This window comes from Gordionus sp. m RMFG-2023, chromosome 1 (genome assembly GCF_954871325.1).
Source record: "Gordionus sp. m RMFG-2023 chromosome 1, tfGorSpeb1-WG-v2, whole genome shotgun sequence".
Taxonomy (NCBI): Eukaryota; Metazoa; Nematomorpha; class Gordioida; order Chordodea; family Parachordodidae; genus Gordionus; species Gordionus sp. m RMFG-2023.
Window position 1 is genome coordinate 83,807,032 of NC_088775.1, and position 72,089 is coordinate 83,879,120.

General features: G+C 27.8%; 2 protein-coding genes across 5 annotated transcripts in view; one reads left to right on the top strand and one right to left on the bottom strand.

Annotated features, from left to right (window-relative positions):
- Positions 1-8,269: 8,269 nt before the first annotated feature.
- Positions 8,270-51,925, bottom strand: LOC135922040 (uncharacterized). 4 transcript variants are annotated; one of them, XM_065456450.1, is made up of 26 exons: positions 51,886-51,924; positions 50,321-50,813; positions 40,828-40,932; positions 40,357-40,399; positions 32,680-32,755; positions 32,209-32,253; positions 31,045-31,224; positions 30,416-30,503; positions 29,273-29,425; positions 28,714-28,903; positions 28,183-28,431; positions 27,481-27,577; positions 24,475-24,612; positions 22,957-23,447; positions 22,740-22,873; positions 21,848-22,346; positions 21,286-21,750; positions 19,972-20,178; positions 18,925-19,115; positions 15,556-16,173; positions 14,956-15,050; positions 10,838-10,943; positions 10,249-10,415; positions 9,688-9,817; positions 9,323-9,412; positions 8,271-8,853 (listed from the first exon to the last, which is right to left on the bottom strand). In XM_065456450.1, the coding sequence occupies exons 2-26, from the start codon at positions 50,657-50,659 to the stop codon at positions 8,761-8,763; spliced, it is 4,989 nt and encodes a 1,662-aa protein (XP_065312522.1). In that variant the 5' UTR covers positions 50,660-50,813; positions 51,886-51,924; the 3' UTR covers positions 8,271-8,760. The 4 variants fall into 4 exon arrangements, with proteins under 4 accessions (XP_065312523.1, XP_065312524.1, XP_065312522.1 ...); XM_065456449.1 differs by having other exon boundaries at positions 40,822-40,932; XM_065456451.1 differs by lacking the exon at positions 24,475-24,612 and having other exon boundaries at positions 8,270-8,853; positions 40,822-40,932; positions 51,886-51,925.
- Positions 51,926-66,583: 14,658 nt separating this feature from the next.
- LOC135922588 (secretory carrier-associated membrane protein 5-like) overlaps positions 66,584-72,089 on the top strand; it is a 15,303-nt gene continuing 9,797 nt past the window's right edge. Inside the window, exons 1-3 of the mRNA XM_065456993.1 lie at positions 66,584-66,736; positions 66,782-66,880; positions 70,892-71,116. Coding sequence (XP_065313065.1) covers positions 66,680-66,736; positions 66,782-66,880; positions 70,892-71,116 — 381 coding nt within the window. The 5' untranslated portion in view covers positions 66,584-66,679. The remainder of the gene's footprint in view (positions 66,737-66,781; positions 66,881-70,891; positions 71,117-72,089) is intronic.

The window sequence follows — 72,089 nt, forward strand, 5'->3', positions numbered from 1 at the left end:
CATCTACCCATGAGGAAGATATAGATCGATCTTGTTTAGGATCTGTATAAATTCTGATCACCCTTACGATCTCAAATATTTCCAATAGCCTTACTCCTAACGACCAAATGACATTGACCAAATTTACCGCGAAAAACCATTTTAACAAATATTGATTTGCGTTAATACGCTTTTTCCTTTTATATGTTTGCTGGGAACTATTCTGAGCTTGACGTGATCTGTTTGCTATCTCATTCGCATGGATTACGCCTCCCATATGTTTTTGGGACAATATTCTAGCCGACATCCGTTTTTGGGTAGAGTGCCCGTCGAGAGGCATAATCGCATTTGAATTAAACTTTTTAAATAAAAGCCTCACGTGATGCTTGTTTAAAGACGACGCGACTATCATACCCACCATGTTGCCTATGACTCCCAGTGTAAATAAAGTCGAACCCCAATATTTGTAAATATTTATGTATCGAGGATCAAAAGCGAATATATCGAATAGGAATCTGCAATTTGGCGGTTGCGTGTTCATGATTCAAATTTATCACATGATAAAAATATCTCATAAACACTGAGTCGTTTTTGAAAATCAAATTTAAATACAAGGAAAAAAATTATCGAGAAATAACCAAGGATACAATTTTAATCAAAAAGGAATTATATAATTTTTAATTCATTTTTATTTTAAATATTATTTATTTCCATTTTATAATGAATCGAAAATGACAAAATTAAGATAACCTGTCCCCAATTATTTCGGATGAGTTTTTAAAAATTTTCTTATATATATATATAATATATACCTTCTTACCTGTCTTTTCCTCCTTAGATTAAAAATAGAAAAATACTAAACTAACTCATTAAAACCCAATTACGCTCGTTATAATAAAAAATTTTGGCAAAAATAGCTCTTTTTTTATCAAATAATACAATTTAGAATACTATAAATATAATTTAATTATTCTTAATTTTAAATCATCAAAAAAAAAGTAATTAAGATACTGTAACAATTAATTTCAATTAATTGACTTGCAACCTAAATAATCGATGAAATCGTTTCTCGTATAAGATTCATTATGTTATAAATAATTGCAAACACCATAATATATATAAGGAGTGGGGAAAGGAATAAAATGGGGGAAAAAAATGGGGTTGGGAATTAGGATATCAAAAATGAATCAAATTCTCTTTTCATATTGTATATTTTGCGTTACCATATTATACATGATATGGTAAAAACTGATAGGCATATAATTATAGCATGAGCTGGCTAGAATGCGCCACCGTTATTTTAAATCACACCGGGTGCCGCTGGAGACACCCAGCTAGGGCATAAATTTTTTTTCTCCCACATTTTTCAACCCTTATTATAATCAGGTATGTGAACCTTTCGACAATAAATACTATACGGGTCCGGTCTAAGAGTTAAAATTTTAAAAAAGGGTTCGGTTTTAGGGTTTGGGTTCAGGGTTTGAAGAGCATAAAGAAATATTGACTCCATGTAAATAAAAAAACATAATATTTTTTTTTTATATTCAGTTATTCTTCTCCACATAATTTTACTAGCAAAAAAAAAATTAAAAATCATTTATCTCAATAACCATTTTTTTAAAATATTATTTTAATCCGAAAGGTCCTCAACAAACAAAATTAAACATATTTACATAATTGCTTATATTTGGATCTTAATGAGGATTCTTGTGAAGAAGATCTAATTAGTTTTTTGTGAAGGCAAATATTCATTCATTTATTAAATATTTCTAATAAATTCCCCCCAATTAAAATTTTTATTTACTAAATAATAGTGTTGTTAAACCGCTTTGATTTGAGCCTATTTTTAAAAACGGCTTACTCAATATTTTATCCAAAATAATATTACGCAAGCCTGAAGATTCTGCTCATAGATGGCACAAAGGTAGAGACATTAGCAAAATCTCGAGGTTTAGGCAATATTTTTCTAGCTAAAATATTGACTTAGCCGTTTTAAAAAATAGGCTCAAAACGAGCCGTTACAACACTATAAAATATAATACAACCCTCCATCTCTATGTCAGTCGAAATTGTGTTTAGCACAGCGAATGCTATGTTAGGCACTAAGCGCTCTTGTTTATTGGATCAAGATTTTTAAAATCATTTCTTGTTAAAAAAAAAATTAAAAAAATGATTGCATAATTGACTTATCTTATAATATATTATTTTTGTATAACTTTATTTTTATTCTATGGGGAAAAATATAAGTAAAAAGGAAATTTAGTATATTACTTCTTTTTTTGAATAGTGAGTAACGTGATGCTTACAAATAAAGAGTAATTCTCTTTTATCAGCGCGGTTGTAATGGTAGTAAAAAAAAATTTACTAAAAATCTAGATAAAAGATAATATAACTTCATCTAGAATATAAAGCAAAATATTTTGAGTGGGCAGATAAAATTCCCAGTTACACATAGTCTAAGAATTTATATATTTGATCTTGATAGCACATATCCGTACCCTGATAATTGTTTTATAATTGGTGATTTCAATATGATGATATTCAAAATAATAACACTCAAATAAGGACATTAAAATTAAATATCCTAACTAGATTAACACAATAGGTTAGTTTTGTTCTTAAGTATTTCCGAAGTTAACAAGAATAAGCTTAAATAATGTTTTGAAGAAGAAATGGAAACTGGAAAAGAATTTCTTAAACTTTAAAACTGTGATTGGATCTCGCGGAGAACTAGAGAACAATATTTAATTAGCAAATAGAAAATAAAAGCAGGGGAATTATCAAATATAAATAATTTAATAAAGGTATATGAAAAACACATATTGTGATTATACTATGAATGAATTAAGATAAAAATGTCATATTCTATCAGAAGACGTAATCTGCAGGATTTAGATGTCCTACACTTTTGGGAAAAAAGGGAGGAACAAATTACCGCAATCTTTCCATGCTAGCCAATAAACATTCTTGTTTTGACAACGGCACATCTATCTTTTCCCTACTGGGTTAACGTTTAATTCCAAGAGAACCTCGGTATATTTGAATGAAATTATTTGTATTCATGATAACTTTAAAATTACAAAATTGAATTATAATTTATTTTATTTCAATAAAGAATACAATATAGTTTATTAATTTAATTATTAATTTTTTAGCCTTTCTTGAAAAAAATCAATTAGCATTTTATGAAAAGTAATAATTTAATGTATACTTTTAGCAAAAAAAATCTCTAGTTGCACCAATACACTCGGCTCAATGACGGCTCTAGTGCTGCTCTCTGCTTGCTGCCTATCGGGACTCAGGACTAATATTAACAATTCGGTTCAAGAGATTTTGATCACGTATAAGGGATGTTATTTATACTAAAGTATTTTAATAATAAATAAAATATATAATGAAATTCTCTGTAAAAATTTGTTATATGCAAAAATTTATTTATATATTTATTTTTAACATAAAGATGTTTGGGGAGCGAAATTTTTTTCTTTCTACACCGAATGGATATTAATTTCAGAATAATGCTTTCAGTGGCTTATTAATCATAAATTTGGCAAAATTTTCGTTGCAAATATTTTTTTCATTTATAATGGTCATACACTAATAAAGCAAAAAATATGTGACAAATTTTAAAAATGGGGTATAGGGCCGAAGTCTCGAAAAAAATTTTAACCCCCCCCCCCCTCTCCGTAGATAAATCTTCACTACGCCACTGCTCGAGACAATCTTACAACATTATTGATATCAACTTCTTGATAACTCAACTTAACTCATATCTACTTAGATAGCAGTTCTCTAGCGAGGAAAATGGACTAATTAGCCTTGATTGTCAATCTTGTAAGGAATAATTTGACACTATTCCTGTAAATCGATTTTTCAACTCCCACGCCAGAGCTTACTTTGATTACATTAATGAGTGTCTTACAAAGTTTCTTCATTTCAGGAGTTTTACAGATGTGACTCATCAAACCCCGTCCATGAACCTGCACATAAGCCTTAAATAAAGAGATATATTCACTTACAATAGGTGCTTGATAACAAATGCAATTATATGCTTTTCAGTTTTTTTTAGTAAAAGGATAAGCGAACCCCCAATTTAAAACCAAAATATATTTTTTAATTGTGGATTCATATTCTAAGTAGATTGAATATGAAGAAGTTGATGGGTTAACGAACCAAGATTGTCATCAAAGTATTACAAAAATTATAAAATCATTATGTTAGATAGGGTCCGGCCTTTATAAGTAGACATTTTTGTACTTCGCTACAAATAAAACATGTGCTGGTTCCACCATATCATTCTAGCTCAATGGTCAGGATGATAGGATAGTAGCCATAGTGAAAAATTGGATTAAAAAGTTCAAACAAGAAAAATGTGATGTTTGGATGACCCATTTATATTATAATAATTCGAGGAACAGTGAAAGTGTAAGGCGTGCTGAATTATTTTTGGGTCGAAAGACCAAAGTGCCCTTGGATTTTTTAAAACCAAAAGGCAGTGCTATTATATTACCATGTGAAAGAATAAACATAAAAAATTTCCAGTGGAACAAATTATATGGGTTCGTTTATTCGATAATAAGAATAAAAAAATGATGATAAGGCAATATAATAGAAAATGTGGTATGAAATTGAATCGCATACCGTAGCTTTCGAGAAGGGAGCCACTGAGATTCATCAATGACCATATTAAGAGACAAGAATAATAATAAGTGTGTAAATATTATTAAATATAAAAACCAATAACATTAATTTTAATTTTACATTTTTTTTTAACGGTGATCCATTTTGAATTGTACGATGTTTGACTGTGTATTGACCATGTAAATCTATTTATGTGTGAATAAAATTAATAAGGAAAAAATTGTTAATTTGACTATGAGGGTAAATTTATTTGGCTAGTGGGACCTCATTTGGTTAAATTCTATTACACATTATGTATTGAAAATATGATAAAAAATATGTTCTTTCTCAGTGAATTTAAAAGTGTAATGTGATTTGGTATTTAATATAAATCGGTGAGATCTTATCGATTTACCATGTGTTGCACGATCATTTAATATACCCCTCCACATATCTTGTTTTAAAATTTATTTTCCTTAAAAATTTTAATTCATATCCCCTCGAAATTAAATGTTTTAAAAATAATATATATACCGCAAGGATTGTCTATTTTTCTCAAAAAATATATATGCCTACTCAAAAGTATATTGTGAATTCGTATTATCTGCATTATCTTACATGATTAATAAAGTTATTCTTTCATATTAAAAAATTTTTTTATATAGCTATTTTTATAAAAAAAATTACATGCTAACTATTCTTATGAATTTATTTATTTACTAGCTATTAAAAAATAATATGAGTATTTAGATTAGAGATCTGCAAAGTTAGGCCCGGCCCGAGTCCGGTCAATTCTATTTAAGATAATCGGGGCCGGGCCTGGCCGGGCCTAATATTTAAAAAAAATTCGGGCCGGGTCGGGTCGGACCTTGGATATTTTTTTAAATATATCTAAATTTATCAATTTTATATTGAATTTTTTATGTAAAATAAAAATATTTGATTTTATTTATTGAAACTTAATTACATATAACATATGTCTTTTATTTTGAGTAATTATAAAGATTAATTTCTATATTTAAATAAATTCGGGCAGGGCTTGGTCGGTAAATTTTTTTAAAAAAATTTAGGGTTCGGGCCAGACCGGCAAAACTTTTAAAAAAATTTCGGATTCGGGCCGGGCCGGCAAAACTTTTCTAAAAAAAATTTTGGGCTGGCCGGGCTTGAAAAATTAGGCCCGATGCAGATCACTTTTTTAGATATTTTTATAAAAAAAATTTATATGCTAACTTTTATGAATTAGCTATATATACACATTATAAATAAAATTCAAAGTGAATAAAATTTAATATTTATGTAAATATACCTAATATAAATCAATTATAAAATAGGGGATGCTAATATTTTAGTGAAAACTATAAGACAAAAGTAGAATTCGAGAATTCAGATGAAGAATTATAACCCACGAGGGCTTATTGAAAGATAAACATAAACACTGGACATATGTATAGGGGGCATGTCGTAAACTGTCAATAATAATGTTTTAACAAATACACTTTTTAATCATTAGATATCAATCAAAGATTGTAAAATTTTGATTGGACATAATGTATTAGGATTATTATTAATATTTACTTAATAGTAAAAAAAAAATATAGCACTTTTTGATTTTTAGCGTAATTTTGTAAGAAATATTATTTTGTTTACAATTAATTGAGAAATTAGCATTATGATAAAAATGAGTAATAAAATAGTAAGTATCGGCTTTTTAGGGTTTGCCTTCAGTTATATTCTGTCATGTAGGAAATATTAAAAAATTTAAAAAGAATATATTTTTATTTCAATTCTATTTCATTTTCAAATATTCACAGTTTAAAACTTATATTATAGGATGAAAAATAAATCAAAAATTAATATACATATCTCTAGAGAAATTCTTTGATTAAGGTACTTTAGGATACCCAGTGATTGTTATTAGCTATTTACGTAAAGTTTTTAAAAATAAGATCGCTTTTTGGCCAAAGTTCTCTAATGTGGTAATAACGAAGTGTAAAAAAAAATAAGTTTTATAATTGGAAATATCTGTTGTTTGGATGATTTGGGCAGCCTTAATGAATGTGTATTGTGCTATTTTGCAAACGCATCTATGCAAGTATAATCTCATACCAAAGATTACCCACTCGACCAAGGCGTAAGAGTGATATCGTCTGGTCTTTTATTATCAGATATTTAGTTCGATTGTTGGAAGGAAAGGTGGCTGACACTAGCGCCATTAGATTGTTAATTGCAGAGTGGCGGGATTCTTTCCCTAAAAAAATTTGTAGAGTAAGAAGTGACCCTCTACTGTGAACCGAAGTTGCAAAGAATGTATGAGCGTAGTGTGACAATATAGGAGTTAAGGAGTCCTAATGATATTCCGAGTTCTTCAGGAGATGTATATAAAAAATTTATTTTTTTTTCGTGAAATCATTTTTTTCATTTTTCAAAATTTTATGGTTTTTATATTTCCATTTTACGATTTAAAATATTTCATACAAATTAATTTTTTACTTGTAAATTATGTATCTGCAGGGTCACCAGGAGAGGGGGTGGAGGCGCAGGGGCTCTAGCCCCCCCCCCTTCAATTTTGAATTTTTTTTAAATATCAAATGTAATTTTGAAAATATTTTTTCAAATGGATTGTAAAGGCTAGTGAGATCCTGTGTATCTTTATAATATGGAGTTTTAAAAAAAATCATGTTATGTGTCATTATTTCTTAATGATCATGTATAATTTCAAACAATTTTTCCAGTGAACTTTAGAACTACTATAATTTTTATAGATTTTTTTTTATGAATTATCTTATAAATTAGAAAATACACAAATTGTTTAAAATTTTATAGGGTAGGTGTTTTTATCTCGCTTATAATAAGGTTTTGTTTATTAACTGGAAAAACTGATTGATAAATTAATAAGTACTGATCAGGCATTACATATTGGCAGACCCAAATATTCAGTGCTTTCATATTTTTGCTATTGGAGGCCAATCTCGGAAATGACTTCTTATTTTTCCATTTCGTGTTTCTTCTATTATCAAAGTGGTTGAAGCACTAGAGTGTACTACATATTTTTTTATTAAAAATTTGATTTAATTTTATGTCTATAAATATTGTTTGTTCATAGATTTTAAGTATTTTTTTCGAGTACTTTATAAATAGATAAATAAATGTGTGAGATGATTTTATAGAAATAATTGAGGAAGCTTTTTCAAATAGCACGAGTTTCTCGTAGTTTAACTATCAATTTTTATATTTATATGTTTTTATAGCAATTAACTATATTTTAAATTTCTAATATTTATAGCTATATTTTTGCACCTCTTAAAGGCTATATATCATATTGTTGTACTTTTTATAAAATTTAGCCTCTATTTCACATCCCACAAGATGAATATTTTTAAAAAAAGTAGAGGCGTTATTTAGTAAAAAAATAATGTTTAACATCCACTTTTTGAATGATCGACAAGTCTGAAGTCGATTAGAAATTTTATCAAAAGATCTGTTATAAATAGGAAACAATTTTAAGGATTACCTGTAACAGTTCTAAGTTCCAACGACTTTAAAATTAATATTAAACCGTCTACCCAATCAAATATTCAATTTTTTAATTTAATATGACATAAAACTATATAAATATATAAAATAATGGTCATAATATTTTAAAATTTTATAAATAAATTGTCTTATTTTAAAAAAATATAGGTATAATGCAATGTATATAAGGTAAAAAAATATATATTTCGTTTTTTTTACTAAACTTTTTAGCATTTTTAAGGAAAATATCTAATAAAAAAATTATATTAAAAATATTTTTTACAAGCATATAGTCGTGATTGGAATAAAAATAATTTTATATATATATAAAAATGGTGGGGGGAGGTGTTGCGAATTTAATTATTATAAGAAATGACATTTATTTGAATATAATTTGAATTTTTTATACATTTATTTGAATTTTTTATATTTATAATAAATAAAAAACTTGCTTAAAAAATTGATTAAGGAATAAAAATTACAATGATTAAGAAAAAAATTTCAAATAATATTTTTCTGCTTTTGTACAATTTTATAATTTCTATTTCCAAAAAAGAAATAAAAAAAAATGTCTTTTATGTATAAATAATAAATCCAATAAGAATAACTCGGTAAAGAAAATAAATCAGAAAAATGAAAAAGATCTTTTCATATAGGTTCGGATTTTTGCTTTATTTCAATCTTCTGAACTGTCATACCGGGATTCATCTGGATAGCTTCTTGGATGGCTTCCGCCAAAGCCTTATTAAAAGGAAAATAAAATTAGAATTTCAAACTCTAAAATAATCGTGGTCATATTAATATTTTTCCTAAAAATATTGGGCCGTTAGGACTAATTTTAAATATATAATTCAATTTTGTGAAATAAATTGATATATTTTTAAAAAAATTGCAAGAGATATTTAAATAAATTTAGGCCAGAGAAACGAATAATTTTTTAATTTTGGAAAATCGCTCAAACTGAGCCTGGCCAGACAATTTAAAAAATTTAGGACCGGGTAAAATTAGGCCCGATGTAGACCACCAATGTCGATTTTGATTTATTCCGCTTAAGAATCTTAATTTTTGCGAGTCTCCCAGTAAATTTATACATATGTTCTTAAATTTTCGGTTGATTATAAGCAAGCAGCTTATTATGTTTAACGTAATACATTTTTAAAAAAGATTTTTTATTTAAAGATCAAAATAATTTAATAAGAATAAAAACAACTTCATCGTGATCTAAGGGGCTTCCTTCACTTTGAATAGTGATTTTCTGCTCAACTTTAGTTTCTACGACACCATCTTGAACGGTTTTTTGCTTTTCGAGGAATATAGGGAGAAAAAGAAAGATGATAAAAAATCTTAATTAACAACTACTAAACTAAGAATCATTTTTGACAGGAGATTACCCCTGGATTAACAGTTAGCGCCACTTCGTGGCGATGTATACAAAAATGAATGTAAAATTATTATATTTATATCATATTTTGTATGCTTCGCCGTGAATTCGGGGTAATATATTTTAAAATACATATAATAAATTAATCGAATGCCTAGCACCCTAAGCAAAATTTTATATAAAACAAATTTTACCGTGATTGTTTCTACGGTTCTGCTCTTAGAACTAACGGATGCTGAAGAATCGTCATTCCTAACATGGCTATTCGCGAGGTCTTGTGTCGTTGGGTTATAACCATTTACTTTAGAAATCGAGCGTCTTTCCCTATTAATATTTGAAGAACGGGTGGGGGGAATGTGGGGGGGGGGGGTAATAGAATTAAATACACGCAATCTTTTTTTTTAAAATATATATTTTTATTGTCAATCAATTGCTACATTTAAATTATCATCTAAAAATTAAACTTAGATCCGTTTATGCTAGAGACAAATTTTATAAAGCCAATAACCGTATAAATTTATTAAATATATTTTAACATCATTTATAAAATGTTTCAATTATACTCCCATGATTTAATCTATTTTTCATCCGCCATTTTGAAATCGATTATTATAAAAATATCGACGAAGTTATTTTTTTAAAAAATCGATATTATTTCTGATTCAATATATAGCATCACGAAGAGTCAATTTATTGCCAATTTTAAATTAATTCGTGCAAGGGGAAAAGTTTAACAATTTTATAGGCGTTTGAACCTTGAGGGATCCGTCACAGGAATGAAAGAAGATGTAGAAGTAACGTTTGTCCTGATAGGATGGGCTTGAATGACCAGGGGCCCTTGATTGAAAGGTATACGAGTTGTAATGTTTTGCCTAGTAGGGTCAACCCTAAAGCTTTCGGTGGCTATGACGTAAGGGTGAGTCTATTAAAAGGGAGTAAGGGAAATATTATTTAAAAAAAACAAGTTAGACTTGATTTATAGTGATCCGATCTGACACGATTTAACAGGTGATTGAAGATCAACTTTCCTTTATTAAAATCAATAATTCTTAGCTAAAATAAAATCAATATTAATAAAAGAAAAATCGATCACATAAACATATTTTTAAAAATCGATCAGCTGATAGGTGGTCGAATCCCACTATGAATTCAAATATAAAATGTATTTGTCACCAACTAAATTGTCAATCGCGTTATTTTTAAGGATAAGGCCAATCAATCCTGACAGATAAAAATGTACCATGTTTTTTTTAAAATAGTTTTTCCAATGTTCTTATTCTGTAATTTAAAAAAAACTTTGTTGTTCCTTTTTAAAATAGTTTTTAATTTTGTTTATTTTTATACCGTTTTATCTCCTCCCATAACCAATTTTTGGGTTTTGTAAACAGTTTGTTTGACTTGATGTTCTTTCTTGGTGGTGGTTACACTACGAGTAGGTTCCCATTTCCCGCTAAATTATTTTTTAAAATAATTATTGGTTAAATTAATTCAATGAATAATTTAAGAGTGATGCTGAAAATATTCAAAATTTGAGAGATCTCTGTTAATTGTTTCCGTAACCTCATTTTAAAAAAAACTAGTTTGCTTGAAGCAACAAAATGTTTATTTTAAAATTGTAAATATTTTTTCTTCATTTTATTTAGTACAAAACATTTATATAGGAAGTAGTGATGTTAAGGTAACTAGTTACACTAGTTACATTTTGGCTAAAAAATAACTGTAACTAGTTATATTTTTAAAATTGTAACTAGTAACTGTAACTAGTTATAATTTTTGAAATGTAACTGCCTAAAGTAACTAGTTACTTTTAACGATATATTCAAATAATTAATTTTATTTTTAATATTTGTGATAAATTAATTTTAAATTAAATTTATTAATTTAATATTTTGTGAAAATGTCTGATTGTTATAATTTCCCGTTCAAATTGATTTTCTTTTCTTAAATTGTTACATTGCTGCTGGGCTTCATAATTTTGTAAGGAAATTCAAGTAATTTAATAAATTTTAATATTATATTTATTTACAAATGTAGCACAATATATTTTTTTCCGTCAAGTAACAAGCATTGGAACTTCATATCATATGTAATAAAAAAAATTTTTTAGTATAAGGAAAAACAAAGACAGATTATTTTAGAATTTAATATTAAATTATTAATCATTACTTACAAGAACCATGTCTAACAAAAGCATAAGAACATGACTCAAATTTAAAAAAATGATTGCTTTCTGAAATTTATTTTTTGGTCTAGCCTGAATTTTATTTATATTCAAATTATATATAAAATAGACACATTTTAGAACTGTATGTTTCACTCTAATTGATTATTCTATTCCTAATTTAGATAGTGCTATTTATATTTATCTCCTAGATGGAAGAAACAGAATACAATATGGATATGGATTCTGAGTCAGATGAAGAAATTATACTTTCTCCTACAATAATTGCAAAAAAAAATGACCTTCCTTGGCCAAGTTTTGAAAAATATTTTGAATACCACAAGGCTGGTAATAATACTAATATTATTGTCAAATGCCTCTTATGCCTACCATATAAAAAGTATATTGCAGCATCTAAGTCATCCACAGCTAATTTATGGAAACATATCTCTGTAAGTTTATATAAATTGTATTAATATTATATAGAATAATTAAATGAATTAACTTTATAACAATAATTAATATTAATTAAATATTTATATATATAAAACATATATCTATAGAGAAAGCATCCTAACCAATCCGTAAATATAAAACAAACCATAGATAATAAAAAAAACAATTCAGCCACATCAAGTAAGTTAAAACAAACTAAACTTGACTTTGGTGGAAAATCAAATTTTAAAGGTATCAGCAAAGATAAATTTGATTCACAAATTATTAAATATATAATAAATGGAAATCACCCATATACAACCTGTGATGATGAAGATTTTGTTGAGCTGATAAACACCCTGCAACCTAATATGAAGATTATATGCAGACAAACCTTAACCTCAAGAATATCAAAATATTTTGTTCAAATGAAAGATATTCTAATAGAAAAATTGTTAGAGCCTAATTATGTTTGTACAACAGCTGACTGCTGGACAGCATTTAATCGGTAAATATTATTTTTTACTAAAGTGCACAATACATTTGGTTATCTTTTGTTATATTAATAATAGCTCCTATATTGGTATAACAGTGCATTGGATTGATGTGGAGAAATTGGAAAGGCGTTCAGCTATTCTAGCCTGCCAAAGACTACAAGGTAGGCATACATATGATGTGATCAGCAAAGCCTTAACTGCTGTTTTTAAGGAGTTCCATATCCAAAATAAAAATATCTGCACAATAACGGATAATGCTAGCAACTTTTCAAAGGCGTTTAGGTATGCCTAACTAATTTACTTTATAAATTATTTCTCTTAGAGTATTTAGCTGCCCATCTATTATAATGGAGGAAGATTCTGTTTCTGATATTGAATATATCTCAATAGAAGATATAATGTCTTCTTCTGGGCTCTCCAGTTATGATATTAATGACTTCGACTACCTTCCCAAGCATCGAAGATGTTCTTGCCATACATTAAACTTAGTGGCAACACAAGATGCCAACAAGTTACTTTTAAACAATGAGGGGTATAGGAAAGTTTATAACTTAGCTATATCTAAATGCCAACGTTTGTGGAACCTCCAAAATAAATCTGGGCCATCTGCCGAACTTATTTTAAAAAAATTACATTCTCAACTCCCATATCCCGTTATAACAAGGTGGGGTTCCTTTTATAAATCCCTGGCCAAAATATTATCGTTCTTAAATCAAGTGCCTGTGGAATTTGATTCATTATGTGATGAATTAAAATTGTGTAGATTCACATCAGATGATCGTGATTTTATAAAAGAATATTGTAGTGTAAATTTAAATTAAAGTCTTATAAAAATTTACAATTTAAAAATTAGATTATGCGACCAGTGTCCAAAGCCATTGATATTCTTGAAGGTGAAAAGTACATGTATCTGGGTTATTATACCCCAACAATAACACAAATAATTATATGTATGGCAGATGTGCAGGTATTAAAATATTGTCAACCTCTAAAGGATACTATATTAGCTAGTATTGAAAAAAGGTAACTTAAATCAAATAATTATTTATAAATTAATAATATCATGTTATAGGTTTAATAATCTTTATGATAATGACAACATCATTGCTTCAATTCTTCACCCTTTATTTAAAACTGACTGGCCTTGGATTAGGCAAGAAAGGAATAAAGCAAAAAAGGAGGAAATTTTAAATTTAATAAATACCTTAATACCTCAGAGTGAATCCCAGACGAATGAATCATGCTCAAAACCAACATCACTTGATGTAGTTGGATTTTTTGACCTAAAGTGCCAAAATATTCTGGATAATGAACTTATAGAAAACTTTATCAAATCTAATAACAACACGTTTTCTTTATATAACGATTTTCCAAAGTTAAAATTACTCTTTATTAAATATAATGTTGTTCTAACATCAAGTGCTCCCGTAGAGCGCTTGTTCAGTCTAGGTAAGCTCATATTTGGAGATAAACGAGCACGTCTTCTAGATAATAACTTTGAAATTAATTTGTTGTTAAAAGCAAATAAACATTTATTAGATTCTAATTTTTATGAAAAATAAATGTTTTTTTTTCAATGCAAATATATATTTTTGTATTCGATGTAAATATTCAATTTTGTGATATTTTTTATATAAATAAATTGTATATTATTTAATAACTGATTATACTTTGTTTTTTTTTATATTAAATAAATGTCAATAAATAAATAATGCGCATATGAATGATGTATAAAGTAAGTAACTAGTTACTTTTGAAAATAACTGTAACTAATAACTAGTTACTTTTGTAAAAATGAAACTAGTAACTGTAACTAGTTATGTTTTTGCCAATGTAACTAGTAACTGTAACTAGTAACTGTAACTAGTTATGTTTCAAAAGTAACTTTTAACATCACTAATAGGAAGGGTAAAAAAATGGCAGGGCAGTTATTTTAATTCATAGACGGAGCCATTGTTTATATGGATCGAACCAGTTTTCACTCTTTCTGTAGTATTATTACATAATATCAATTATGGTTAAATTGTCTTTATTAAATAATATTCAAATTAGTTTAATATAAAACTACGTTCTTTATAACAATTTTAAATTTACAAACTTTATTACATTTTGCGGCTATATTATTTTATATAAAAAGACTTGAATTTAGATGATCATTACTGATAGTTAAATAAATACAATTATATGAAAACCCTCACATCCCAATGCCACTACTGATCTAATTCTATATTTTTTCTTTCTAACTCGTATACAAAAAAAATCTAAACGGGCTAACCCATGCAGACTCTCTAATAAATAAGGTATCGAGAAGTCTCAATTAGTTAAATAAATTTAAATTTTACGTTTATTATAACAAAAAAAATAATTACCCTTTTTCAGATTCGACGTTTTTGTTAGCGAAATTTTCGTTTTCGGCGTTGTAATGAATGGGTGGTAAGTCGGCTACTCTGATATCGTCAACAAACTATTCGAAGTTTATTTAAAAAATTATATAGATCAATATTTAAGAATGGTGTTATTAAATCAACATATTTTGTATACTTAGACGAAAATTCGCGCTATGCAGTACTTAAAAATTAGAAGAAAATTTAAGAAACATTCTTTTTTTATAGATTCGCTAAGAAGGAATTAAAAGCAGAAAATTGACGGAATTCCTATATTTAAAGCCATAATCAAGCTAATCTAGTTATTTTAGGCCTTTCTCCCCTTTTTTCAAGGTTGATCGTAAATGTTTTTATTTATGACTTCTTTAGGAATGCAATAATTATAAATATAAGAGAACTTTGAAATAATTTAAAATCTGATTTATAAATAAAATGTATCCTTAAAAAATAATAATATTCGGATATATTTTGAACGTTCTAGAATGCTCCGAAAGAACCGGAACTTATATCAGCTCAACTGGAACCTTAATGTGGCTCAAAAAAATCCGAATTTCTTAATTATTATTGGTGAAAGGGGTGACAAACCTCCGGTCCTGCGAAATCATCACTATCGTAATCGTCGTCTGACCTATAGCCTATCTCCAGTTTTCTTTCAAACAAATTTCCATTGTTTCTTAAAGTAGAAACCCGAAGACTCCCAAGTTTTGATTCCTTGGACATTATATCAAGGGGGTTTAAACTTTCGTCCCCGACAAATTCCAAATTTGTAGCGTTTTGAAAGCTGTGTCGCTTGGAAACGACCGGGGGATTTTCTTGTGGCAAAAAATTTCGAGGCGACGAAAAGGGTATTTGGTCGATACCGTAGGCGTTTGTACTATTTTTAGATAAGTTAGGGGAATAGGAAAAATAATTTTCGCCTTCTTTCCCTTCCCTTAATTCCTCTACAATACATCCAACTCTATTATAGTTGGGGTTGTCATAATTTTCGGTGGTCTCGACACCGCCTGACATGAAAGAGTGGGTCTTCAAAGGAATGGGTGGCGCTTTCCTGGAAGGAGTTGGAGGTGGACTTTTGCTTCCCGCGAGTAGCTTGACAGAAGGAGAGTCCGAAGTGTAGGAACTTCGTCTAGCTATTATAGGAGCTGTTATAGAAATCGTAGGAGTTACCGGAATCTCTTGTTGAAAGTTTGTTGTTATAAGTTCCTTAATATATATTATAAAGTATGAATAGCAGTGGCTTTAACTACGGACAGAAGGGGAGTAACCGAATTGTTTAAAAGTGTTTTTAATCCCTCTGCTTTCATATATATTACAAAATATTCATTAGACGAATCTTTCTAAAAAAATATAACGTTTCCCACTTAAAAAATAAATTGATAATTGAGTTGGATCATCTTTAGATTTAATAATTCAGCTATTACTTGACACATATCACAAATTATTTTTTTAACTGTTAAGAGATTATATTATTTATATATTATTGAATAACTACTTTATTTTCCTTAACTTAAAACAATAACCAGTTTTATATTTTATTTAACTTAAGCTTTTTATAAGAATCATTCAAATTCTTATTATTTTAAGTTTAAAAAAAAAATTTTTTATACAACAATGTTTACTTTATTTTTATTTTTATTATTCTAATTTTTATTATTTATAAGAAATGAATAATTATTCATTCTATACATTTTATTTATTTTTTTAATAAAATTTTCATTTGATATTATTCAATAAAGTTTATTGCAAAATTCCGTTTAGTTGCAATTCCGCCTGGTTGTTTATTAACATTCATTTTATAGAAGTGGAATTCGACATATTTTCTAATTTTTTCAACTATGAATAATTCTTGATTCTTCTGCTTGCTAAACTCCTCTCTTTTTTTTACTGATTTCTCGTATGTTTATGATCAAGATTATTAGTTAGCCATTTTAGGGCATTAATTATGTTCCCTACTTTGCCCTGTCAATTAATTATATTTGTTCGTTCCAAAATTATACAGTTATTTTTGGATGCAGGATTTTAAGTTGATATATCGTTCTACAATGTGGCCCCTATAAATCTTCAAAAAAAAAATCATTTTCCCAGATATTCCTTTCATATGATGCTGAATAGTTAAGGTATCCAGATGTTGAAGCATTCAGGAACTATAATTATCAGAGACCTGCAGGCCCGGCCCTAAGCTAAAAAAATTTTTTTTAAATATATCCGGGCCAGGCCGGGCCTAAGATTGTTAAACCCGGGCCGGGCCTTAATATTTTTTATAAAAATTTTTACATTATGAGTTAATAATTATAAGATTATATTATATTAGTTATGATTCATATAATATTGGGTGATGGTTAACACACCTAACACCCACAGATCGATCTAATAATTAATTTCCTGCAAATTTATTCAAAGTATTAATATATTTTTTTATAATTCATATCTAAATTTTTACAACATATTTTACCAAAACAATCAAATAAAAGGAATATCTTAAATAAGCCACAATATTCAAGTATTAATAATATATTTTTTATAATTCATATCTAAATTTTTAGAATATTTACCAAAATAATCTGATAAAGGAATATCATGGCACAAAATACTAATGATATAATTAATAAAATTAAAATTAATATTTATTCTTTTAGAAATAAAAATAATAATTTAAAATCTGAAATATGGGCTAAATTTAACATCATCATAGATGAAAATAAAAAAAAACATTGGCTACGTACAATGTAAGAAGTGTTAAAGTATATTATCTTATAATTATAAACATGGTATATCACATCTAAAAAGACATAAATGTGATGGTAAATCCATGAAAATTAATAATTTATTTTTACACCTGAAAAACCAACCTATAAATGTAATATAAAATATTTAAAAATTATAAAATAAATTATATTAATATTGTGCAATTAGATTTTTCAAAATACTATTTATTATACATGCATTTTTTTAAATAGCGATTTATTTTTATTTTATAAATTAAATAAAATAAAATATATAATATTCTCAAAATATTTTCCATTTTTATAAATTAAATATTAGTTTTATTTTTTTAAATGCAATATAAAATATAGTATATGCTCAAAATATTATTACCATTTTTATGAATATTAGTTTTATTTTTATAAATGCAAAAAATATAGTATATGCTCAAAATATCCATTTTTATAAATAACAGTTTTATAATTTTTATAAATTCAATATAATATTCTCAAAATATTAGCTTTTTTCTTGTATTTTTTAAATAATAAGCGATAATACTCGCTGAAAAATATGGTAAAATACCTCATAGGTGAATTTTTGTATATACCAGGTCGAATATAATTTTAAAAAATTCCGAGCCGGGCCTGAAATTTTTTTTAAAAAAATATCCGGGCCGGGCCTTAAATCTTTAAATCCGGGCCGGGCCGGGCCGTAAAAAAATTTTTTAAAAATTTCCGGGCCGGGGCGGGCCTAAAAAATTTAAAACCGGGCCGGGCCGTGCAAATGGTGCCTCTGCAGGTCTCTGATAATTATTATCGATAATATATTTTAAACAGGAAAAAAAATTGGAGGGTGCTGCACACCTTTGTCGCGAGAAGAGCAGTGACTGATCAGTTTTGAAGTGTGTGAAATGTTTTTATAAACAAGCAATTTCTCCGAAATCATCAAAAAAAAATTTCATCAAATATAATATATATTTTTTTTATTAGTTTGAAAATCTACCATATGAGAAAAATAAATGAACAATCCCAGAGCATTAGGGATGCTGGATAATATTTTAATATGGGAAATATTATATACCATTTTTTTAATAAAAAGTTTGCCTCCTGAAATGTAATTATGTTATGACAAATAGAGTAATAAATGTTTATATTATATTAACTCTTATAAATTTATCGAGATTTATATAGATTTGACAATTCGTACTAAAATTGTCGAGATATTGTCAGTCCATTTTAAAAAAAAGTTAACCTTTTTAGGGCTCGTTTCGTGAATAGATTCAATTTTTGGTAGGTTAGATTTATGAGAAGAACTCTTGCTCCTCCCTTTTTTAGAGGATGGAATTTTTGAGAGATTTTTTGAATCCTCTTTAGAAGAGTGTTTTCTGTCATCTTTCGTGTTCTTTGTATCAATTTTATCCTTACGACCGCTGGTAGAAAAGCCTGTTATAAGAATTTATATATAATTCATAAAGTAATTAACGATTGATTTTTTTGTATATAGATATGATTCAAATTCAAATTTATCTTAAATTAAGAAGAGTTTTTTGAGGGGTTGTTAATTTTAGGCAGATAGGGCAATCTATTACTAAAAATATTTTACACCATAGCATATTTATAAATAAACTGAGATCATTTATTATCGTAATAAAAAAATTATTCTTTTATTTTTCTGATAGGATCCCAATTATACTTTAAACCACAACCGTTAAAACAGAGGGACAATTTTTATCAATGCATAACATTAGTTATTATAGGTATACCGTTACCATTTTTTGGAGGCCGATCCGATCCAATATTAAATCGATATCAGCCTATTACCGATTCAATAATCTGATTTTGCATTCGGCAAACATGCTAATCGTTTTAATTTTTAATGCTTACATCTACTAAACTCATATACTTTTTAATAATATAATCTATAATTTAAACAATAACAATAAGTCATTTAAATATATTATAATGATCAATTATACTTTATATTCATGAATCTAAAAGTATATATTTTTATTGATAAATCTCTTATTTATATAATAGAATTAATCTATTTACATTAATACGTAATAAACAAATATATTTTGAAATTTGAAACTAAATTAAAAAATTAAGACGCCATTTTATCGGAAATTTTAAAATATAAGCCGATAACCGATATTTTTAAAAAAGATGAAAAATCGGCGATATTCGATCAAAAATATCGGTGCATCTCTATTGTTTACTAATATGTTTCTTAGAAAATGCCAAAAATTAAAAGATACAAAATATATTACTATAGCCCATATAAAACAAAATATCTAACCCAATCTAGAAAATAGTCCCTGATTGGTGGGGCCTTTATCCTTCTTAGATGTGGCTTTGAATGCGTCCATTCCACTTTTTATGTTCTGTTGTTTAGGTTCAATATTTTTGGGCTCTTGCTTGGTGATGGTCGTGGCATGTTTATGCTTGTGGTGATGATGATGATGATGCTGCTGCTTATCGTCCGGAATTGGAGAATGAGTGACGTCTAAATAAATATGTTAAAAAAGCGTTATATTTGAGTTTGAACACAATTTTGGACTATCTTCTGAGGAAAATCCCTTTTACCAATTTTTAATAAGTAATAGTAGAGGATAAATTATCATAATCCGATGTGCTGGCTAAAGAAGTGGCGCATCTCTGATCATAACTGAAGGCCGTGCTAAGGCTAGACCGAAAGATAAGCAAAAGGGGAGATCCTTCAATGGACTGAAATGTTATGGACAAAAAGGCTCAGACAAGTACCACATAAAAAAAATAACTCGATTTTCAAAAAAAAATATTAAATGCTTCTTAAAAATGTGAAGATTATACCTTTTTCAAGTATTAAGTTAAATTTCTAAAATTTAGGTATTTTTGCCGTGGACATTTCTAATAAAAATTATAAAAGATCAGAAAACCTTTATGGTAAATATAGAAAAGAGATGACTCTTCCAAAATCTTCTACGTTAAATTATAACGCATCGACCAATGTGGTCATAATTTTTTATGTATGAAATTTAAAAAAGAAAAATTACCGTGTTAAGGCGTGATTTCTTAATATTAAAAATATCTTATTTCCTGCTAGTGGCCAAATGGTACGTTTTAGAAGTTACCGTGCTTTTGGGAAAAATTAAATTAAGTTGGCATAGTGTCGTTATGTATACATTGACAAAAATAGATTGTGCTGTGAATGAAAGAGTAATGAGATAACATGAAATGATATCTAAGGATGATTCGTATTATTTACAGCGCTATAACCTATGTTAAACTAAAACAAAATAGTCTTTAAATTTCGCTCTTTGGAAGAAGGAGATAGAAAAATAATTAAGTATTGGGGGGGGGGAATTTGGTAACAATAAAAATAAGATCTTTTTTACAAAAGAAATTTTTATGCCGTTTAGATTCGATATTTAAAATTTTGTAAATTAATTCTTTTTCTTCTAGCTTACAATATGGATGGATGAAGATAATTAGCTATAAGAGGAGGAAGCAACTGGTATACAAGTGTAAACCTCTATAAAGAAAATAGAAGGTAAATTGTTACCATTAAAAATTAGAAAATTTTCTTTTTCCTAATAAATTGATTAAATTTTTGTTAAAATAAATATATAACTTAAAATTTCTCTACTGCCATGTTCATGATGGTGTCTGTCAGGCTTAGAACATTTTTCGGGCCGACAAGAACTAGTAGTGGTATTGACTAAACTAGTGTTCGGATCTGGTTTTTGGTATTTAATCGTTTGGACCACCAAGGCCTCCTTTTCAACGACGAGGTATTCGGGACCAACAGGTGTGTTTTTATTAACTTTGGAAGTTTCGGTATTTTGGGGATCATGTTGTTTAAAGTTTTTGGTAGGGGAAGGGTTGCTGGAGGCTTGAGATAAATGCGATAAATTAGGTGAAGAAAGCATATTTTGAAGCTTATCCTCCCACTTGGGCACGTAATCCGTGATGGGTTGTTGTTGTTGGGGGGATGTAAATGGTTTTCTATTTTTTGCTGGCGATGTAAGTAAATTATTGTTAGGGGAGGAACCTTGTGCTACTCTCCTCAGGGATAATTCATCTTCATGTTGTAGAACTAAATATAACATATATAATTATGTTAGATAAAAAATTTGGCACTTCCTTTAATTTAAAAAAAATCAAGTCAATCAAATCTATTAGTGCAAGCTAACCATTATTCTGTGGTGAATTGGTGACGTGGATGGGAACATTCCTCTTTGGTGATGTGGAAAAAGAGTCCTGTCTAGGGTCGAAGGGAGAACCATTTTGGGTACCCCCTCTGGGAATAGACATTAACACTGGAGACTTTTGAACGGTTTCAAAATCCCGCTTACTCAACAGCAAAGGAGGGGACGATGGAGAAGCGGAACCGATCATTTCCTCAGCGATACCGCCTGTTTTTTGATGGCGATCATTGCAGATGATTATGGGATCATTTTTGTTAAAATTTTGCTGCTGTTGAGCTAAAAATGCAGGATCCTGCAGTTGATTATTTAATAATAAGGTGATATCGGAATTATCCGTTTTGTAATCGATATTTTTGTTGTCCACCAGCAAATGTGAGATGAATGATGAATGACTAGAGGGGGAACGGGCTTCCTTTTTGGATAGAGACGAAGATTTTTCAACCCTCTTAGATTTATTAACATTCTTGACCTCTGGTGACTTTATCTTGATTTTTTTTAATAAGTATATTTCAATTGAGAATTGGAAGAGAATTAACTGACTTTAAACTGTCTTTATAGCAGATACCTACAAACCCATTAAATCCTGACTGAGCTTAAATACTAAATACAAATCCAGATTGGATAGAATTAATTTAAAAGGATGGATGATTTAAATATATATTTGTTTTATCATTTTCTTTTGAAACAGAATTAGGTACCAAGTTAAATAAAATTAAATAAGTTAGGACGGCTATGAAATAAAATATAGTTCTTACTTATCAGCTAACATGATTTTAAAAAAAGTAAATGGTTTTCCCTTAAATTTGATTATTGAATGGAATTAGATCCATACAATATCAAAGCGACAAAATATAGTTAAAACAACGTTGATAAAAACCTTATCACTCTTGGACTTGTCCTTGGAATCCTTCCTTTTTCTATTGCCACCCTCGGCCATAAAGACGGACATCTTATTATACCCTTCACCGCTTTGATTGATACTATTCTTTGTAATGGTATCGACCGCGTGACCTTTAATTAAAAAATATATATGTTAATATATTATTTTTATTATTGGCAAGTAAAAAAAAATTTTTTAATATTAGTATATAAACCTTGACAATAATCAGCCGAAATATCAGCAGCTTCCCCGGTTTGAAAATGGTGATGGCACATCCTATGTTTGCATTGGCCACACCTATCCTCTTTTGTATGGGTTATGGGGTTCTTCTTTTCCCAAAAATTAAATCCGCTAAATGAGTGTTTCTTGGGCATATTTTGAGGAAGGCTGGAGTGATCAAGACCATTTACATCATGGTGATTGGCAGGGTATTCTTCGTGGTGATCAGTAGAATATTCATTGTGGTGATTTGCATATTTATCATGGTGATTAGTAGGATAATCATGGTCATGATTAAACTTAGCTTCAGAATTATTTACGGGAACGTTGTTAACTCGTTCTGTAGATGTGATAGGGTAATTTTTATTATAACTATTGTTAGTATCATTCATATAAGTGTCATTATGAGCGCGCTGAATGTCGAAGATAGGCGGCGGAAAGCGTTCGAGATATTTTTCCCTGGGATCTAATGAGTCTTGGGGAGTCCTGGATTCCAGATAATTTATGAGTTTATTTTAATACATAAATAAGGGAAATTTTGGATGATGATCGTATTTTTCTAACAAATATTTTTTATTCATAAAATAGTTATCAGCCCAAAAAATTATCACCATCTATAAAATAACTTCCTGAAATTAAATAAAAAACCTTCCAATAACCTTAAAAACAAGTTTTAAGCACAAAATTATCCTTTCAAACTTCGGCCTTAAAAATCTCTCAGGCGACTCATTCTCAAGCCATCTAGGGAAGAAAGCGCACATAATATCCCTCTATAATCTGCACCATTTGATAGGTCATATTACTCAATTTTTTTTAACTGGTCTTATTTCAGGTTGCTGAATTTTTTTGAACTTCTAAAACATTTTTTTATAGCTGATGAAAAATATTATAACTTGTTTGTAATCCCTGTATTTAATAATATATTTATACCCCAGGATTTATTCATTTAAATTATAGATGTACCCTCTATATATACCAACTCTCCTATACATACTCTCAAAAGTACATTTGTTCAAATCAGAATTCAGACAAAAGAAAGGAGCATTTAACTAAAAACCCTGAAGAACCATAATGTATGTAAGATATACACCATATTGTGCCAGATCCGGTGCTAACAGAAAAGCTGAATATATCTCTAATTTAAATGAAAATTGTTTTTATAGATATGGTTACTTAATTTAACGAATATAAAATATTCACAAAATATTATATTACAACTGTTTTTCAAAATAAAAGAAAAAGATATATTTATATGAAATTCTAAGTAAAATATTTGAATAAAAAAAATATATTATCCTCGCAACGTGAAGTTACTTAAATTGAATAATTAAGTAAGAAAAATCAAAATGTTCTGTATCAAATTATTCAAATAAGTTCTTATAAATGTATGAAGAAAATTAAAATGTAATTTAAAAATGCCATCCAATGACATAATATAAATATTTCTATTATATAACAGTTTTAATATAAAAAAATGGATCCTCTCTCTATCCATGTTATATATATAATTTACCTAACTACGTTGTGTCCAGTATTCATATCTGAATTTATGCTATTCTTGATGTTATCAAGATTAGATTCCAAGCTACGCCTAGAAGCACCAGCCAAAACTTGCTTGTAAAAGTCTCTCTCGTTTCCCGTTTCAGTATCCCTTTACAATAATATATTTAAAAAAAATTAGTACGAAAGGGAAAAAAATGAACGTTACATTAAATACAATATTTTTTTAGTGCTTTTGAGAATAATTTAATAGTTGTTAAAATGATTTTTATAGTAAGGTTACCCTTAGATAAATATTAAATAATCGTTATTATATTGCTATAAAAAAATTTTAGAAGAAAAACTTGAAAAAAAAATCAGCAACCTGAAATGAGACCAGTTTAAAAAAATTGGGTAATATAGCCTATCAAAGCGTAAAGATTATAGAGGGATATTATGTGCGATTTCTTCCCTGGGTGCTTTGAGAATGAGTCGTCTGAAAGATTTTTTAAAAGGCCGAAGATAGAATGGAAGAAAAATTCTGCGCTCAAAACTTGTTTTTTTAAGATTGTTGGATGTTTTTTATAGACAGTGGTAATTTTTTGGGCTGCTAACTATTATATGAATATAAAAAATTTGTTAACATTAAAATAACTCATAAATTATTCTGAAATCTAGGACTCCCCAAGACTACTAGATCACGTGAAAAAATATCTCGAGTGCTTTCCGCCGCCTATTTTCGTTATTCAGCGCGCACATAATGACATGTGTGTGAATGTTATTAAAAATAATCTTAATAAAAATTAATTAAGCTGAGGCTAAACAAAACGAGGAATATTTTAATCACAATGATAAATTATCGTGCAAATCACCATGATGTAAATGGGCATAGTCCCGCCAGCCTTCCTCAAACTATGGGCAAGAAGCACGCGTTTAGCGAATTTAATTTTTGTGAATAGACCTTAACCGATACCAAAGAGGATAGATATGGCCAATGCAAACATAGGATGTGCCACCGCCATTTGCAAACCGGTGAAGCTGTTGATATTTCGGCTGATTATTGTCAAGGTTTGTATAATAATACTTTAAAGTTGTTACTTACCCATAATAAAAATAATATATCAACATATAAATTCTTTCAATTAAAGGTCACGCGAAACCATTAATATTACAAATACAAGAGATAGTGTCAATCAAAAAGGTGAAGGGTAAAACAAGATGTCCGTCTTTATGGCCGAAGGTAGCAGTGGAGAAAGAAAAGATTTCAAGGACAAATCTAGGATAAGGTTTTAACTATATTTTGTCGTTTTGATATTGTGTGGATCTAATTCCATTTCAGTTATCAAATTTAAAGGAAAACCTTTAACTTTTTTAATCATGCCAGCTGGTAAGTAAGAATTGTATTTTATTACATAGCCGTCCTAATCTATTATATATATATTTCATCCTTTTAAATTAATTCTACCTAGCCTGGATTTGACTTAAGCATTTAAGCTCGGCCCAGAATTTATGAGTTTGTAGGTTTCTACAACAAAGACAGTTATAGTAAGTTAATTCCCTATTCCCAATATGCTAATATAAGTATTAAAAAAAAAATCAAGAAAATATCACCAGAGGTCAAGAATGATAACAAATCTAAAAGGCTTGAAAAATCTTCGTCCCTATCCAAAATGGAAGCCCATTCTTACTCGCTCCCATTTGCTGATGGATAATAAAAAATCGATTACAAAACGGAGAATTCCGATATCACGTTATTGTTAAATAATCAATTGCAGGATCATTAGCTCAACAGCAGCAAAATTTCAACAAAAATGATCCCATAATCATCTACAATGATTACCCTCAAAAAATTGGCAGTATCGCTGAAGAAATGGTCCGCTTCTCCATCGCACTCTCCTTACTGTTGAGCAAGTGTGATTTTGAAATCGTTCAAAAGTATTAATGTCTATTCCCAGGGGGAGGAGCATCAAAGATGGTTCTCTCTTCGATCCTAGACGGAGACCTTTTTCGATATCACCTAAGAAGAATGTTCCCATTCACGCTACCAATTCACTACAGAATAATAGTTAGCTTTCACTAATAAATTTGATTGACTTGATTTTTTTAAATTAAAGAAAGTGCCAAAAGTTTTTATCTAACATGATTGTACATATTATATTTAGTTCCACCACATGCAGATTAATTTATCTTAATATACCCGAGCTGTGCCTAAATCTATCCATGTTAGTGTTGTTAAACGGCTCGATTTGAACCGAATTCTAAAAACGGCTAACTCAATATTTTAGTCAGAAAAATATTATCTAAGCCTTGAGATTTCGCTAATAGATGTTCAGCCCTTTGTGCCACCTATAAGCAAAATCTTAAGGCTTGTATAATATTTTCCCTGATAAAATATTGAGTTAACCCGTTTAACAACACTACTCCATATATCGGCTTCCTTATCATCCAGCACTAAATTCAATGAAGCTCTAAGATTCTCTCATATCTTTAACTCTTGATCCCATTCTTGACATATGGAATAGAAACGCGTCTTATCAACCTCGGAATATACTGTGAAATAGTGTTAAGAGCTCATTTTTTATAATGGCTAACTCAGTATTTTTTCCAAAACAATATTAGGCATGCCTAAAGATTTTGCTCATAGATGACACGAAAGTTTACATCTATTAGCAAAATCTCAAGGCTTGGGCAATATTTTTCTGGTTAAATATTGAGTTGCCCGTTTTAAAAATCGGCTAAAATCGAGCTGTTAAACAACATTAATGTGACATCAATATACCTACTATCTATTCACTCTGCAATAGGCCATATCGCTATACTCGTGCATAATCCCCATTCCTAATATTTCAAGATCAAATTCAAAATAAATATGCTATAAGTTTAATAGTAACTAGAATATTGAAGTTCATCAATATAACGTCCTCTCTATACCTGTCTTCACCTACCCTGACACACAATCAATAAAAACTTTCTTGGTTTGAACAACGATAAGATTTAGCTATTATAAGAACATATGAATATTTAAGAGAGTAAAAAATACTTGAGCTGTGATTCAGGTTCCTGGTCCAATTCCCTCGTTAACGTTGATATTGTTTTGTTGTCAATCCCATCATTAAAATATAGTGGAGGTCTTATTGCTAATAAAATAAAAATATTTTAAATATGTTTTACAAAAAAAACAGTAAGAACAAATTTCTCCATGTTTTAAAGGATGTGATCTAATTCGTGTTTAATTAGAATCATTAGTATATAAGAATATCTTAAAATAATAATACTAGATGTAATCAGCCCTATAAGTAATGGGAATATTTCGAGTCGGACAAGATTTTGTAGGATTCTAACTGAGGTCGACATTACCAATATTAACATTAGACATATATTTTTTTTGTATAATATTGAGTGGCGCTTTTTTAAATTAATGAAAGTTTTATTATTATCCTTTAGGTACCATGAGTTTTATAATATCGACACCGAGTAACCCCTCAATCACAGTTAGCGCAAATTTGCGGCAAAATTACAAAAATTTTGTATACTTTGCCACGAATTCATGTTAACTGTGAATAAAGGATAAATACTCGGATTTATACAAAAAGCTGTTCACTCAAAATTTACTTAAATAAAAAGCATGAAATAAAAATCGACGAAATTTATATAAAGAAAGGAATATTTTTCGGATAAGTTAAATAAAGATATCCGACCATTTCCAACATGAATATTTAATTTATAAAATACAAATAATTACGTTCGTCGACACTTCTGAGGGTCCCCCTTAAGCTGCTCCTCTCGAAATGGGGGCTAGGTCTGTCTATTCTACCGCTAGCTTTTCGGCTTTGGTATTGAGTCCTTCCAGAATACCTGAACTTGGAGCCTAGCTTGGGCCAAAAGTAATTCTGATTATTCGCGGAATACAACTTGTTTTGCTGATCTTCTGTCACGTGATGACCTAGACCAGAACCAGGCCGAGACTTGTCCCGGTATATCGTAGAACTTCCTGCAAAATAAACGAAAGTCAAATGAAATACTAATAAAGGAAGTGAAGACCAGAAAAGGTAGATGATATAAATTTTGAGAGAATGTACATTTTAACCGATAATTTATATTTTGCGAATTTAAGAAGATGAATAATGATTTATTTCTGAAACATCTTTTATTTTTTATATAAATATTTACGAATTTAATTTTGTCAATTTACTTCTTTTTTTTATTTTTTGCGTAATTTTATATAATTTGCTTATTCAGGCTGAATTTATTACAATTAATTTATTATACATACCTCTAAGTGATGAAAAGTATTTAGAATTTCTTCCCGACATCCCACCTACTCCGTTGCCGATTGTTCTGTCGATATTGAAAGGAGCTAGGAGTCTGAAAAATGTGTGATGTTCTACGCAAGTTTTCCAAAGTCTCTTAGCCAAGTTGTGGTCTTTGAGTTTAAATCCCAAAACGTTCTCTACATCTTCGTACTGTTTTTATTTAATACATTATAATTTTTTTTAATAATAGTTTTGTAATTTATTTTAATGTCCATTAATAATTCAGAAAATCAAGTTATTATGTAAGGTTATTTTGACCTCCAACAATATATTTTCTAATTTTTCTCATTCCATTATACTTTTTTTCTCCTTATCTATTTGATCTCACAACAAACTTTTTATATAGCTCTCTGCACAAGGGTGTGTTCGCGGTAGACGCGATGTCACATAATTTAAGCTGACCGAGTAAAATTGCATTAAAATTTCTTATAAACTCGATAAGCTGTTAAATCGTGTGTCATTGCGCCAATTGTGAAAGCGACACAGTGTCAATGTGTTTTTTTATATAAAAATTTAAACCTCTCCAGGTCTGATCTTAATATAAAAATGATTTCGCTTGTAAGATATCTTGAGTATCTTGGGCCAAGCGAACCGGTTTATTCTGAGCCGGTCTTTAAAGACCAAAAGTCCAGTTGCGCAAACTCCCAGCAATATGTCCACTCCTTCCGAATCCTTTTTTCCAAAAATTTTAAAAGAAAATTTGTAATTTTAAACGTCACGAAAAACGCTCTGATGATTGATTTTCCACGCCATAAAAAAAAAGTGATTGGCCTAATTTTCATATAAAAATTGTGCCGATTAATAATGTACGATTAGAAACCTACAAGCATCAACCTGTCCCCAGCCTCAATTTTTTTTAGTTTTAGGCCTGGTATAGCGTGGCCTCGAGGAATACAATAAATAAAAAAGATTAATTAAACGTGACATTAAAAATAAAAATAGCATTATATTAAAGATATAATATAGAAAATTATAACGAAATAATAGATTCACTTTTAATAACTAATTTTAACAATTATAAAATAGCCTCAAAATTATCTCAAGTGATAAATGTAATAATACACATTAATTTTATCATAGCATCATGCATAGGTATTTTGTATATTAATAAATCCACAAGATATTTGAAGCAAAAACTGAAATTATTTACAGGCATTACATTTTATAATTATAGTTTAAAAAAGCATTACATTTAATTCGACTTTTTTGATTTATAATATTTAGTGTTTATAAAGGTTCGATTTTATCCTTTTAAATTTTCATATAACGGTTTAATTAAAATTACGGTTTATGAAATTACAACGGTTAATTTCGGTTTCTCGGTACGATTTTGTTCGATCCTCTCGATACAACATAGATTTAGTTACCAATTTAAAGGGGTTAAGATAGAAAGGTGGGCATTTGAAAAAATAATCAATTATTTCTATTTAAAAAACCGTCAATAGAAGCGAAAATGTGAGTAACTTTAACTATATTTAGGCATATTTTACTGGATAAAGATGATAAATCCATCTAATTCTCGTGGATACATAAATCAGAGACCTGCAGAGGTACCATTTGGGGCCGCGCCTGCAGGTTTCTGATATAAATACAAATATGTTCGATGTGATTTGTTATTTATTTAATTAAATAGTAATTAGTAATTTTATTTAAAAAAATAACTTTGGCTTCGTGTAGATCGACTCCATACATTGCTAACTTTTTGGCGTTTTCCAAGTAATTCAATTCGGCCTCAGCTGGCGTCTGCCCTCTGGATATTATGGAAATATAATGTTATAATCAAGAATTTTGTTTGAAAGCTTGCAAATAAATTTGATTAAACATAATTTTTCACATAAACATTCAACATGTATATAATATAATATAATACTGTTTTTACATTTTTAATAGTTGCAATATTTAATTTAAAAAACCAAAAATAATTTTTTAATTAAATTATTGTTTATATTAAGGTAATGATTAATTAATTATATAACAAAATTTTAAAATATTTTTTAGAAAAACAAACATCGTTTTAAACAAGGAAGAAAAACCATTTTTTTTATTTTTTTTTGAAAGTATAACCGCCGCTAATATTCTAATCAGTTTGTAAAAAATTTTAAAAAACATAAAATTGGAAATGGATGTACAAGGGATTAAAATAGTTAATTACGGGTGATAATTTACATCATTTTAAAAAATCGGATCGGGTTTTAAATGATATCGGGTCATTCCAATTTTTTCCCGATGACCGACCGGTTGGCGTTTACTACAAAAGTTTAACAATTCGCAATGAAGAATTTTTAAAAAACTTGTGAGTCCTATGTAGCTGTGCCACCTTATCTTCGAGCTCCTGGGTTTGGTGGGGTGGAGGAGCAAATTGAAACTCGCTCAGGTAACCCTCCTTGTGCTCGTCGGGATCGTAATCGCCTAGCTCGGACTGAACCAGATAGGAGCCCAGTAAGGCGTAGGTAACGAAACTGCAAGGTAATCTATAATTGTTTAATTATTTTTTAAAATAGAGAATAAATATGAGAGGAAAACTTATTATTCGCGTTAATTATTGAGAAAAAAAACTCCAGTTTACCATTTCTAAAGGAAAAAATATCCATAAACGTTTAAAATACGAGAATTATATAATATTTTCCAGGACAAAGAATTCTAAACAGTAAATGCGGGAAAAGGGTTAAATTGAAGCATTTAATGTACGCAGCATTTTAGGAAAAGGTTATCCAATTTAATATCTACTAACTATGGATATCAACACACCGAGTTTATTGTGTAAAGCTATTTCGGGTAGAACCCGGTATATAAAATAACTACATCCCCTTGCCTCTTATATTACTATCATATGCAAACGCCAAGGCCAATAGGTTATAACTTATCCGAGCAGTTTTAACTCCATGCATAATCAAAAAAACTGATAGCTTTGCACTCCTAACATTATCAAAGACAGAAGAATACGCTTGAAATAAATAAGCACTTGTACATGTGATCGGGGTATAAAAATTTCATACGTATATTTACATAGATAAGTAATTCAAAATATTTAGCGATCATATGCCCTTAAAAAGATTGTTGGGCGGGAAGAAAAGTGACACCTATCAAAGATCAAGAAATTAAGGGTAGGAGAACGCGCCATAAAATTATAGTACTAAACCAGGGAAGGAAAATGGAATCGCATTAGCACTATCATTCTTATCAATACAACATGATAGTATCTACTAACAATCCATGTGAGACAAAGAGCTGCATTTTGCGACCAAACCTGTCTACATAATGGAGCCCAAAATATGAGTTTCGATATACTGTTTGTTTTAAAATTTTTTTTAAATATATATGCGTAATTAGAATATAATAGTGGCTTATTGTTGAACTTGATCTGGATTGTAATTACAAACTAATAAAAAAAAATCAGACTGGTATGAAATAATTTTTTAGTCCAGTTTTAAATTATAAATAGAATAAATATTTACTTTCCAGTTAGAACGTCGTTTCTGACTTGTAAGCAGAGGTAATATCTATAAAAAAATGGATAAATTTTAAATTGGTCGGTCATAAAGGTATCCATCTTTATTTAACTCTTATAAAAAATAAATTCTCCTTAAAAATAGGCCGATTCGGCTTCCCTTAAGGCGTGTGGCCGAAAAAATCAGATGTTCATTTTTTGGCTTCCGCTACCTCGAGATTGACAGTGATAGTTTTTGGCAAAAAAACTCAATTTACCCATTTTTTAAGTTGACTCAAAACTAGCTGAAAATAAGACGATAAGGAGTTTAAGTTTATAAACAAAAATTTATTATAAACTTAAGACCTAAATCTTTTATAAATGTTACTCAAATTTAGGATAATTTTTTAATTTTGTCTTGTATCATTATCTTAAATCCCAGTTTTAAAAATATTTACCAATATACCCCCCGTGAGTAAATAAAGAAAAAAAATCTTACCGAGTTATATCCTCTTGAAGTTGGGAAGGTTCTATGGGGTAGAATTTGATTTCGAAGGCAAAAACCCATGGACCGGCTGTTCAGGAACATAATTAACAAATAAAATTTTAATTAGATATTTTAATGGGAGGGATATCGATTAATCATAATAACATGCTAATAAAAACAAAACTTCAAAATTAATTACTTTTTGTAAAAAAAAAGTATTATTGTAACATTAATTGATTATATAAATCATGCGATGTGTTTTGGTTTGCCCCCCCCCTCTTCGCACGCAATATTGATATGATAAGTAAAATATAAAAAAATGAGTGATTATGGTTTAATGATCTCCTTTTCATGGCTTTTCAGGAAAATATGAAATACACCCCCCCCCCCCCACCAAAAAAAATACAATATCTTTCATATCGATAAAACAGAAACAGGAAAAATGATATCATTTGCTTTTTAAATAATTTATTTTTAAGATGTAAAAAAAATAAATATTAAAATATTAGAACAAGCGTGGATAATGAGATCCCTGGAGGAATCAAGTGATAGTAATAACGCGCGCGCTCATTTTAACAGTTAGTCTTCAGGGATCTTACACTAAAAATAAATAATGTATTAAGGATTTGGATAAGAAAACTCTAAAAGGGCGGAGGGGGAGAACGCTGAAGGATATAGCCCTTCAGCTAAATTTAAGAATAAAAAGAGAAAGCCTTTTTCACTTTCGCGTCATTAAGTATTTTTTTTTTTAAAAACTCAACTTAAAAAGAATTCATTTTGCCATTGTGCTATCGGATCATCACTAAAAATATAAACTCGAATTATATAAACAATTATATGAGGCCGCGGTTAACAATCGTTATTCAAAAATAAAAAAAAGATAAAGATACCTTTTCTTGTTTTGTTTATGGTGCGTATCTACGCAATCATTTTTGATAATTACGAATATCTTTTTATTTTTTCATTCTGAAAAGAAGATGCTAGTGTTAGAGATGTGCAAAAGTAGGCCACCGAACGGGTTTCGTGGGGGGGGGGGGGGGGGGGTAATATTTTTTAAGAAAATTCGGGCCAGATTGGGTCGTAGAAATTTTTTAAAATATATCTAAATTTATCAATTTTATATTGAATTTTTTATGTAAAATAAAAATATGCGATTTTATTTATAGAAAGGCCAAATAACATATATCGTTTATTTTGAGTAATTATAAAAATTATTTTCTATATTTAAATAAATTCGGGCCGGGCCGGCAAAATTTTTTAAAAAAATATCGGGTTCGGGCCGGGCTGAGCAAAACTTTTAAAAAAAAATTTCGGGCCGGGCCGGCTTGAAAATAGGCCCAATGCAGATCACTCGGTAGTGTTGTTAAACGGCTCGATTTAAGCCGAAAATGGCGAATTCAATATTTTATCCAGAAATATATTATTGCAAGCCTATTTTAGTCATAGATGATAAAAAGGTTTGGACATCTATTAGCCAAATTTTGAGGTTTATCCAAAATTTCCTGGCTAAAAGTATTGAATTAACCGTAAATCAGCTCAAGTCGAGCCGTTTTAACAACATAAAACAGGACACGGCCTGAGTGGTATTTTATTATAATAGTCATTCTATATATTCTGTTTTGAATTGCATTTAAGAAAATTAGATGATGGCTAAATGTCGGCTAATTAGGCTAAATAAAAAAAAATGGTTTCATAAAATGGGGATTTATTTTAGGGTGACCTTTATAAGGTGATCATTATTTGGAACATTTTTCGTTGAAAGTTCGGGTTGAACGGTCACTAGTGTTGTCAAACGGCTCGTTTTAAGCGGTTTTTAAAAACGGCTAATATCGGGATAAAATATTACGCAAGCCTAAAAAATTTTCTCATAGAAAACAAATATTTGGACATCTATTATTGGATAAAATATTGAGTTCGCATTCTTTAAAAATCGTCTCAAATCGAGTCGTTTGAAAACACTAATTTTTAGCAAAAATATTATATAAGCCTCGAGATTTGACGATAAAGGTCCAAACCTTTCTGCTATCTATGAATAAAATCTCCAGGCTTATCGACCCGAATCGGGGGTTTTTTAAGAACCCTATATATTGTTATTCAAAAACGAATTCGAGGTGAATAATGAATTATTCATATTAGATTTTTTTAAACAAATAAGAACAATTTCCAATTAGTATGAATAATAAAATTTATTATTCTTATTCGATTGGTATAATTTATGCGAATTAGTAGATTATTCGATCGAAGAAAAAAAAAGAAATAAGATAATATATTTATTTGCGGTAAGAATAATTCTTTGAATAAGTCAAATTCATGCTCATTCTACGCTTATCATTTTTTTGCCAGGAATCACGATATTATAAATAAAGCGTAAATCAAAATTTAACAAAATTCTTTGTGTAAAGGATCCCAAAAAATGTAGATTGTCTTCTTTTAAAATAGGCAAAGCCTAATAATTTTTACCCAGTTTTAGCATCGATCGTTGCTCATTTTAAAGAGGTTATAATTAATGATAAAGATAGTGTGAAAGAGACCCTCGTATAGAATCTTAAGCTAGCTAAATCCTACATAAAAATAATCAAGCTACTTCTTGTCCCGCCGGGAATTTTTTTACAAGAACTTGGAATTGGGACTTTTGGAATGGCAATTCCTCGTTATAATTTAAATTTCGGTTCTAGCTCATATTGGCCCCAAGTTGTGGAAAAAGTCCAGGTCAGGCACGATCTTGATAATGAATTTCAAATTAATAAATACACAAATATTGTTGAAAAAGTCACGTATTTTCAGTTTAATATCTTTTAACCTTGTGTTACTGTTTGGACACGAAATTCGATGTTTTTTATAATTCTATATTCTTTTCTTCTGTCATTTCTTTTTCTTATGATAACTTTGAAATAGTAAACTAATCACTCTTTAAGGCTTGGAATCGGTTATTTAAAAAATGCAACTCATTATGAATTTAAATGAAAATCACCCAATTACGTATAAAAAAATATTTTGATAAAGCTAAAATCGATTTTTTTTTTCAAATTTAGATATAGACAATTAATTTTTTACGTAGGACATATAAAATTTGTGTAAAATGTTTAAATAGAAAATTGGTTAAAATTTTTGTATTTTATAGAAAGAGAATATTTTAAACCATTAAAGGCACTGACCCACCAATCCACGAGTCAGGAATGGATTCCCCATTGATCCATTTTGTTTTACTAAAATAAATCACGAGGGGACGAACCTAACCTAGGTTTTCTCCTCACGATTATTTTTTATTCAACGACATAGAATTTTTCTTCTTTTTTATATTTAATTTTCTATCTACTATTGATATGACTAAATCAATATAACGAAGATCCCCTTGTTCCAGATATTAACGTAATAACACCTGTTCGTCGCTCCCGTCTCTTCCTATCCAGTTGGTGAAGAAATTTACTAATCGAGCCCTATATGAGCCGCTCCTTACACCTTTAAATTCCGTCTGTTACAAAATATCGAAATGATTTTACTCGCGAACTCACTTCGATAATTCTCGACGCTTCAGCTAAACTACGCGTGCCTTTTAATTACAATTTTAAAGAAAAAAAACGTATCCAAGTCTACATTACCATGACAGGCGAGTTTTAAATATTGATCTTGAAATATACTGAACAGTATATTTCAATTTAAATCGTTTTCATTTCTAGATAAATGTTCCTATTTTCTCAGAATGAATAAAGGGTAGTTGTTTCTACTTCGCCAAATTCCATTCATTCATTAGCCATTTTAAACTGTCTTTTTAACGCCATTTTTTGAAAACATGTGAGATTTATAATAAAATGTATAGTATTTTAACTTCTCGCAATTAATTCAATTTACCGGCATAAGAAACATAATTAATTATCGAAATAAACTTTTTTTAAAAAAAATCCAATCAAATAAGGTAATCACGAAATGATTTCACGTATATAAAATATATAACACAAAAATTGTATGAAAAAATGATTTACATTTTGCATTAAAAAAATACTTATATTCTTCTTTCCCAATATTCCTTCTTTTGCATTATATAATATTTCTTTTTTATATTATAAATTTAAGATGACAAATTATATTTAACACATATATAGTAGGTAAGTTATATAAATATGATTTGACCTCCATTATCTATTTATTAACCAATTTTTTTTTACATTTAAAATTATAAAAACAAAACTTTCCATAAACGTTTTTCATATTTTTGTATCGTACAGGAAAAATAATATTAATAATAGGAATGAGAATTTTCCCATTTAATAATAAATCAAATATTATTTCGGTATTTATAATTATGTTTCTAAATAACTAAAAAGGTGTTTTTTTAGTATCTATTTCTTTTCACTGTTTTTCACATACCCCCGATTTAATGAGAAGGAAAAGTAGGTCATTTAAGATAATGAGAAAAAGGATGATTTATATTTTATTCGAATTATTTTCAGTGTTAAGAAAGGTTATGACGAGAGATAGCAATTGGTATCTTTTAGTCAAATGATGTTTAGAAAAAGAATCCACCATTTTTTAGCGAAACTTTTACGAAGAGATTTTGAAGCGACGGATGTCGCTGAATCAATTCCGTGAATTATTTTACCTGCGCCATTTACAATGAGGTTAATATCGCGAACTCATTATTTTTAATTTATTTGCGCAAAACCAGAACCGCGAAAAATTTGGAACGAAAATTTTTATGCAAACCTATACTTTTATGGCAAACACAGTATAGCGAATTTTTTTACCGTAAATGTATTGCGTGAAATCATCATCGCGAAATAATGAATATATTTGCAAATGCATTTATTAAAAGAATTCAATAATAATTTACTACACACATAAGTTCTTAGAGCGAAATTTTAAGGGTTTACTTATCTATTTTTTTTAAATTGTCAAACTTTTATTTATTTTAAAAAATTTATATTAAATAACATATAAACACTATATTAAAATATAATTTAAATATTAAAAGGGATGGGGGGGGGGGGGGGGTGATCAATGAAAACTGCATACAAACATGATTGATCTGCAGATTTTTAAGCCAATATTCTGGCGCAATAGGTATTCTTTAGGATCACCGAAGATCAAAGAAATTTTTTCCCTGTGTATTTTAAAAAAACGAGGGCCTCATAAATTGCCAATTGTTGTGGTGACCGAACGAAGTGAACATCGTCTATGGATGATAATTTGATGTTTTCAGCTTGAGAAATTTAATTTTCCATAAGTATTTAATTTCGCGAATATATCAAGGCAGGGAAAACCTTAAGCCAAGAAAAGACCTTTAGTCAACCCATCTGGCCTTTTGCCGTTCAATGAATTTAGCCCTATAAGTCTTAAAAACATGGGATATAGGCTATTTTCGGGGCTTTAAAAATGATATTTTTTATGGCACTGTGCCTAAGATGGCGATTAAAAAATTTGCAATGAAATGGGTGATGGCCATTTTTTTCGACTTGAGTATTATAAAGGAAGCAGGTTAAGGAAGAAACTATATTGCAGCCGGTACGAAGCCTAATGAATATCCTAAATTGTTCGGAGGAAAAATGGAAGACGAAGTTTTGAATGGGAATATTGGTTAGGTCATTTGGTTGCTGGTTCGAAGGAAAAATTCAATGAAACTTCAACCACTTTTTGCGCTAATATTGACTTCGCGCTAATAAATTCGCGAAATAGCGTTCGCTATATTGTATTCACAATTTAGGTTTCGCGATAATGACAGCTATAAAACTTTCACGATAAAAGTTCAGTTGTTTTAGCGACAAAAGTTTTGCTTTGTCATGGAGGAGAGTTATTGTAAACAAAAAAATCGTATTTTGAGTGGCAGCTGACAAAAATACGAAATTGCTCTCAAAAAATATAAAATCCCGTCAAAGAATGTTTTAAAATTTGTTTTTTGAAATATCCAAAATAGATATGTTATATTATATTCAATAAAATATAATACTTATCTAATTAAAATGGATCTTGAAGCATCGTTGAGTTCAAATCAGCTTGTGGATGACCAATTTGGTTACCAGTATAAAAAATTTATAAAAATAAATGAAACTCTAAAAAATATTTAGGTTTTCATAAATTTTTGTAAATTATTTGTATGATAAATTAAAATGGCGTGTAACCAGCTGACTCATATAGATGCACATTTAACTGAATGAATCGCTAATCTAGGTATTATTATATGGCATTATATTATATAAATAGATAACAGCTCAACTCAAGGTATGTTCAACTGAAGGAAATTTTATAATTAGATCCAATATTTTTAAAATCAAACAATTATATGAAGTAAGATTAAAGATTAGAGAGAAATGGGGGTTAGCGTTAATTAGATGTTTGAGAGATATGGAGAGTTATAGTATATCAAAAAAATTTAAATTTATAACCTGTCAAATATGACAGGTCATGTGATTATAAACCGACTTAAATAAATCAGCCCTGCTAACGGTAAATTCCTTGAGTTGAACCATGAATCGTATTAGATCATCTGACAGCAGATAATTATGTTTAATTCGTTATTTCGAATAAGGTCGCATTCCGAAATATATAAATCATTTTATTATTAATTTCGAATAATTCAAACACCGATTAGAATTATTTTTGTTGATACCCAAACGAATGCAAATATAATATCCGTTTTAATTTTTTTTAAAAAAAACAAATTTATCATTGAAATCGATTCGATCTCGTGATCCCCAGCCACAATAATCATATTGAGGAATTTATTGTTACAAAATATTTTGTTCAAAATAAAAATAATATTTATCATTTGTTTTCTTAAAGATAAGATTATACACATTACATTACACCTTTAAGGCTACTTTTTTAATATATATATAAATATACAGAATTTGATTTTATATTTATATCAAACGATAAAATATTTTTAAAAATAAGGGAATGAATGAATGGGAGTCATTGATGTAAAAAAAAAATTATGGCGTTTTTTTGTTCAGCGAGGTAAAGTTAATATCGAAATCTCAACTTAAAAAATGGCGAATTACGAACCTAAAAATCCAAATACTAATATTCATTAATTATCTATATATTAAAAAATTATTTATAATTCGTCATGATCTCTCAGGAGACATTTATTAGTTTAAGAATGGGGAAGAGGGGTGGGGGGGGGGATAGCGTGGTCATTTATTTTATTTATGAATCACCATTTTCCCCTCTGAAAAGACAGTCATATTTAATTTAATAATATATCGAATCCGAATATCTGCTATATAACGCGCTCACAGGGTTGGGAGAGTTTAATATGTAAAACCTAGAAATTAAGGCCTGATGCAAAATGTTTCGTGCGCGTTTTTCGAAAAAAGGCACTGTGAGTTTATATTTTGGGAGCTCAATTTAGGCAAGTCGTACTTTCATCATAAATGTAATTATTACATAATTTGATAACGATTATCAATTCATATTAAAATGCAATTAGATTTTTTTTAAACAAAAATAAAGTCATATAATATAAAACAATTCCCTTAACGATGCAAAAAATAATAATAGAAATGAAATATTGCGCTTTGTTAAACTTAAAAAATCAAAATATCAAATTATTATTAACTAGGAAAATAAGTAAAAGTGGAATATCATGATCTGCATCATAAATCATCTTTGATTTTTTGTATCGCGTTTAATTAAATTGGGTAGAAAAAAATTATACTAAACTTGTATTTTATATAATAATATAAAGCTTACGTTTGACTTGTTTTCGAATCTTTTTGTCCGGGTTCAACCAGTACTAAAAAAAATATAAATTGTATAAATATCGGAGGATTTTTAAAATATGATATTTTTTTTTTTGCGATATTTTCAACCAATTTATTATTTTTTATAAAAAAAATTGTATTTTACAAAAAAAAAGCGAAATCTTATCATTATTGCAAGCCTTGAGAAGACTTATCGATGGCAGATATTATTAGCTACCATTTTGGTACAAGTCGATCTAATTGCAGTCGACCACTTTTTTAAAAAAAAATTCGAGCTGCGTTTATGAAGAGTCATAAAAAGGTATTAATTGGCCTTCATTAATGACCATAATAATTATAATTATCCTTAGAAATGTGCATAAATACTAGCCGCTAGGCGTAGCTAAGAAAGTGCGAAAGCGCCATTGTAATATAAAATGAATCTAAAGAAAAAATAATGGATAAATTGAAATACTTTAACTTTGATCTCGGCCACATCCCTGTATGAGAGGCCAAAATAGTCCTTTTCTAATAAATTCAAATGATCGCACACCATGTCAAACAAATCTTTACCATTTGCGTGTTTCTACATTAAAAATAAATATTTTATAAAGAATTCTATTTCTGTTCCCATTCGGGATTAATTTGTTATGCGTTACGAAGTAAATTTTGAAAAGGTGCTATTCAGACTGGTTATCGTAGATTTTTTTAAAAATTTAATATATTGACGGTCATTCCATGTAAAAATCAGCTAAAAATATAAGTATTCGGCCGACTCCTTTCAATATTGATAAAAATTTGTAAGAACATTATATATCCTCTCATTAATAATAAAAAAACGAAATTTTGACTCTAGCAATTATATCTGAAATAGTGTGGGTTGAGGTACAAAATCGATCTTTTCTTGCCATTTTCTGGTGTTAAATAATTTATTAATCAATTTCAACTTTATATTTTATATCTATAACTAAGCCAATTATTGATTTTTATTGTTATACGTAGTGTTGATAAACGGCTCGTTTGCCCATTTTTAAAAACGGCTAACTCAATATTTTAGCCAAAAAAATAATGCCTAAGCCTCGAGATTTCGCTCATAGGTGTCTAGACCTTTGGGCCATCTATGAGCAAACTCTTCAGGCTTGTGCAATATTATTCTGGATAAAATATTGAGTTAGCCGTTTCTAAAAATGGACTCAAATCGAACCGTTTAACAACCTAGTTATATGTGATCATCTTACTGTCCAGTAGAAAGTTTATAAATAATTTTCAAAATGACTAGATACTCCAATTTCTTTTCAATATCTTTTCACTGATATTCTGTTCTTTATTTCTTCAAAAATATCGCCAATAATTATAAGATGCAGGGCTGTCTGATATATTGCAATCGGGTTGAGTCCGACATTAATCATTTATGAGAAAAATTGGATCGGTCTTTTACATCGAAAACTCGATCCGATATATTAAAATATTAAAATAATTGCATACTATATTTAAATCCCTGGCAAATAAAATATTCATGATATATACTGTAATTTTATAGTAAATTGAGATTTAATGATTATATGAAATTTACTTTCTTCTAACAAACGAATAAACATAAACCATGACCTACCAGATATTAAGATGAGATCATTTTAGAAAATGCTTTAAAATATTTATTTTAAAAGAAAAGATTTTAAAAGAATATTTGAATAATATTTTGATTCCATTAATTAAAAAATCGGTTTAAATATCGGATAGGGGAAAGAAATTGCGAATTTTACAGCTCTACTTTTTCTTACCTTTTCAATTAATAGGTAAATCATTAGAAAGAACGGAGATGAGAATAATCAGATGGGAGTTCAGAGTATCTTTAGAGTGTAAGAAAAACAAGCCAGAAACTGAGAGAAGGGGGATAGAAGCAATAGGTGATGTCTTGAGAGCAAATAGACAGGTGGTTTGGACATGTTGAACACGGAAGGCAAAGGATGATTGGTTGATTAGGTTCCGTTATGTTAAATTGGGGGAACAAGACCCACAGGGAGACCAAGGACAAGCTGGGTGAAAGTGTTAGATCATGACATGAAAAGGTAAGGTTTAACACGGGGTGATGCAAAGGACTGAGTAAGATAGTGAAAGGCGATTAGAAGGGAAAATGGCCTACCCGGGCAAACCTAGAAAAGAGCCACTAAAAGACGAAAAAGAAGAAGCCAAATCAGTTTAAATATTGAATCTAATATTAATAAGCAAGTCAATAATTGATCATATCCCTATTATCTCACGTAACATAATTGCTAATGAGCTAAAAAAATTTAATCTAGCTAGGACATTTGCCCCCCCCCCAATTTTATGTATATTTTTCCAGTTGCAACTTTTTTCCCATTTTATGCATTTTAAATTTTTGTTATTTTTTGATAAACAAAAAATAATTTAATAATATTCAATTTAAACAAAAATTTTATAGGTATAATAACAAAATAATATAAAAGGGGGTAACGACGTAGAGCGTTGTGCATTATTGATTTTTTTTATGTATTTTTATTAAAATATTAGGTAGCGTGGTAAATTATTTACAAAAAAATGTCGTTTTCAAATTAGTGTCTGTGGCCTAATCGGTGATTGCAGATATCACAGAGCGTATATATTCTGCGTTCGAATTCAGGAAGGTTCGCGTTTTTTTCTCATAGGCTAATTAGATCATTATGTGCTACGGAATATGATATATAAACACTGAAGCGATCATATGGTTACATAAATATTCATAAAAATGGATCTTAATTCATTTTAATAAAATTTATGGTCTTTGTTTATAGTAAATATCTACAATATGATGACATCGCTATATATCATTACCCGATATAGAATATTAAAGGGCCTCATAAATTATGGCCATATTCAGTGGCCCTATAACGGGGGGGGGGGGGTCTATAAATATAAAATAAACATTATCGAGTGGGATTCTTGATGCGTAAAAATCATTGAGATTTTGTCAGTACATTACTCTGACATGCTTTACAACATATCTTTTAACACCACTAAAATCTACATATATATCTCGTCTAACCTAAAACATTTCGCAGTTCTTTTATTGATTGACATAATTGAACAATGATTAAATTTAATCGATGACAATAGCACCAAATAAAAGTTGCCTTTGGCACCTCCGCTCTAATAATAGCCTGCACTCCATTGCACTCATGTTTGAGGGGCCATCATAGCTTTGCCCAACTAGGAATTTGAGGGATAGATTCATGGAGCCAAGTTTGAATATTATATTCTTTTTAATATCGAGTCCAGTTGTATTTCCCGTACAATATATGCAATTATAAATGATAGCACATATGATGTTTCAAAAATCTGAAGCAATAGCTTTGTTAGTAAGATATGTTGAAAATAGTCAGACACCTAAGCCCGTTGAAAGACTGATAGGCCTATATTATACCGGAAATTAAAAGAATATAATATCCAAACTTGGCTCCATGAATCTACCCCTCGAATTCTTAGTTAGGCAAAGCTATGATGGCGCCTCAAACATGAGTACAATGGAATGCAGGTTATTATTAGAGCCGAGGTGCCAAAGGCAGCTTTTATTTGGTGCTATTGTCATCGATTAAATTTTATCATTGTTCAATTATGTCAATCAATAAAAGATGCGAAATGATGAGATTTGTCTTGAGAGATATTAATAAGAAAAAGACTATTAGCATCATTTTTTTGTAATAGATGGAGAGCATGTCCATACCAGGTTTTCGTATTGTTGTAGAATTTTTTTTTATTGTTTTTTGTTTTATATTTAATAGCCTTTGGAATTGTATTTATTTGGTTATGTCTTAAAGTATGACAAAGGAGTTCAATTTTTCTAAAATTTAGTAAGATATGTAATGGAAGAATTTTGCATTTGTTCCAAAGGTTAATATTAGAGATTATTCGAGGATATTTAATATTTAGAATGTTTCTAAGACATTTATTAATGAAAATTTGCATTTTGTAAAGGTTGGACTTTTTATCCCAAGTTTCTATACCGTAAGTAAAATATGAGATAATATAAATCTTAAAGATGTGTATTTTGAGGTTATTTGATAGAATATTTGTATTCCATAATTTGAGAAAACAAAAATTTTATCGAACTCCATAAATCATCAAACCATTAATTTTAATAATAACACAATTTACTTCACTGAATCACATAAATACCTCGGCATTACTATTAATAGTAAAGGCATATCAAATAACCTCAAAATACACATCTTTAAGATTTATATTATCTCATATTTAACTTACGCTATAGAAACTTGGGATAATAAAAAATCCAACCTTTACAAAATACAAATTTTCATTAATAAATGTCTTAGAAACATTCTAAGTATTAAATATCCTCGAATAATCTCTAATATTAACCTTTGGAACAAATGCAAAATTCTTCCATTACATATCTTACTAAATTTTAGAAAAATTGAACTCCTTTGTCATACTTTAAGACATAACCAAATAAATACAATTCCAAAGGCTCTTAAATATAAAACAAAAAACAATAAAAAAGAATACTACAACAATACGAAAACCTGGTATGGACATGCTCTCCATCTATTACAAAAAAATGATGCTAATAGTCTTTATCTTATTAATATCTCTCAAGACAAATCTCATTATAAAAAAATGGCTCAATTGCTCCTTATCATGAATCATCCAAATTTTTTATAATTTTAATTCCTAATACAATTCATGTTATTCTTTTATATAAATATTTTAAACTTTTATATTTTTTATATAAGTCTGCTATTCATATATTTTTTTGTCTATTTACAAAATTAATAAAATGTTTGTTACATTTAATTTATAATTTATTGAGTAATATATAATTTAAAAAAAAATATATATATTAAAAAAAAAACTAAATAATAAATAAATCAAAAATAAATAAATAAATAATAATATTAATGTTTTTAAAGATACAATATAATAATAGAATTCTTTAATCAGTCATAATAATAAATCAATTATTTTTTTTTTCAATAATTATCTAAATCATTATTTTCGACCTTACTTCCCTTTTCTTCCTTAATATTTTCTTTTTTCTTTCTTCAACCCTAGGTTATATATTTTTTTCCTCCTTTATAAATTTTATTATTTCTTAAATAGTGGATCCTGGCTTATCCACGAGAGGTACCGTTATTCCTCTTTAATTAAACGGGCCCTGGTAGTAGGGTAAATTACTACCAAACTTAGTGGATCCTGGCTTATCCACGAGAGGTACCATGAATCCCTCTTTAATTAAATGGGCCCTGTCAGTAGGGTAAATTACTGTCATACAGTGAATGCAATTTCACTGCACTGGATACGCCCTCTGCTGGGTGGTGGAGACCACTTAATTGTGTGTTTCCCCAGTGAACGACAAGACAAGAAGAGATATATGTAGATTTTAGTGGTGTTAAAAGATATGTGGTGCTCAAAGCATGTCAGAGTAATATACTGACAAAATCGCAACGATTTTTACGCATCAAGAATACCACTCGGTAATATTATCTTATTTGTTTAGATTCAAAGTGCTTATTTTATATTTATAGAAGCTGGCTATCATCATATAAAGCGATTGTAAAATTTTTCTATTTTATTATGCCTTGAGGGCAACTTTGATAAATTTAAAAGAATCTGAAGATCCTGACACTTTCACTATGGCTAGTGCTATAGTCTTTAGAATAGAAAAATTTGATTTTATCACTTTGTGTTTTAGATAAAATATTGTTGATAACAAGCTTGGCTTGCACAAAATTGCAAACATTTCGAAGAATATAAGGTTTGCAGTAAATCAAATTCAATTGGCAAAAGATTGCCTGATTAATTTGAGAAGTAAAATTTAAATTATTGTCATTTGTTATTTTTTAATCCTAATAAATAATAAGACTGAATTTTTGGATGTTTTTCAAAGGCACAAGATTTTATGAAGGAGAGAAATCTACCTTTTCATTTTGAAAGTAGACTTCAAATATTACTATCCAAAAAGGAGAGGTATATACTTTCATCATTAAATAGATTTTTATTTTAGCTTTAAAACCAGTGTTTTGCCCTTGATTTGATTATTATGCAGTTTAATAAAAGATTTAATGATGAATCGATGAAATTTTCAAATCCATCATTTTTTACACTAAAGGGAATGGCGGAAAAGTTAACGTTAAAAGGATATCGAGAATAACTGTGAATTTTACCATTTAAATTAAAGTCAAATTTTTGAAGAAATGATGAAGTTTCGAAATATTTATAAGATGCTAAAAAGGGGGATGTAATTAATACACGTGACCTAGAGGTTAAAGAATCTAAAGATTGTCAGATTTTGAGAATCGTAAATTTATTTAATCAAAATATTTTTATTAATATATTATTTCGTTTCTTCTTCTGATTATGATAATTCTGAGAGTTATGATTTAGACTGGAAAAACTATTCGTTTATTTTATCTTATCGTATACTTTTAAATTTTTCTGCTTTCCCTAATTTAACAATTTTATATAAATATTTATTAATCATTCCTACTACCTCATGTACTGCCAAAAGGGTCATGAGTAAAATTAAATTAATTAAAACAAGACTGTGTAACCATGAAAGATCTTCTTATATCAATGGAAAAAAAATTATAACAATTAAATATTGATGAAATTATAAATTCTTTTGCTTTTTCTTCCCTTAATTTGTCTAAATTTAAAAATAATATTTTTAAAGTATATATTTTTTTACATTTTATTTATATTATATATTAGATTGATGCAATAAAGATTATTTTTGAAATTTATGGGTGGTAAAGAATAATTAAGCATTTTTTCGAAGGGAGGGGGGTACTTTTCAGGAGTGTATTCTGCTTCCATCGGTCAGAAAGTGTAGGGGCCAGTTATTATTCATTAATAATCAAAATTTTGTTCTAGATCCCCTTCTTTTACAACAGGGCTTTTTCTATCAGGCATTAAATTATCCAATCCCCGCAAGTGCCCCCTCCCATGTAATCGAATTCCGATCTTCTACAGTTTTCTTTAAACTCCTCCTAGTAGTGGGGAGGATTTGAAGTATTTTTTGTGATATTCCATAAAGTTTTAAATGAATTTAAATCAAGGGGTCGATACTGGCAACCCTAAATATTAATCCTTCTGTACAACTATTTAGTCAATTTCACAGTATAACATGGTACTGCCTTGTTGAGATGATTTGGTGAAGATGTTAATCAAGTGTCTCTTAATATTTTAAAGCGTTTAGTATGCGGTTTACGAAGGACAAATTTCCAGCACCCTTGCAACTCATAAATATTCCCTATCATATAGCTCTCTTGGTATTTAGCAGTTCGTTTTAAGCAATCAGTATGAAAAACTTTGTTTCAATTACTTATTACACGATTCGTAACATTATCTATCATAGTTCATTAGGAAAGGGGGATTCATCTGTAAGAATAAAGGCATTCCATTGTTGAAAGTCGAATTGCTGCTTTTAAGAGCCTATTATAATATTTCCTTTTTTTGAATCATTGTTTAGTGTTTTTTAATCTTTATAAAAGAATAAGTTAGGAACAATAATGACAAGTAAATAATTTGTAATGCGAGTATAAATTTTACAAATCTTCTGGAATATTGGTGCGGAATTCTGTTTTCCTGTAATGCAACTCCACTCATAAATCAAATTCTGAGTGCTTGCATGAAGGATTTTTTTAAACACGATCTTCTCTAAAATAAAGGCCTTCCTTTAAAATTGCCGATAAACAAGGATAACTATAAGATCTATTTATTTCCTAAATAGTAAAGTAGTACGACTAAATCTAAGCCTCAAAAACGATTTTTAATTGAGAATTTTCCTTGCTTATAAATTTCAATTATCAAATAACCAGGGACACTGAGTGAACCGTAATGAACTGTTAAACCATTATAAATAACTGAACCGAACCGATATAATAATTTTTTGAAGGAGTAAAAAGAGCCTTTATAAAAAATGTTAAACAGGTCTGAACCCGTTTCAATCAAAATAAAATAAATAAAAAAATTTACATTTTTTTACATTCTTTTCTTTGTGGTGTATTACATATTTAACCATATCAGCGTCGTAATTATTAAATGATCAAAATATTTGTTTGATATCCATAAGTATGTATTAATTTATGACTTAAATTGATCCAAAATACATATTTTACCATATCTGCATCGTTATTTATTATTATTAAATGGTCAAAATATTTGTTCAATTAATTTTTTCCACTATGATTTAAATTGATCCAAAATCTTTTAACTTCATCATATAGTATTGGAGCATTCCTATTTTCTCTATTTTAGTATGCAAAATATCTAAATAACCAATTTGTATAAGATTAATCACAGGTGATCCGAAAGAAGGTTTCTACCTCCGCCAAAGGATTTCAATCGAAATCTGCCGTTCAAACTGTATATCCATTCATGGGTCATTAAGCCCCGTGGACCACACCTAATTAGATATCCCTCTTTTTTTTAAATAATTTTTTAATTTTTTTTTTCTTAATTTCCCTTCTTTTAATTATATGTTTTTATATTGATTATTTTGTTTTTAATATATATTTTTAATTCAATAATGTATATAAATGTTCATGTTCATGTTTTAATTTTTTTACCGAATAAAGTTTATTAAATTTAAAAAAAAAAAAAAAAAATTTTTGATTTAGTTGCATATATATTTTATTAATTTAAGTATATCATTACCTACCCATGAGTAGTTTGATAGAAGGTTCATTATATAAATTTCAAAATGACAAATTTTATAAGGTTTAAATTTTATAATTTTGGCATTTGAGTATATTTTAGAGCATTAATAATTATAACCTTTATTATGAAACAGATTTTGTGTTGTCTTGGAATGCAAGTTTACAAATTGTTCAAATCTGTTTATTATACAATTATTTAGGTGTGGGGAATTGTAAATTCTTAAACCAATAATATCCATATGATGTGGCTTCAAAAATTGATGATGAATTCTAATTAGTTTATAAATATCATAATTATATGTCTGCTGTGACCTCATATTTTTGTGTATTTATTTCTTATGTTAGAGCCATATTATAATTTTCTATATTTTAGTATACAAAATATTTAAATTACCAATTTTTGACTTAGTTGCACATATTTAATTAATCTAAAAAATCATGAGTTTTTATATATTGGGAACCAAAAAAATTTGAATATCCAGAATTATTTAAACTTGCTATAATAGTACTTGTGGTTCCCACAACACAAGTTTCTGATGTAAGTTCATTTTCAAGGCTGAAAATTTGTGTTATCGTCACAACAAATAAATATGAATTTACATAGAAAATATATAACTTATATGTTAAAATAATATATTTAAAAATGAGTTTAATTATCATATATTTTTTTTATATATTATTCATAGACACTTATAATAAAAATAAATTAATTTAATTATAAATAACAATATATCTAAGTAATGGCAAAATTTTAATAATTAATAATCATAAATAAAATCATTATACAATGGTGTTGCTTCAATAAAAATAATTTTAAAAAATTTCAAAATGTAAGGATCCTTCATAAACCTTTACAATTAGCTGAATAAAAACTTTATGTTTTCTTATGAACCATAACCATACACTGTTAAAAATAAAGATTCGATTTCCAGCAAATCACATATATTTTCTTATCTAATAATTTTCCATACTTCATTTAAAGCTAAATATTTAAAAAATATTATAAACAAAGGATTAATTAATTAGAAAAAAAATAATTTAATTATTAGGAAATTATATAAGATGAAAAATAACAAAAATATTGGATTATATAGTATAGGTTTTTTGCAAATATCAGACTTATCTGATATGTCCTAATGTCAAATATAAACCTCAATTCTATAAGATATTTAATATTAGCATAGTCCCTACTATTTATCTTCAAAAAGTTTTTAATAATAAACTTATTATAATAATTATTATAATTTATAAAAAAAATAATAAAAAATTTGTATGCAATTTATCAATATTATTAACTGCTATAAGGGGTTCAAACATTGTCCCATCCAACACAAATATATTGGCTTTTGTGAGTGGCCCATCTTTATTAGTGTGATTTTTAATATTTTCATTAGCATTTTTAGAAGCATCCAACTTTTTATTGAAATTATTTGTGGATTTTGTGTCCTTTTGGAAATCATTTGCCAATGATGTATCATTTTTAAATTGGTTGACAGCAGAAAACCCCCGTTTAATAAAAGAATTCCCTCCACCCTTTTCTTTGAATGAACCAGTGGTATTGTTATTTAGTGTCTTGGGATTAGTACGTTTGAAAAAAGATAGGCTTGAATGTGAATCACTGTTTCTGATAACCATTTTGGACTAATTATGAGTGAGGAATGAATATGAATCTGGATATTATGAATGTGCAATTTACAGAGTTTGTTGTATTATACAGGTATGGTATAATGTAAGGTTGATATGATAAACTAAGAAGATAGTGGCACAAGAGGATAAAACCAGGTGAAATCTATTTTAGACATGTGAAATAATATTTAATAAATATCATATGTAATCTAATATTAAAATTCTTTGAATGTGTAATATTATAAGAACTATTAAAAATGTGGCAATTTAAGTTATTTTAGTTTTAAATGCTAATTTAATTAATCTTGAAAAAAATTTAGCAATATTTTAAATAATTTTAAAAATTATTTGATTTTTTTTGTTTGGTATTTTTAGTAATAAAAAATTTAATGTAATTTCTATTGTTTGATATTTTTAAAATTGGAAATAAACATAGTTAAAAAAATACACAAGGGAAAGTATTTTAAAATCCAAGTCAATAAATTATATCATATACTTTATTATAAAATAGTATTATATAGTGGAATAATAAATATTTATTTTTTATGTTTGTTCCTTTTATGAAATGGAAGCAATTAATAAGCAGTATTTAAAAAACTAACAATAGGCTTAAATTTTAAAAACAGCAATGAAATGTTAATAAATTTAAAATCCAATTTAGCAATTAGAATAAAGTGTTTTAAAACAATTTTGATATTAAATATAAATTTAAATAATTACATAGTGAGATAAGTAATGTAATTTATCATTTTATAGCTTAAACTAAATTTAAAAAATTTATTGTAATTATATAATATAACAAAAATATCTTAAGATTATATAGGAAATCATAAGCAAACATTTAAACTTTAAGATTGAATAAGATTTATCTCTCATATTTTATTGTAAAGAAGAAATTATTACTCCTCAATAATTATTCTTTATTTTAAATATAATAGATATTTTGTCACTATCCTATCAAAAAATTAGTTTTAAAGAAATAAAAAACCATACTTTTGTTCCAACTTTAAATTATCTTAAAAACAAATTTTTGTTCTTAAATAAAATTATTTTTCCCTGATATTTGAATTATTATTTCCTCTGCAATATTTTTGCAAAAAAAATGCAAATAAAGCAATTAATAATATTAGATATCATTTCAAAATAAACTTATATCGATTATGTCATTTATAATTAATTTTAATAATGAATTAAATTATCATTCATTTTTTTACATTGAAATGAATTATCTATACCTTGATTTCCAGGTTTCATAAATATTTAAAAATTGTAGGTAACAATGGCGTTAAAAATGTTTATCCCATGCGGTTTATCGGTAATTTATATAAATTATAATATATTTTACAAAAATATAATTAATTAAATTATACTATTTCTTTAATATAATACTAAATATTAAACTAAAAATAGAAGAAATATAGCATAAAACTGATAAGAAAATAAAATAAAATAGGAAGAGGTTGTTTACGAAAGCATCTAGAAAGAAGACTGCTGTTGACTAAAATAATTTGCTATGAAAATAGCTCTTCAGCATCTGTGAGGAAGAAGATATTGAGATTTATCAGAGAGATTGAAGGTGTATTTTCCCAAATCTGATGAAGTATATAGCTAGTTTGTCGGAAGAATTTACGATAGTGGATATAATTCAAATGGAAATAGAATCTTTAGAATTCCGAATATTTGGCTTGAGCTGTTCTTTTTGTTCAAGTTAATTAAATTTTTGATAGAATAGAATAAATGCAATGGATCTTTCTAATAATAGCCCCATTATTTTCACGAGCACAACCTTGATTCCATCAGGCGGCTTTTCCCCGGATCAAAGTAAAGGTGGTTCAATGGAAGGTATTAAGGCCAATTTTAAGCCTCGCAGCATCAGAGAATTACATTGGAATAATTATTACATAGTTAAAGCATATTCTTATAGCATGGGTAAATTTATCGTTGATGAGTTGGAACAGATGATTGGTAGAAGCTTTATTAAAATATTTATATGAAAAAAAAAGGAAAATCTACATACTATTTTACAAATACGTAACAGATATCTACGAGAAATTCAAGATCCATCAATTAAGGAGAGACAATAATTAACTAGCGCATCTTCCAAGACAAAATAACGCTTTCTATGGACTAACCATTTTATGATATGTGAATGGAATAGACTTCATAAATAGGAAGTGAGGCTAGATGGGCGATCTAAATTTCAAACTAATATTTTTAGGGGGTTGTTAAGCTTCATTTCCTGCACTTTCATTTAATTTTAGATTCAAGATATTTTCAGATAGATTGTTTATTTCCTTTACATAAATACAAAGAGTTATAGGAATAGGAGCTGAGAGCTGCATATAGGATACGCGGATTGAAGAACTTTTTAAGATAAGAAATTGTTTCTGATTGGAAATCAGGCCAAGAAATCACAAAGCTTAATGAGAATATCATGATTTCAATTTAAATAATCATAGCAAAGTACTATACTATACAAATACATTAAATTATAGTTGGATAATAGCCAATTCAGCTTATTGTACATACATATGCCTTAGATTTTAATTTGCGAGATAAAAAAGTTTTATTCCTCTAACATATTTTTAAAATAAAGTTTTTTTATATTATAAAATGTACGTATCCTTTTGAAGATTTTTAATATTAAACTGATGAATTTTATTATAAATAAAGCTAATACATAATACAATATCCATAATTCTTATTTTTTATTATTCTTAAATCTTTACTTGTGATGAACTGACGAATTGAGTGCCATACCACAGTTCAAGAACCAAGATTTATCAATTTTTTACAACATTAAATGTTGAAAAATAAATCTTATTCCCTACAACAAACACTTCAGGTTGAGTGATAATATTTTTTTAGAACCATGGGTGACTAAACAATAACTGAAAAAGCCGGGTTGATATTTTTTAAAAAACGATAGGCAAACGGATCAGGCCGATTTAAAAACAATATGAAATAATGAATAAGCAGACGAAATTATTTTTTCAAAAACCATAAAGTTCGGGTTAAAACTAAACCTATAGGCGGGCATGCATTTTTTCTGATCTAAAGTGCGTACCAATAAATCCACAAATAGGTTACGTGAGAGATAATTATGCTATATTTTTAAGATCGCGAGACTAGGGTAAAGGTTCAAGGACGTCGTTAGTTTTTTCCAAAGAGAAGGGGGGTGGGTGCTAAAATGTCCTAATTATTTTTTAAAAAACGATTTGATGATTTTAAAAACTCTATATATATGGGGATAGGGGGGGGGGCGTCTCTCCTCGTACCTCTTATGGCGGGCTTTCGCCTGGGTTTATACCATAAGTTTATCATTTTGACTAAAATTAATTATAATATATACATGTAATCTAAGAATTCTAAATCAAATGCTCATAATCAATATAAAAAATTATTAAATGATCGATATCTAAGACCTTTTATTTTTTTGATTTTCTTATCAAATAAATTATAAAAATATTTTTACCTAGTTTTTCCTTTTATATTTTTTTTCCAAAATTAAACGTCCGCCAATTCATAAATGATTATTAAATTAATTATAAATAAGTGCAACTTTTTGAATACTCAAAAATCAACTCACAAGTGCATGTATATTAAATTTAAACAACCTTAACATATTCTATTTTTACGTTTTATTTTATTTTGTTTATCATCTATATAGCAATTTATATAATAATTATAAATAAATATCAAAAAGTATTTGAATATAAATACAAATAAAAAATATGTTTTAATTATAAATGTGAAATACCCATAAATAAATTTTGAAAAGGTATTCAAATAAAAATATTTAATCAATATTTTGGCGAATACGTTTTTTCAAGTCAATTTTGTAGTATACCACTATTTATTTATTTTTACTTAAATAAATTTTTTTAATAACCACTTTCTTATTTTCATCATATTGATAATGTTCCAGTTATTAATAATGTTCCAGTTATTAATACTGTTATATTATAGGAATTAATAAATTAAAATATTGTATATTTTGGTTATTAAATAGTAATATGTTTAAATTTTATGTAACGCGCATTCATTAACTAATAACTTATTCAAATTATATTTTTATTTTAGTTTTACTTTTCGTTTTATAACTTAACCTAATTTTATATTTTAATTTTAGTTTGGATAAAACATATATATATATAAAATAAAAAAAGTAATAAATTGAACAATTTTTTATTAGTTCTAAACAGGGTTGCCAGGTCAAAATTTTCAAATTGCGGAAGAAATATGAAAATTGCGGTAGAAATATAAAAATTTCTAAAAAAGTGCTGGCCTTTGGCCGGGATTTTGAATAGACTTAATTATCCGCCTTTATTTTTTATAATTAGTTTATATAAATACAATGTCTGTAACTATTTTTCAAAATAAAATAACATCTTAATTTATTAAAATATATTAATTTATAAAAAGACCAACGATCCTTTTTAAATATAAAAGATGTAAACAAGATAAAATTTTATAAAAAAACAATCAATATTAATTTTACAATGTAAAAAATATATTTTATGCGAATGTCCCGCAAAACATCCACAATTGTAAATCTACCTTGTGTGTGTATAACATTATACGGATAGGCGCTTAATTATCACATATTTAATACATAATAAGGTAATATTGTACTCATTTCAATGATAATTATTTTATATTATTTTTTAATCACATTATTATAATCCATAGGCATAGCCAGGGGTGGGGGGGGGGGCAAGGGGAAACCCCCCTTCAGAAATTTATCACTTTTTGTAAATATCATTTTTAGCTAATAAAAAATATCCCCCTTAGTCCTCCCCTCACTCTCTGACCCTCAAATATGTATGCATATATCTTAAATAATAATTTAAAAGAAAGAATGTAAAAGTTGATATTTTTTTATAAAACTATTCATCATAATTTATAGATTTTTGGGAAAATAAATTTATAAATATATAAAATGAACCAAAAATGTTTTTTAATAAATGGAATATAAGCCAAAGATAAGTCTTAAGACAGAAGTGAAATGTATTATAATTATTAATAATAGATCCATAAAATTAATAAATAATATAATATATCAAATATAATTTTTTATAAAGTGAGTAATTTTAATTTATTAATCTTAATAAAAGTTAAATATAATTTTAAAACTATTAATAAAATTAAATCATAAATTAAAAAAATATTAAAGCACAATACAAACAGTGGAATATTATATGTCGTAGATTTACAGTATATCTAATTATCAAATGACAATCAAGTAATTTTTACCTATATAGCAAATAATCTATTTTACAGATAACTATAAAATATTGATAAGGACATCAGAAAATATATTTTAAAGACATTGTGGGATAAATAATATGAAAATTAAATTTAAATATCATTTTTCTTAAAATAAATAGGTGGCGTTAAATAATTGAATGCAAATTGTTGCATATTTAATATCAAGAGCATTGATTAGTAAAATTTGTTAAATTATTAACTGTAATATATTCTCTAACTGTCAAATATGTTTGTAAAAGTGGAATTTTACCTAGTATTTTATAACTAATTCTATATAATAGAGTAAAATCAACTATATGTCTACTTACTTTTTATAAATAAATTACTTATAATTGTTTGGAATAAATTATTACCATGCTTTTATATTAAGGTATATACAATACAAGTAATTTATTATATTTTTATTTTATATAAACTAATAAAAATATATTTCATATAAACTAATAAAAATATATTTCATATAAACTAATAAAAATATATTTCATATAAACTAATAAAAATATATTTCATATAAACTAATAAAAATATATTTCATATAAACTAATAAAAATATATTTCATATTTGTTCCAGGCTTATATTAAAATTTGTAAAAATATTTATGACTATATATGGACAAAAGTGGCCGGGGAAAAGCGGACCGAAAGCCCGCCCAAAAGGGGGTCTGGGGGCGAAGCCCCCAGTAATTTTTAATCCTCCCCCCTTATGAAAATCCTGGCTACGCCTATGTTATAATCAGTGCAGGAGAGTGTATCTACATCCATTGCAAAACAAAAATATTCTCCAAAAATAAGATTAATACAGATGCAACTACAGTTGCGGCAATTGTAATCACTTATCTTGTAGTTCAACATTCACAGAGCTACTTATTATTACAATGTGCGTAGAATCTTCCCCCCCCCCCATTATATTTAACGACTCCAAGATAAATGAAAACTTTACTTGTAGAACAAAAATGATCAAGGATATCATCAATATTTTAGAACCTGAATTCAGGAGGTCAATTCTTGACTATTTGAAAGATGGGCATACATATGCAATTCTAACAGATGCATCTAATAATAATTCCCTTGATCCTCCGCTATTTCAACAAAATTAAGGACGTTTCAAGAAAACGATTAAATTTTTTCCCCTTAAATAGTGAAAAATAGAAAGGCATAGTTAACCATATAATGGTAAATTCAATAAATTGCATGTCAGCTTTCTGATCTGATAATGCCTCAGTGAATTTGAAAAAACCAGAGTGTATTTACAGAATTGAGTCAGCACAATGTTGGTTGCGATATGTTCCTAATACCCGCCATCGATAGAATCTTAAAATTTTATAAACCTTTAAAAATATATTTCTTAAATAAAGATTATAAAAGCTGTCTTAACATTTTTAAAATTTTTTTAAATAATGAATGGCAGAGATATATTTAGGATTGATTTCACATGTAGGCAATCTACTAAATGCTGTTAATGTGCAGTTGCAATCAGAAGAATCTTAACAAAGATTCACAAACTTATGCTGCAGATGTGTTCATCTACAGTTAAAAATTGACAATAAATTTTATGGCGCCATTGATAAAACTATATTAAAATGTTCAAATATTTTAAAAATACCGATAGACATTGATGTCTTTTTTGAGGAGATTGTAATGCTCTCTATTTTTGATTTACAATGTAAGAAATATATTTATTTTATGCCAATGTAAAAAATAAGATTTTATAAAATATAAAAAAAATATGGAAAATTAAATAGTTTATTTGAGATTTAAATAATGGAACTAAACGTTTACCGTCGTTATTGAGATATTTATAAAATTCATGGCATGACATATTATAAATTTGTTTAACCATTAGCTCGGTCTCTAATGTTGTTAAAGCAATCCGATTTCTCCCCTTTTTCCAGGCAGTCCTCATCAGCCTAAAAATGCGCTCGGATGAGGCATTAGAATGAGGTAAGAAGAAGATATACTCGCATATTTTTACCAAGCATGGGGATTTATTGTTATTACGAAAAAATTCAACCCATTTCTCCTCTACTTTTAGACCATCTAACTTTAAGTATTCTGACTAATCATAAAAAATAGAGAGAATTACAATTACCTCAAACAAGACATCAATGTTTTTCAGTATTATATTTATTTATTAAATTACAAAAACCATCAATTGATGGTTTCTGTTCCAAGGTCATATTTATATATTTGTAAATAGAGTTATTAAAATCAATTGTAAATATTCTAAGATTGTCTTAATAAAAATCAGGGTTGGCAAGTCGGTCAATTGACCAGTCAAAGTCAATTGACCGGATTAGTATTTGACCTGGTCAAATACTCTAAAAAAAATTTAAAGGAAAATAATTAAAATATGTTTAAAAAAGGGAAAAACGATATATATACATGTGATCACGATGTTTGCTTATTTTTTGGGTCCACAATATCAAGGGAAATTCACTAGTAGTGAATTTAAGTGATATAATTCAAGAATTAGCTATTTTACTAGATAGTGACCAATATATTTTAAGTGATATTAATTTCACTAGCAAAAACAACATGTTTTATAAGCAAATTAGGAAAGTAGTAATTTCCAAAAACAATCAATTCCGACCTCAAGTTAATAGATTAAACTTTGCACATCATGCCCATTAAGAGATTAATAATTACTAGTTCTACTTCTTCTTTAGAAAGAAATAGGTCGATTTGGGTTAATATTCTTATGAAAATAGAAATCGATTGAAGATCTAAGACATCAGGAAAATTGATTAAAAAATATTAAAGAAAATAATAATAATGAATATGAATCAGAACAAGAATCTGTTACGGATAATGTTAGTTATTTAATGACAATGAATTTAAAAAATTTATAATATAGATTCATTTTACTATTATATTCAAAATAAAGTTAATATTAACTTAAAAAAAAACATATATTTGAATTTGACCATATTTGAACATATTTGAGCGGTCAAATATCGGTCGGCCAATTGACGGATACGTATTTGACCGGTCAAATGCACAACCCTGATAAAAATATCTGCTTCATTTAAAAATTTAATAATTAGAGTTTGAACATTTTAATATAATATTTTTAGCAATAGCGCCATAAAATTTATTATCAATTTTTAACTGTAAAAATGAACAGAGCTGTAGCATGATTTTGTGAATCTTTATTAATAAAGAATATTCTGATTACAACTGAATATTAACTGCATAAGTAGATTTCCTACATGTGAAACTAATCCCAAATATGCTTTTGCCATTTCATAATCCAAAAAATTTTTCAAAATTTTAGGACAGCTTTTAAAATCTTTAAATAATTATTTTTTTAAGAAAGAAAGAAAGAAAAATTCTATCGATGGCAGGTATTAATGATAACCACCTGATAGGTACATATCGCAACAACTCACACCATTCCAACAGAGGCATTATCAGCGCAGATAGCTGATATGCAATTCATTGATAACCCTGAATCAGCTATATTTAAATTATGTGGTTAGCTACATCTTTGAATTTTTCACTATCCGAGGAAAATTTTTTTAACAGTTTTATTGAAATGTTCTTGTTCTAGTTGAAATAGTGAATGATCAAGGGAAATGTTTTAATATTTCCCTTATTAGAGGCATCTATTAGAAGGGCATATGGATGCCCATCTTTCAAATCGTCTAGAATTGACATCTAGGATACAGGTACTAAAACCAAGTAAGGTTTGCACTTATATTGGAGTCATTAAATATCATGGGAAAAAGATTCGACCAACATTGTGATGATATAGCTCTGTGAATGTTGAACTACATGATGGTTTATACGATTTCCACAGCTGTAGTTGCATCTGTATTATTTATTATTTTTGGAGAATGTTTTTGTATTGCAATCGATATATACGATATACTCCCCTGTACTGACTTATATAATGAAATGATGTTGATTTATTATTGGATAAAAATAAGACAGGATAAAAAGAAATTTATAAATTAGACATGTTTTTCGAAATATTTAAAATAAAAATATAAAAATAATCAATTACTGTCTCTCAAAATTATTATTTATATATTAAAAACGTTAAAATACTCTTTTTTTTAAATTGCGGGAGAAATTTAAAAATTGCGGTAGATTTTTGCGGGAGATTTCCAATTGTGGTAATTTTGCGGGAAAGAGATGTCTCTGTGTAAGCTAAAAAATTGCGGGAGTCTCCCGCTGATGAGGGGAGACATGGCAACCCTGGTTCCAAGCTCTCTTCTTCAAACACAAACATTAGAAATAATATATTTATTGTTGCAGCTGTAGTATATTGAATAAATTATATAATAAAATAATTGATAATATAATTTATAATAAATTTGAGCTTATTGGCAAATATCGAATTAAAAATATAACAATATTTAATAAAATAACAAAAGAATATGCTACAAATATTAATTTTTTCTCACTGCATGCTACCCATCTATTTTTTTAAATAGGGGTGTGAGATTTGTCTTATATTCGATATCTTATTCATTTATCCTTATCAATGTATAAAAAAAGTGGTGTTTATTTTACAGTTAATTTAATGTTTCTTTTTTGAAATATTTCCATTTTAATTGTGAAGAAAAAAATATCAAATGGCGAATTATTTAAAAGTTTCTAATTTTTTTATAACTGGATTTATTTCAGATACTTATTGGTCATCAGATAGAGCAATTGATGTTAGATTCTACATTTGCGTTAGATTCTAAATTTGTGTTGAATATCATTTAAATTAGGAAATATATGTATATTATTATTAATTGTATTAAATATATAAAAATATAGGAAAGTCCGCCAAAGGGGGTTATCAAGGCGGTCACCAGGAAATTATATATAAATGGAGTAGTTACTTTTATGGACACTTTTATTAAATTAATTTAGGGCTACTATTTCACAGTGAAATAATATAAAAATCAGTAATGAATCAGCTCAGATATCATTTATCTAAAAAATATATCCAAGAAAGCATGCCATGTTTCTAATTACCGAACTGCAAGTAATTTATTTTTTATATATTTATTTAAATTTTTTTAAAATATTTTATATAAGATACTTGTGGCTAGAGGTCTGAAATAGGCGGGTCGGGTTTTAACCCACAAGCCCGCATTTCCAATATTTTAATAAATTTAGTTTTTAAAATACCAACCCGCCCTTTAATCTAATATTCCTTTCCTGCCCGCTCATTAGTCTGAAATTTTTTACCCTCTTGCTAATTATTTTTAAAAAATTTTAACCCATATTGTTCATATAAAATTTAAAAGAAATATTTATATAATATAAAAAGAATATTTATTGTTACTAAAAACCTTCCAGCAATGATAATTCATTGTTTAGAAGAACCACTGGTTTCTGGAATTGACACTATTTTTTTAGCAATCTTAATAGCTTTGATACTTTTCCTTATCGTTTCCATCAAAGTAGGATATCCATTTGAAAATCTATTCAAAAGTAATCTAAGATCTTGCTAAATTATACAAAAACTCGTTACTTTAAGATTTAAATACTTTGTTATGTATTATGTAAAGCTATCCTCTATAGCAGCAATATCTTCATATCTATTGTTTAATTTTGATATGAATAATATCATCCACATAACATTGTATTTATAATTTAATAATCTTTATTGACTATGCATTTTGGGTAATGGGTAAAATCAGATTTTCATCTACATTAATATTATACTCTTTCATTCAAATCAAATCCAACAATCTATATATTTTTTTTACCTAATTAATTTCTTCTGAGAAAAAATCCTGAGTTATCAGTATTTTGGTATTAAAAATGTTGAAATTTTAGAGAGAATAATGTTTACTTATATTATCTTAAACTAGGGCTATGTCCTAGCCCGGCCTTCGGGGGGGAGAGTGTAGTCTGAGAATCACAAATGGCCCGGAATCAGAAATTCCATGAATCAGTTAGTAACAAATGGCGATGGATCACAAATCATGACATATCAGATTCAAAGTAAAAATATAATATAGGTATGGGGCTGATCAGCAGGAATAATGTTAGAAGAGGCAGAATGATCAGCTTAAAAGGTAGGATTTTGAAATACATATAATTTATTTACATTATAAAAATATAATACTATGTAATGTTATCTAGATCTGATTAAACATATATAGTTTTTTAGTGAATTATACAAAATAATCTAGTATGGATAAAAAGAAATATTGATCGGGTTGGGAAACTTAAATAGGATCATTGCGAACAGATATAGAATCTAATTAAAATATTAATATATATATGGTCATATAAATTAACGAATATTGCAAAATAAGCTGTAGGAATAAAATAGAATAATGGTAGGTGCGAGTTTTAAAAAGGTAGGATTTTTAAGAATTTTTTTTAAATCCTAAAATATTTATAAGGAAAGGAAGGTAAATGAACAGAAAGAGGGAACGGAAGAAAAAGGTAAAAAAAAGGAAGCTGAAAAGGAGAAGGGAAGGAATGTAAAAGAAATAAAAGAGGGAAAGGGAAAGGGAAAAGAGAAAGGGGAGGTAGAGAAAGATAAAGGGAAAGTAAAAAAGGAATGAAAATGTGTAAGGGATAGAAAATAGGATGGAAAGGTAAGAGAAAAATGGATAAAAAAGGCAAATAAAAGAAAAAGCGAAATAAAGTTTTCGCTCTAAATCGCTAAAATAAAAATTGTTAAAAAAAATTGGGAATCTTGCTTATTATATCCTAAAAAAGTTTTTAAGTAAATTTTAAATTAACATTTATAAATCCTAACGAAGTAAATGAAGGATTATTTACCCTGATAATCTAAATAAGAATCTTTTTGAATGTTATTCATCAAGGACATTATAGAAGAGTTTGGATATGAAATAATTATTCAGATACTATGTTTTTTGGGGAAATCTTGATCGTGATGTTGAAGATTTCGTTAAATATTGCAGGATTTGCCATGAAGGAAGACCGGAAGCCAGAGAAATGCTGTTATACAAGTGTAGCAATACTATCGGACTTAACGAATACACATTTATTTGACAGGCCCCGTATCTGAAAAGTATTGGTTTATTTGCATAGACGCCTTCACCAAATATGTTGATGTTGCAATTAGAACACATATTAATTCGGCGAGTGTAATAAAGAATCTGAGTAATTATATTACTAGATTTGGATTTTCTAGTTACATTGCATCAGATAACGGTACTCAGTTTACCTGATCTGAATGAAAATGTTTCTTTTTAAAAACAACATAAAACATTATAGATCGGCGTCTAATAGCCCAAAATCAAACGGTTTAGCTTAGCGTTATATGCTAACGATAAAGACGCGTTTCTTTGCTGAAAGGAGATGTGGAACTCCGGACCAGTTAAATTTAGTTTATATTGTAATTACTCACTGAAATACTCTAAATCAACTACATGTAAATTTCGTGCCAAAATGATGTTTGGAAGGTTGCTTAAGACGACGTTAGATAACTGGAAACTATCTACGAGAGAAAGGACTGAAAACGCATTATGAAAACAAAAATATAATAAAGATAGGTACGTTGAGCCCTGTGAATTTAAAAATCAAAAGGTGTGGATAGAAAACAAAAGGACTGTGGGGGAGCATGAAGGGACAGGGGTTCAAAAGAAAAGTACGATACTGTATGGTGTTGAGTTTGAGGGTATTGTAAAAACAAGCATGCTGACCAACTGAGGGATGCACATCCTCAAGCTAAGAATGACGGAGTATTTGGACGATGCAGAACATAATGGAAATACAACTCTTAGAAAAAGAGTTTCAAAACCCCTACTACGTTATCATGCCGAATTCAATTTGTAGTGGGGAAAAGAGTATTAACTTTAAATAAATTGTATTTAGTTTTAGGATATAAAATCGAATTAGTCTTTTTAGATGTAGAGTCGCCTATACCAAAATTATTTAGATGTTTCTCTATTTCCTTAAAACTATTGGCATGAACCAGGGTCGTAGAAAACGGGGGGGGGGGAGGGGGACAAATACCCCCTCCACAAGCCAAAAATTATAGATGCTGGATATATTTTTCAAAAATATTATTGTTTATATTAATTTATATTTGTTTTTATTCCTATCTCATATTAAATATATATTTAATTACATTTATTACCACATTCATCAACTAAGTTATTTTATCAATTAATTTTTTCAAGTTTTCCGGCCTAATATTTACTTATAATTTTTAAATTTTTAGTGGCGTAATATTTATCTACCATTTTCAAATTGCTAGTCAAATAATAATTATTTCTGAAATTGTCCAACAGGGAGAAAAAATTGCAACCTTGTCCAACGAGATAGAGTCTCCGCCATAAAGCAGTAACAGCTTTTATGGAGTTAGAAGAGCCGTATTTGCTATTACTGAAATATCACAATGGCCTGAAAGAAATATTTCCTAGAAAATTATTGGATTCAATGCTAATAATTATTTAATTATACAATTATTTTATGTATTTTCAAAAACATAAAATTGACTTGATTAAGAAGATGAGAATAGCGGAGAGCATTTTATTAGAATTCATGGAAATTAGAGCTAATGTTGATGAAGAATTTTATTATATATATATATTATTGTTAAGTCAAAAGCAGAATTATACGTGTTTAATATTTGTCTCCCTCGACTTGCAGCAAGGCAAGCTCATAGTTAAAACATTAATATAGGATCAGTAGAAGGGTATATCTTAGATACAGATACATTTAAAACCAAATAAATGAAAGCTTTTTAATTCATCATGAGCACTTACCAATCTGCAAATATTACTTCCACAAAAGCCTTCCCAACCTTTTTCAGATGGTGATAGAAAATAAAAATATTCGTTGGATTTTTATCATGAAGATGTTAAAGTATCTTATGATGCCTTATTAGCTGAAAACTATGTTTATAAGATTAACTATGGTTGATATAGTCCCAAAAAATGCTATGGATGCTCTGCATTATTTCAAACACATTTTAGATTATATTCTCAATATATTAAAAGGGTTTATATATATTAGTAACTAATCCCATTAGTAAACTAATGAGCAAACATTCTCTTTTTTAAGAAGAATAACGGAGCCCTGGAGGTACCATTTACAGGGCTCGACCTGGATTTTTTAAAAAAAATTTAAGGCCCGGCCCGAGTTTTTTAAAAATTTTTAGGTCCGGCCCGGCTTTTTTTGAAATAAAATTTTCAGGCCCGACACGGATTTTTTAAAAATAAATTATATTTATTTTTGATTTTTATAGCTAATTTTCAAATATAGGCTGTTTTAAAATAAACCCGGGGGCCGGGCCTGCAAGTCTCCGAAAAACATACCAAGAAGTACAATTCTGAAAGTAGATTAAAAGGTTTGGATCTTTTGAATATTCATAGGCATTTGACGACAAGCAAAGATAAGATAATTGAAAAATTAGCTGAATCCCAACGAAGATTGGAATTTACATTCTAAATATATAACATACAAAATACAATTATTCCTAAGAAACTTTTTGTATATTAATTTATATTTCCAACATTAAAATTTTTTATACTTTATATATAAATTTTAAAGGCTCAAAAAATTCAAATTTCTATTTTGGGTCATTTAAGTGGTTATTTACATATAATTATAAAATAATTCACATTAGTTTAAAATTACTAGAAATAGTTATTGGTCCTAATAAATTTATGCTTAATATGCCCCCCCCCCCCAGACCAAATTCCTGCGTACGCGCCTGGCATGAACAGTCTTATAAAATAAATAAAATGTAAATATGACAATTTACCTTTAGGTGTTTCCTGAGGTTATAACTGGGTTGATTTAAGGAAATATTTGAAACCAGTTTTGGTTGTTATATTTATTTAAAAAAAATTTTCAAATCTAGGGAATGGAAAACTTGTATTATAGCTAATAAGTATAGAAGAATGTCATATCCATATATAACATTATATTTCATAAAAATATTAAATCTTCCCGATCAATCCCGTCTTCATCCAATATAATGTCTTCTTCACTCCAAACCGCACACAAAGAAACTTTTTATTGTTCTTTACCAAAAAAAAAGCCATGTGATCATTTTGTTTCACTCCTATCCACAAGGAAACACTCCCCTGTCAGAAAATAACTGACATTTGATATATTATATTATATTAAATTTATTTCTTCTTTTTTTCAACAGCTACAACATTAAGAACATTTCCTTCCCTGGTATCTTCCATTTCATTAATATCATTGTATGAATCACTTTCAAAGATTTGGATATCCATAGGCAATGACATTTTAAATAATTAACACGTGATTTAGGTTTATAATACAAATGAAAATATAAATTACAAATCGAAAATATATTTTAATTTCAAAATTAAATAATAAATAATAAAAATTATAATAAATTATAATTAATTATGATATTATATTTAAATTTTCATGTTTATACTTACCTTCATTATATTTTTTGAAAGTAGCTAAGTAGCGGGCTAACAAATTAAATAATTAGAAGAAATGTAGCCGCTATTCTCTACTTTAACAACTCTGAAAAATGGATAGGATATTGACTTTGTATGTTACGTAAGAGTATAACCTCTCCACTCAACACCATGTAACCCCCACAAATTTCAAAATTTTATACCTCCTCTTATCTGTATTAGGAGCTTTGTTATAATATTTAATACATTAGGTAAGATGGATGGTGGATTGGATACATACAAAATTATAGTATTTTACTAATTATCCCAACAAGGAAAATATATTTTTCTAGGCATTTAAAATTAAATAAAATCAACATGGTTTTTATAATCGATTACCGCACCTGATAATATTATTTTTTCATAATTATTAAAAAATATAATGTCTAACTATGATTCTAGTACATTTGGAGAAAATTCCGATCTTAATCCATTCGCAGTAGGCTATATAATATAATTTATATATATAATTTATTCCATACAGGATCCAAAACCGGCTGATACTAATTCAACAAAAAAACCTACCTTCAATGATTTTGATACTTTTATTAATCCATTTGATTCAAAATCTCAGCTAACACAAGTATAAATATCATTCAAAATGTTTATTTTTTATTTATCCTGCCAATATTTGTTTTTTATAAAGCATAAAGAGTGTTAGGATCTGAAGCTTGATATATTATTTAGATAAATTTAAGATGATTATATTTAGAATAAAACTTTCAAATATTTCATAAACATCATTTCTTTAAGTTCAGAGCAGAAGCTCACCATAAAAATGTTGCCCCCCCCCATTGTAGAAGTTGCAAGAATGCCTTAAACCACTGCTTTAAATTTTTTGATGAAAGATATTAATTCACAAAAATTTATAACTATATAAATTATTATTAAATATACAATTTAAATCCTAACTGAATAAAAAAAAATTATACACTATAGTTAGTAAAATTTGGATCATGTATATTTCTGAAATTTGATATTTATTTTGTGGGTTTAATATTTAAATTATTACTATTTTTTTTTGATAAAATAAACATATGTTTGAAATTATTATATAAAATGATATTTTAAACAGTATAAATACATTTCTAAAATGTGAGAAATATATTATGGGATTTCTGAACTTATTCAAAATTTAAAAATAAAATATTTATATTGCTTTGTACAAATTTTTAACATGATTTTAAAAATATCCAACCTGATTAAATGACACATACTATATATATCTTTATTAGAAACCCTTTAAAGCCTAATTTATCTACTTACAAGTTTTTGTTTTATAAAAAAATAATTTATTGATAAAATATATAGGGTAATAAATAAAATAAAGACATGTCTTATAAATGATTAAACTATTAGCATATCTAAGTTGTATTTATATTATGCTCACTTTTTATATTCCTATTATTAGTACAATTGTTAGATTGTCTTATCATTTAGGCTTGAAAAAAAATTATATTCTAATTTACTGTAAAAAAGATAGAATTGAACCGAAGGTCATTTAAAACCAGTCTAGTCTTTGATCTGTCTGGTAGCATGTTAAATTAGAAAATATTTTTTTCTGATCATTTCCAAACATTGTCACTGTACTATATCCATTATATTATATAAAATTAATAATAATATTATTGTGCTAAGTAGTTACATAGATGAGATATTAATTTTAATTGTTTATAAGATATTGCTAGGGGAAATTATTGAATATTACAAAGTTTCCATTTCATTTATCATAATTTCAGAAATATATGTCCCAAAACTAGCTCATGTTCTACATAATTTTTTAAATCGTGTTCCTCTTCTTTTCCCAATTCTCTATAATCTGGCATTAAAATTCTCCTCTCCACTTGAACCCAAATTTAAATGAATCTACTTTTATGGCATAGACTGGCCCTAGATTTTTAATTAAAAAATATATACATTATTAAACGCTTTTTTTTATACAAAGTTAAATAAAATTAAAAATCCAAAATTTGTTTTTCCTAATCCCAAAAATATTCTAATTTATTTTAATTTTCATTTTTATAATGAAGAAGAAAATTTTATTTTAGAATAATTTATAATTTTAAGTCCGGCCCGATTTTTAAATTTTTTTCCATCTTCTTCCTCCAGGATCATCCCATGACATATGATAAAGATAATCGAAGATCTTCGACCGACCCATTTCAATTTCGTTAAAAATTTGTGGGCATATATAGTATGAAACGAAATTTTAGCTCATTCTTTAGAAAATTAAAATACCTGAGATAATATGGATTAGTGATCTGTATCAGGCCTAATTTTTCAAGCGGCCCTATCCCGATAATTTTTTTTTATTTGAACAATCCAACCCGAAGTAATCCCGGCCCAGCCCGAATTTATTTAAATATAGAAAAAATTAATATTTTTTTAATGGTGAAAAAAAATATTCTCAAATAAAATATATTGGCGCCTTGTTTCTTGCAAGAATTTTAAAAGATATTATTTATTACACATAAATTGAGGGATCCTGACCAGGTACTGGCCCGATAGTAGGCTACCAACCGGTAGATATTTTAAAGAATAGATCTAGATCCGGGCCGGGATTTTCGGATTTCTTTTTAATGATGTTAAATATTTAGTTAATTACTAAATTAGGAATATTTAATCAGATATTAATATCTGAACTAACCCTCCCTTTAAAATCTAAATTTTTTAATGAGTAAAATAAAATTTTTAAATAAATTATTTATATATTTCTTGGATGGAAAATGTATAATTTTAATTTTTACAATGCATTTATAAAAAAAAAATTATTCCATTTGGCATCTATAGTCCCCTAAATTTAAAAATAATGTTTTTTAAGTATAAAAATGCTAGCATCATAATAAATATTGACAGTCTATGTGTATAATCCATTAGTAATAGAAGGTTTATTATAAAAACTAAATGGAACGTTTATAATTTGGTCAAAATCGGAACGTAAAAACGAGGAAAAGTTAAAACGTAATAAAATACAAGTAAAAGCCTATAATTTGCCTGAATATTAATAAATTAAAATTAAATAAAATATTTATATTGTAATGTCAAATTAAATCATCAAGCGTTCTTAGTGGTTATAAAATAACATGCAAGTTGATGATGTCAAACTAGTTCGCAAGACTTTAAAGGGCTAGGTCAATAATGGATAATTATGGGGTAAACATCAAAATTGAAACTCTTTTAAAATATTGGCCAATATTTTCTATCATTTTTTTTAAAAACTATTTTTCTAATAATTTCTTCAATAGCGCGGATGGATATTTATTTAAAAATTAAAATATCGCTAATAATGTATAAAAAAAGTATTGATTATATATGAACGTTTCAATGCAATAAAAGGTTTGTCATTATTATTAATTTTATATGGCTAAAAATGTTTATAAATTTTTTTTTCATAATATTTATATTACTTCTTTTTTTTAAAATTAATTTTTGATTTTAAACATTAAAAAAAGGTCTTTTATTGCAATTGCATTGAGATGTTAATATATAATCTATACATTTTTTTAAAATATTATACGCGATTTTTTTTAAAAACAATTACCCTGCCGCGCGAATTTTTAAGGAAGTTATTAGAAAGGATAGTTAACGAATAATAGGAAAATAAATGTGTAAAATTGGAGCTTATAATTATTTCGAAATATTCATTTTAAATTTTCCACTGGACGTTAGATGACCAATATTTATAAAATTTTTTTTGATGTTCCCCTTTAATTATTAATTATTGACTTGGTTATCAATATTAGATTCAATATTCGAACTAATTCACTTTTATATTTAAAACTAATCATTTAACAACAGTAAAAATTTAAAAAAAAAGATGATTTTTATACCTTTGATTCCCATTATTTCAGGTAATATATTTGCTATGAGCTATAATTTCATTTCAGATATTATCAGAACATGTATAACATGCCTAAAATTTTTTATCGAAATTGAAGTGGGTTGGCCAAGGTGTTTGATTTAACATGGAATGACCCTCCCCCTCCCAATTTTTTAAAAAATAATGTATACTTTAAGGATTCGATTCATAAGGATTAGCTAGATTTGGGTTCGAATTCGGTTTTTAAACTGACTAATAAAACCCTTTTACGAAGAAAAATTATATTCATTCAATAATATCACTTCTTTTTTATTAATCCATTTAAAATTCATTCTTACAACGTTTATTTAAAAGCGAACAAATCGATTTTATGTGGATAAAACATAAAATAGATTTAACATTTTATTTATATCTTTTTTGTATAATTTTTTTAAAGAAATATCTTTTTAACCGCAAAAAATTGTATTTTAAAAATATGGTTATAAAATACTCGTAATTAATTATATCGCTTTTTTGACTGATATTATTTATTCGTGAGGATAAATAATTATCTATATTACAAACAAAAAAATAGCGGAGTTTTTAGATGAAAAAAAGGAATTTTTATTCTTTATTATTCCGGCAATATGATTATATATAATTATGAAGAAAGCGCCATAAAACAATTGGAGTAGAATTAATCATTTTTTGGGCCCTATTGGGAACCATTGCTTATTCAAATTGTTAAAAGTGCTCAATTAGAAAAAAATATATATGATAATAATTATTTAATAGCCTAGTTTAACTCTCCCATCTCAGCCCAGTACGCACTCTTCTACAAGCATTACCATGCCTGGCCTACCCGGCAACCCTAATAGCACCAATAGCGGTAACCTAACCGGCGTGAACGTTAGCAATAACGCGAGGCCGCTTGTCAGTGCCGACATAATTCCGACTGATCAGCTGTTGGCTCAACAAAAAATGATGCAAACTCAAAGGGAATTGCAGAAAAGACAAGAGGTTTAATTTTAAACTCTTTTAATATTTTGTATCATCTATCGCAATTTTTTTAAATTATATTTTTATAAAGATTTTGATTTAAGCGACTAAAGTTTATTTGCTTTTTTATGGGTATTTGTGACCAGGTTTTATTTGGTTCAAATGCGATTTTTTAAATTATATTTAACCAATTCAATATAAATATTATGGTATACATTAAGAATATTTATGCTGTTTTCATGAATATTATTTTAATGATTTCAATATAATTTGCTATTTCAAGGATGTCGAAATCAGCGCTGTGTCAGCACCTTTTCTAGAGGATTATAAAATTATTTTTCTTTTTTTCTCTAATTTTGAAAAGTGATTAGTGTTTCGGTCACACTGGCCAATTCTATATAACCCAAAAAGTCGAGTTAGCCAGCTCGTTAAGTGTCAAAGAGGGAAAACATGTTTCCTATTTTATGATTTTGTTTCTTTGGATAGTGGTCCAAAATAATGTCAATATATAGAAGTGTGTCATATCTCGAGTCTTGAAATTTTAAATTGTATAGTAATCTTATTTCCAACTGGACTTAAATTTAGTTTTTACGGTCAGTCAGCTGATACTGTACCTCCATAAAATAGTTAATCTAAATCAAAGAACGAGCATATTCCATTATCCTCTCAGAACAACCAATTATATTTTCACCCTCTGCTGCAAATGGGTTGTATGATTTTACGATATACGCACAATCGTCCTTTAAGATATTATCTGAACTATTGCCAAAATATTTCTTCCCTATTTAAAAAAAAACAACTGGACAAATTGTTGAGTATCGCGAGCAACCATTTTATACCAGGCAGAATGAGATAGTTGTTTTAATCGAAGATATTTATTGTTCGATTAAATATTATACAATATAATTTTTTATTAGATTTATACGCCTTTACCCTAAGCTACATTCCACTAAGATAGAAATGTTCTAAGTGCAATTATTCATAATACATTATT

Coding starts and splice junctions, on each gene's coding strand:
- LOC135922040 (XM_065456449.1), bottom strand. CDS start 50,659: ATGGTTATCAGAAACAGTGATTCACATTCAAGCCTATCTTTTTTCAAA. Junction 32,254..32,679: donor CTTCAAGAGGATATAACTCG/GTAAGATTTTTT, acceptor ATTTTTTTATAG/ATATTACCTCTGCTTACAAG. Junction 29,426..30,415: donor TCGATCTACACGAAGCCAAA/GTTATTTTTTTA, acceptor TTTGGAAAAAAG/GATTCGGAAGGAGTGGACAT.